This window comes from Lissotriton vulgaris, chromosome 4_1, assembly GCF_964263255.1.
Source record: "Lissotriton vulgaris chromosome 4_1, aLisVul1.2, whole genome shotgun sequence".
Classification (NCBI taxonomy): domain Eukaryota; kingdom Metazoa; phylum Chordata; class Amphibia; order Caudata; family Salamandridae; genus Lissotriton; species Lissotriton vulgaris.
Window position 1 is genome coordinate 2,133,893,189 of NC_141691.1, and position 72,089 is coordinate 2,133,965,277.

Consider the following 72,089-nt stretch of genomic DNA (forward strand, 5'->3'; position numbering starts at 1 on the left):
CAAGATATCTGAGTTGAAGCGGGTTCCATATCATTGTCCTCCCTTCTAGCATGTCAGGAGTTAAAAAACATTCAAGGGATACATTCATTTTTTGAGATAGCCACTGTGCATCCAAAGGCGGAAGCATTTTGTTTGATAATATAAGATAATTGGAATCAAGGTAGAAGACTCGCTAACATAAAAAAAATATAATCCACAGACTTCTAGAACAATATACTTTATTAAAAACCTGTATTGTCTATCCTATTTTTGATGTAACATAATAAATGTTATATGGCAATAAGAAATAAAAGGGGAGAGAGAAGACATTGTTGTCTAGTAAGATTATGTAAAGTAATAAATGAAGGAAAAAGCCCATTAATATAGATATTTGCTGATCAGCTATTAAATAGGGCCATGTTAAACACAATTAGGACCCAAAAGAAAAAACATCTAACATAGCAAATACAAATTGCCATTTCACCTTGTTGAAGGCTAGCTCAGCATTGGAAGCTAATAGGACGTCAGGAATTAAAATGTTGGCAATAAAGGATAGAACAGGACATACGTTGTGTGTTATGTGCAGAAAGCTTCCTTTCCATTAAACTTGTTTGGCCAGACTGAACTATGGAGGCGAATATTGAGACTAACCTGTTAGCTAATATTTTATCATACATTTTACAGTCTTGATTTGATGAGCCATATTGGTTGATAATTAGCCACTATAGTATGATTGTTATCTTGTTTGGGAAGAACAGCAATAATCACTTCTTTTAAAAAGCCCTTAATAGCAGTACTAGGCGAAATAAAGAAAGAATGGAAGATAATTGTTTTAAAAAAATTTATGGAAATCAGCAGAAATACCTTCTAGACCAGGTATTTTTCTTGAGTTTATGGATTTAATTGCAAAAGAGATTTCCTGCAGGCTAATAGGGTTTCCTAACTTAAGTCTATCTTCTGTAGTAATTGGAATCAATTTACACTATGATAAAAATGTGTTAACAACATCCTCTTGTACTATTGGTCTCTCATGAAGGTTGGACTAAAATGATAAAAAATTATTTGCAATCTACTTGACGGTTAGTAGTAATTTACCATCATGTCTTGTGTGGCATGGTTTTGATTTTGAACTCTTTTGATACCTAAGTAATTGACAAAAATTCCTGATGAATTGGAGTTAAAATAGTATATGGCTTTTTCCCTTCATTTTCTTGTTTACTTAAAAGTTGGTTATATTCATACCTAGCAATTTGGAGTTGAAATTTGCACATATTACTCCGGGAGGATATGAAGAGTCTTTCTTTACTTTAATCTTTGGGCCTGATTTAGACTTTGACAGAGGGGGTTGCTCCGACACAAACATGATAGATATCCTGCCCTCCGAATTACGATCCATTATAGCCTGTGGAGATCATGATATAGCGGACCAGATATCAGATACGTTTGTGACAGAGTACCCCGTCCCCCAAATTCTATGTACTAGTGGCTAGCATAACCACTCGACAATGTTTCTTCAGTGACTACAAATTACATTTAATATCTAAATGTTCTATCCTATTTCTATCCATCTTAAAAATAGTAAAACATTTGGGAAAGAATATACAGCCCAGCAGTCCAGCGCTGGAAGCCAAGATGGCAAAGATCTCCACGGCCACCATGTTGCGGCCTTTAGTGCTGAGGTAGGCAGGAATGAAGGAGACCCAGACGCTGCAGAACACCAGCATGCTGAATGTGATGAGTTTGGCCTCGTTGAATCGGTCAGGGAGGTTCCTGGCGAGAAAAGCCACCATGAAGCTGGCAAAGGCCAAGAGGGCCATGTATCCAATCACACAGTAGAAGGCAGTGACAGAGCCCTGGTCACACTGCAGGATTATCTTCCCAGTCTCAGACTGTGTGTCAGTGCCAGGATGAGGTGGAGAGGTGAGCAGCCAATACAGACAGATTGTCACTTCTCCTAGTGTGGACAAGAGGACAATAGAGCCGGACACCCGTGATCCCAGCCATCTGCTTAATCTGCTCCCAGGCCTGGTGGCATTAAAGGCAATGACAACAGTGAGGGTTTTTGCTAAAACGCAAGACACAGCAACAGTAAAAATAATCCCAAATGCAGCTTGTTGGATCAGACAGGTCCATGCCGCAGGGCGTCCAATAAATAGGAGGGAGCAGAGAAAGGCCAGCATTAGGGCGGCGAGGAGTGTGTAGCTGAGCTCTCGGTTATTGGCCCTCACTATCGGTGTGTCTCGGTGTCTAATAAAGATTCCCAGCACTGCAGCTGTGGCTATAGAGAAGGATACAGCCGAGAAGACCAAAGTCTCACCGAGGACATCATTATATGGGAGGAAAACAATGGTTTTGGGAATGCAGCCGAGCTTCCTGTCATTGGGCCACATGTCTTCAGGGCACGTCTGGCAGTTTTCCACATCTAAAATGAAGCAGATATTTTATAGGTAAAAATAGAAGCCATAAACATTCCATAAATGCTAAATATAGCAGTATGTTTACAACATTGTTAGTTAAATTTTATTTTGATATTTAGAGAATAATTATATTGGAGGGGGTTGTTCTTGTTGTGATTTATTTACACACTAGTATGCTTTTCTGATATCTCGTAGCTTTTGAGACCCAACTCCAGATACTGAGTGACATAAATCCATTGGCCTTCTCTGTTTCTTAATATTTAAACAGCAATCTATTCATAGATAATAAACAGCCTTAAGCATGCTAATTCTACTCCATGGGTATCTCTCTCTATTTATATACAATATGAATGTGGTTTGTTTGTGCTTCCTAATGTGTGTGTCTCTGTTTTTGCCTGGGTAGATATGAGTGTGTATGCGTCTGTCAGTGCCTCTCTTTTGGAAAAGAGTTAGCATCATATAATTTAAATTTCTTTATAAACTTAACATATAACTAAATAAAAAACACAACATCAATTAGTACTCAAAAAGTCACTGTCAAATTATTTTAGAGCCAGGTGTTCTGCTTTTGCAGTGTATTTTTTTTTCATCTTATAGACTTTTAAATATGTTTTGGTTTTGAAGACATTTTGAAAGTTTTCCTCATTTACAAGTGATCATTTAACATTTTTAAAAATGAAAGCCATAATGTTTCCATCACTGGTTTTAAATATGTCAGTGCAGTAAAGGATCAGGGTGTGCAAAATTCTCAATTTCAGGAAACGACTTCAACACTCCCTTGTTTAGAGCCTAAGGTAAACTAATTCTTAATATTCATTTGCTTTTTCTTTATACACTAGACAATCTCAAATGTCCACTGGCTTCACCACCATGGATGCATCGCATTTACAATACGGCACACCATGGCTCAAGGATTGACAGATGCGTCATGCATCAGATGGCGTAAAGGTAACGCATTTCTGGAGTCATGTCGCAAGCAAGAAGCAACTCTAGCAATGCTCAGGAATGCCTATTCCTATTGTGCTGCTCACTCCTTATGCCTGCTTCAGTGATGTGGAGGCAAGGATCCTGCAGCGGTGGAGGGTACTTTTCCAAATATATTGTTGCCTGTGTGTGCATTTTGACTGCATATGTGTCCAATGCACACATATGCATGATGCATGTGGAAAAATATCATATATCCATTACCGGGGATCAGCCCATAAATTACTCAACTGTAGATCATCAAAAACAGGGTCATATTCCTTGAGGTGAAGATCCTGCTGTGTGGGGGTGGGCTGGATAAAGTGATCCAGTTTGAAGTCTGCCTAGAAGAATAAGAAAGGGTTGAGTAGACACCACAAATCCTTTATCATCACCATGTTGTAGCAGGCTCATGGAACAGGCATTTGTAATATGCACATCTGTGCAGCTCCCCAGTTCTGCCCTATGGCGGCTGCCTTTCCCCGATCGTAAAAACAGCTGTCTGCTGGCCATCTTGTTGGTCCAGCTGCGGTCAGCTGACAAGCACTCTATGCTCCGACTGTCTTCTCCGATACGGTGGTACACAGGACTGCTAAACTCATAAAAAAGGCCCTAAGTGTTAGCATTTGCTAGAAAATAGCATTAAGTGTCTGATTTTGATGATTGAACATGGAAGTGTTTCATTGTCATTGGCATTTCAATGAGGTGTTAACAGGTGTCAGTCAGATCATTTTGATTAATAGTCTAGTCAAATTAGTTCAAAAAATGGGCTAACCTAGAACTAATTGCAATACAATTTCTGTGATTGGATTCTTATTGAAAATTTCACTAGGAAAACGATGGTGAAAAGTCTACCACTTTATCATTACGCGTTTATCCAATATGGCGCATTTTTCAAAATGACTACTCCTTATTTGAGATATAGGGTACAACTGTTAATATGCCCATGTATGGTATCATTTTATATGTTTTTAGGGACGGGAAAGTCAAAAATAACATCAGAAATTGTTTCTGATGACCATAATATCAAATATTTGTGGAATATGTCAGACAGACAAAGTTTGAATAATTTTTTCGTTGATTTATATGAGCGCAAACGAAGATTCAGATTTAATGAAAAGGCCAGTGGGTCAAACTTGATGGTTAGTCACAAAAAGTGCAAAGAGTGCATATTTGTGCAGACTAGGTCGTAGAAAGAGAGAAGATGCGTCACCTACAGAGATTAAAGAAGTGACGGGAGCACAATACCGAGAAGCCTCTACACTGATGTAGAGTTTGACTGGTCTCAGTGAGGACACATTCTACATTACTCTACTGCCACAAAGACAGATAGGCACTAACGCCAGCAGTCAAATAGATAATGTATCCATATTAACCACCTTCAATGCTTGGTCAGTACTCTCCAGTCCCTTCTCTGGATCGCGAGAGAAGATAAATATATCTCAAATCTTAAAATAAGTAAAATACTGTGCTGGTTTGGCACCAGAAGATTGTAGCCCTGATATTGTTCAGTAACATTTTTGCATTCAAGATATCTCTTGCACAGTATTTGTTCCATTGCAGTTAATCACACATAATCTACACCCACAAGAGGGATATGTTTGTAAATATTATTCATGCCACAATATTTATGTTAGATGATATTATCTGGCATGAAAATCCCTGTGATAACACCCCACTTAAACTCCTACTAAACAATATTGACACAGGAACTAAAAAAATGACTCCCTGTTCAGTTCCTGCTAAACTGTGTACTTTACACAACTGGCCTCTGGCCTGTAAGAACTATAAGGTGTTCACTCACCTGTCCTGTCTGAAAACTCCCCTTCGGCACATGGCACACAGTTGAAGCAGCAGATGGGCCTCCCTTCTATTGGAGCCTTTCGGTACCCAGGGGGGCAGCTCTGACTGCAGACAGAGTGAGGAATCTGTGAAGAAAAAGGGAATGAATGAAGAGATTAGATGTTAAGTCTGACCTGAGGGCCCAATGACAGCTTTCACTGTTAACAGATCAAGGAATCTATTGGGAAAGAGGGAATGAAGGAGATTAGATGTAAAGTCTTAGCTGAGGGCCCGGGACAGCTCTCACTGCAGGAGAAAGAGAGAAAAGAGGACTGAGATTATATGTAAAAACTGAGTTGAGGTCTGAGAGTCTCCAACACTTACGAAGGCAGGATGTGAAACACTTCAGTCTACACAGAGGCGACACTGCAAATCTCACAGGGTTTATTGTGTTCCTTTATAAGTCATTACCTGAAGGGACCAAGCTTTGAGAAGCAATATTACCATGCACAAAAAATGGAATGTGGAAGATACTACACACCTGTTTAGCAGCTTCCATTAAGGCAAAAGGTAAACTGAACAAGCATTTATCAGTGTGATTTAGAAAATACTAAAACGTGAGGTATTTAACGATTGGATTGACAAGTATCTAATTTTGTGAAGGTCGCATCCTCCCTACTCTATTGTGAATACTAAGGATGTGACCTTATGCCCTGTTACCTATTGTGGAGCTATGCCCAGATACCACCGTCCCTCCACACACATACATCTTTGACCAGGAGCAAAATCTTATCCAATGCAGGAAAATGGTATTGACTTTTTTTATGATGTCAGTGTTTATCTCAAAATCCAATCCACCCACTGAACATGAGGAATAACAAGAGAATAAATAGTTCCCAAAGAACAAGGTGGGGCTCCCACAGTTAGCCCACCTGGGAGACAGAAATGTAGGCTTTAAACCCTACTTCACACTCTGTCACTGAGGATGGTAGGGAAAGCCTGCTAGGTACCAGAGATGGTATTGAAGGAGTCGGTAGATCACAGGAATAGATGCATCTGTATCCATGACAAGCAATTGCTTCATTCTACTCAGGTACACTGCTCCCCCATTGTAGCCATACAGGCACTGGCTGTGGTCACTTTTGCCAACAGCAAACTTTGTACCCCTGCTACTGTCACATCCCTTAGTTGGTAAATATCTAGACAGCGCATGCCATGCCATTTTGTTGTTGACTCTCAGGCTAGAGCTTACTGTCATCTATGTGTTTACCTGGGTCTCAACAGGAATAAGGGCCTAAAGTTGTGACTCACTGCTGAGGGTCTATGTTCCTCCTCTGGAGCATTGTGTGTGATTCTTCTATGTGGTCTAATACATGGCTCACATAATAAATTTGTGGAACTCTATCCTGTTCTGATCCAACCCCACTTGCCTTTTGTTCCCTATATTTGTGTTTCAGCCTCAGACGGCAAGGAGTTAACAAACAAAGGCCTTGCAGACCTCCTGTCCTATGCTCAGCTGGTCGAGTCATTGGTAGTTTAGACAGTGTGTTAACTGTGTTGTTCGTTTCTGATCTTGGTCATGCAGCACCCGCCTAAAACCATTCCCGTTTTAGAACCATCACCTGAATAGTTACTCGGTGCAAAGAGGTCTGTATTATACATCTGCACTCGGGTAGTCAAAAGGAAGCAGAGCTCTGTACAGAAACAACAGCATAATGCAGTCAAAAAGTGGTAGTTTAGTGTTTCCTAAATTAGAGAAGTGTTGTGGAGCAGCTCCTGGGTGTATGGATGGAAAAGGCTGGTATACTGTCCCTCACTCAGATTTTACATACACAGATCAATGACTGTGAAACCTATGGTTTAGTATGTATGTATGTATATGGTCTTTTTCTAATACAAACCTAGCCGGAGGACAGGGTTTAAGACAATGTTATGTTATGTTATGTTATGTTAAAAAGTTTATACCGCGCACGTACACCGAGACGGTTTCTTGGCGCTCATAACAGACATAACGAGCCAGGGCAAAGGATATTATTCTGAGACTGCTTTGAAAAGGAAAGTTTTTAAGGTTTTCCTGAATGACTCATAAGAGGGGCAGTGGCAAAAAGAAGAAGGGAGGGAATTCCAGAAGGAAGGGCCTAAAAAAGAAAAACGCATTCTGCCGTGTTTTTTGCGGCGGTTAGATGGAATGCAGAGAAGGTTGTCAGCAGAAGATCTGAGATTACGGGTGGGAAGGTATCTCTTTAGCTTGGAGGAGATGAATTCAGGGGCGCGGTTATGGAGAGATTTGAATATGGAGGCTCCTCAGAAGGGGGGAGACATGCTGGTGTTTCGGTTGGTGGAACACCAAGCGGGCGGCCTGGTTCTGAATTAGCTGGAGTTTTTGAAGCTGATAGGCAGGTATCCCCACATACAAGATGTTAGCAAAGTCAATCCTGGAGATGACCAAAGCCAGTATGACTAGTATGAGTGCCTCTCTGGTAAGAAATCGGCAGATCTTACGGATCCTACGCAGTTGGAAAAAGCAGGATGATGTAACCGCCGAGATCTGGGATTTCATAGATAAGTCCTCAGAGATGACCACTCCAAGGCTTTTCACAGAGCTGACCGGGCAAGGGGGAGTGCCAAGAGAAGGGGGCCAGTAATTGTCATCCCATGGATTGGTAGGACCACCCACCAGAACAAGTTCTGTCTTAGACGGGTTCAGTTTGAGCTGGCTGTGAGCCATCCAGTCTGAGATGAACAACATTGTTGTTTGAAAATTAGAACGGGAGGATGGTGAAGTGTCCAAAGGGAAGACCAACTGCAGGTCGTCTGCATAATTATATATAGTGGCAGGGGAGTGACGAAGGGCGACCATAAGTGGTTGCATATATAAATTAAAAAGAAGCGGGGAAAGAGCTGAACCCTGGGGGACACCACAAGTGAGGGGGGAGAAAGGAGCAGAGAAGGTAGAAAGGTGGACTGCCTGGTAGCGGCCATGCAGGAAGGATCGAACCCAGTCAAGGGCAAAGCCCTGGATGCCGGCGTTTTTGACACGGTCCAACAGAACCAGGGCTTGGGAGATGTTATTGTCAGCTCCGGCTCTAAGAGTGTCCATGACAGCCGCGATCACCATCTCTGTGGAATGGAGGGGGCGAAAACCAGCCTGTAGGGGATCCAGGAAAAGGGAAGTCTCAACAAACGTGCTCAGACACCTAGTAACATAAGTTTCTAGGATCTTTCCAAGAAAAGGGAGAAGGGAAATGGGTCTGTAATTGCTCAGCACAAGTGGGTCTGCGTTAGGTTTTTTCAGAATGGGTAATACCACCGCTTGCTTGAAAGCTGCTGGTACAACTCCTGATGTTAAGGAGGAGTTGAGAAGAGCCAAGGCTGGCTCAGGACAGGCCATGAAGATTTCTTTAAGAATATGTGGGGGGCAGCAGTCCTTAGGAGAACCGGAACAGACTTTATGAAGAAGACTGTGGAAGTCGGTAATGGTAATGGGAGGAAAAGTGTGAAATTTCTGAGAGTTTTCGGAGGGGAGGGGAAATGATTTGGAAGGGGAAGGTGGAAGGATGTTGTTTTTAATAGAGGAGATTTTATCTCGAAAGAAGGCATTAAGCTCATCACACAGTGCCTGGGTGGGCACGGGAGGGAGAGTGATGCGATCGGGAAGGGAGAGCTCATTGACTATCGAGAAGATGTCTTTAGTTTTAGAAGCCGACTCCAAGATTTTACAGGAAAAGTAGGAAGTCTTAGCCTCAAGTATCGAGGATTTATATTTGTTGAGTAGAGTGGTAAACTCTGTCTTGAGTAAAGGGTCGTACTTGTGGCGCCAACGGCGTTCAGCTTGGCGGAGGGCTAATTTGTCAAGTTTAAGTTGGTCATTAAACCATCGCTGGGCGTCATGGGGGCGCTGGACTTTTATAGTTTTTAGAGGAGCTACAGTGTCGGCTGCTGCCTTCAGCCAGTGCTCAAGAATAGAATCTTAAAATCGCTGATGGGCAGGAAGCCAGTGGATGGATGGTTAATGCATTGTGATGTAGTATTCTTTAAAATTGTAACTTAGGGGCATATGTAAGTAATTTCGAATTTGCGATTTGAAAATTGATATTTTTGTCGAATTGCACTTTCCTAATCGCAAAATCGGATGTAGGTAAAAAAGTTGCTATTTTTTAGCGATTCTCAAAAATTCACAGATTTTTTGTGCGATTACTCAAATAGCGATTCCTTATTAGTAAATTCGCTAATAAGGAATCGCAAAAACGGGAAAGAACAATTAAGGTGCAGAATGATGACATCACAACCAGGAAGTGTGAATCTCCATGCTGCACCTAATTGCCTGCACCTGTCCCAGAGTCAGTTGCTGGCTGAGAGACAGAGTGGAGGGATTGTGGAATTGGCTTTGACTTTAAACAGTGCAAAATGGAATCACAGGGTGCAGAAAAGCAAGGTGGAGAGAAGCAGGCAGAAGAACAATCCAGAAAAAGGAAGCAGAACTTTTCTGAGAGGGAGTTGGAGGTATTAATAGAGGAGGTGGTGAGACAACATGACCTTCTGTTTGGGAAAGCCTCACTTTGTGAGCCTGAAGCCAGAAAGAGTAAAATATGGGCAGACATACAGGAAAAGGTAAATCCAATTGGTGTTACCCATCGTACCACCGATGACCTCAGGAAGCGGTGGTTCGATATGAGGCAAAGGTCCAAGGAGAGGCTGGTCATGAGATTGGCAGAAGCCAAAGCAACTGGAGGTGGGAGGGCCACTACACCTGAGCTGATGCCCCTGGAGGAGTTGGTGGAGAAAACCCTAATGCCTGAGGCAGTGACGGGCGTGGCTGACCTGGACAGCTCTGAAACCAGAGACACCACAGAAGGTAAGATGCCTGCCAAAATCACCCAATGCATTGCCATCCCACCCAAACTCCAAAATCCACATGCATGAATAGGAATCCGGTCCATGTTTTTAGTAATACCCAGTGAAGCATATTGGGAAATGTAGTCATATGTTATGTAAATTGGGGCAGATAGATATACAAAGGGTATATAGGGAACAGCTCCAATAGCAATATGAAAAGTACACAAAATAGACAAGCAGGCATGTAAATAGGGTTGTCATAAATCTTTATTGAAAAAAAAAGAAAATTACACACAACGCATGTGTGATTTTTTTTTTGGGCAGATGGACCAACAACACAGGTCACTGTTGCAGCAGTGGGAGAGTCAGCTTCAGCAGAGGACTAGGCAGGGCAGGAGAGCCAGGGTGCCACACGTGACACACCTTCTGTGCCAACCAAACGGCACAAAATAGTACCTGCATTAATACAAATGCAATCAGGGTCCACAGATGCTGAAGACGAAACACAGGCTGATGCATCACCTAGCACAGTTCGGGGCAGATCCCAAACACCCACATCCAACTTGATTGGCAGTGGAGCCAGACAGAGGGCACGCAACAACACTTGCTGTGCCACAACAGGTTCTGAGTCTGTTTTTGCTGGGCTGGAGGGCCAAATGTTACATGTGCAGCGCCTGCAAAGCAAAGGCATATCGTCAATTCAGCGTCAGCTGGCGCAACACAATCTGCACATGTCAGAGGTGAAAGTTGGCATCAGACAAACAGCAACAGCAACAGAGGCACATTTAAATGAAGCTAGGATTTCTAGCTAGGCCCAGCGCAGGGACCAACAGCGCTTAACAACACGGCTTGACCAATTTGCAAGGGCTGTGAGCAGTGAAATCTACAGTCATATCCTTGCTTTGTAGAAAAACAGTGAGCATGCAAAATGCAATGGCACACTGCTGTCAGGTTGTTGCCAAGAGCCTGGTGCGGGTAACACATTCACTTGATTTGCTGTGTGCTTCTGTAACTGGGGGGTTTGTTACGCCAGGTAGCATAGACACTGATGGCCAATCAAGCAGAAGCACACCTACTCCACCGATGCCATCAGAAAGGCGTAAGAGTATCCGTCAGGGCAGAGGTGCGGACAACAACACTGAAAATACAGAACAGGTCGACGTGGTGCATCAGGACGTTCACGCCGTAGGAGAAGGAGCACAATACACAATGGTATGTTGTGAAGCAACACATCCCATGAGGACTTACGTTAATGACATTTGGACACTGTGTGGATATGAACACGTGCAAATTTTAGACTTACAGTCAGTTCAGTTCAAAGACTTTTATTCGATTAACATTGTTTTAAATCATAAAAAGTACATTTACAAATTCAGATACTATAAAAACACACAAATTATGTACAGTTAAAAGGAACAAATTAATAATTTGTAACATAGCTAAAAATTGGTAATATCAAGATAATCAGAGTATGACAATTTATAATAAATCAGGGTGATAATAGCCCTAAGTTGGAACACATTTTCAGACATGATTTTAGAAAAAGAGCGACACATTTGGCCACATACGGTGTGTCTAACATCTGAAGTGCCAGATAAGCTGGTCGACATGTTCTTAGCCCCATTTTACGAAGGAGTGGAATGATCCAGCGTTTACGAGTTTGTTCATAGTAACAACAGAACAAAGTAAGGTGGATGGTCGATTGCGGTGATACTCCATCACAAGGACACTTTGCCAGATCATGAGACCAATTTGACATCGTGGGGAAGGTTACAAGGTGAAAAAAAGAATTGAATCGAAACCTCGTTAAGACAAATTTCTCATGGTTGGTCAAAAAGAAAGTAAGGTAAGTCTGAATACCTGTCGAGGTTTGAACCATAAGAATTTGCACATTAGTAGGCTTAGATACTTCACTTAGAAGGCGGAGGTCTCTCAGATGATTTAAACAGAGGGCTTTCAGCGCGTTTCTGCTGATCTCTGTCAGGGTCAATGGTTCGGTGAAGTAGAAAGCACAATTCAGGTCTGTTAAGAAGTTGAACACATAAAGAAGCCATGGAATTTTTTTCCATTTCTCCAATGATAAACAGTCTTGTAAAAGAGAGCGGGTTAGGTGACATTGGGGTTTGGTCCAAACACGGTGCCATAAGAGTATCGGCTGGCATCTAATAATATCAGTTATATAATCGATACCCAGCTTGATATGGGATCCGTATATTGGAGCACTAGGAGGAAGTGCCAGAATATATTTTAAGAACCCATTTTGGACCAGTTGTAATCCATTCACAGAGGCATAGCCCCAAACGCCAGCACCGTAGATGGCAACACTGTGGCATTTTGCATGGTAAATTTTAAGCAGCTCTTTTGGGGCCGGTTTACCCAATTTTCTCGAGAATGAAACAAGAGCAGAGGTCGCTCTTTGAAAGAGCATTTTTTTACTTGTAACTCCTGCTTTCCAGTCTAACTGGTCATCCATTAGGATACCTAGGTATGAGTATTGTCTAGCGCACTCCAATCTAACCTGTTCAATAAAGATGGATTTGGGATTCTTCACCTTGGGACCAAAATGCATAACATAGGTCTTACTCTTGTTAACTTTTAGCCCCAGAGATAGCATAAACTGGCAATATTTGTCTAGTTGTTTTTGTAGCTGAGTTAGTGTCCTAGCTAGAATGACAGAGTCATCAGCGTATAATAACACTGGAATTGGGCGATGTTTGATAGATGGTAAGTCCTGGATACCCTCCAGTATGGCATTCTCAACCCCGTTGGTGTAGAGGTTAAACAGGAAGGATGCCAGGACACACCCTTGCCTTACTCCTCTTTTTATTGTGAATAAAGATGTTAGTTCACCGCATAACCCATATCTCACGCAAGCTGTGGCATCGGGGTAGAGCTCACAGAGGAATTTAATAATAGGCGGGTCCACCCCGAACTCACTAAGAATGGACCATAGCTTAGGGTGGATCACACAATTGAAAGCGGAGCTGATGTCGACATATTATATGCGTATGTTGCCGCCCTTCGCTCCGGAATATTTTCCCTATTAAGAGGGTTAAATTTAGTGCCTGCTCAACTGTGCCAAGACCCTCCTGGAAGCCGTACTGAAGGTCGGTCATTATGTTATTCTCAGACGCCCAATCCTGCAGACGTTCCAGAATCAGGCGTCCGGCGACTTTCCCCAGGGAGTCCAGGAGAGAAATGGGTCTATAACAGGCAGGATTATTATGATCCCCCTTTTTGTAGATAGGTAGTAGTATAGAAGAGGACCAAGAATCTATAAGGCCGACTTTCGTGACTGCCGACATCACCTGGGTGACGACAGGAGACCACAATTCTATGTTGTTTACAAAGATGTCTACGGGGACCCCGTCAGGGCCAGGCGCCTTACCAGATTTAGCAGATGTTAGTGCTTGGATGACCTCACTAAGGCTAAAAGATAATTCAATAGGATAGACCTGAGACCTCGCGTGGTCATCTACTGGGTTCGCCGGTTTTATAGTATCTACTGGTGACCCCCCAAAAAATTTTGTGAAATGGGTCACCCATGCATCAGCGGGCACAGCCACGTCGAGATGCTTTGGTGCGTTAATATTAGTTAAAAAATGTGACTTAACGACACGCCAAAACTGCGAGCTGTCTTTAGTTAGGCAACTTTCATGAAGTTGGGCCCATAGAGTTTTCTTTAGCTCCCTTTTACAGTTTTGTTGAGCAGCTTTATAAATCTTTCTTAAGTTAGCTATCTCCTTTGATTTTCTAATTGTGTTATGTAGTTCCTTTTTTAATGCGGATAGGGCTTTACGACAAGCAGTGTCAAACCATCCTAGGGACCCCTGGTTACCTGATTTATGATTATGGAATAGCTCTGACCGCATTGCTAATAAAATCTCAGAAAAACTGTTAAGGATCAACTCGGGTGGGGAATCCTCTGCTAAACAGTTGATTATCCAAGGAAGGGTTTTTGATACAACATTGCCACTAATAACTACCGGATCTATTTTGGACCATTTCACAGAAAATCCATTTAGTTTATCCATGGTCAGTGATTGCTGGGTTAGTTGACTGACCTTTTTACAATGGGAGGGACCAATTTCTATGGATAAGAGAATGCTATTAGGGAAATGGTCACTGGAGATATCTGTACCAGTCCTAAACCCGTTGGAGATTACCTTTTAGGACCGTAGAACATAAAATAAAATCAATAGTGCTAAACATACCTCTACCATGAAAAGTAGGTCTAAATTCAACTGGAATATCTACTAGATTGTTTGCATAATCTAGTTCCATTGTGAAAAGACAGTCATTCAAAGCATTACCCAAAAGTGAGTGAGTGAAATGGATTAATGGACAGTCTTGTTCGTCTAACAAACCACAAATACCTTTCGTATAGTTGGCACACAGTGGGACATTAAAATCTCCCCCCATATCACAAAGCAAGCAAGTGTGGAATGCTTGTTACAGTGTTCGTTTACAACAGACATGATTGCTTTTACAGATTTAACACATTCAATCGGGGACAAGTTATTATAAAAATTAATAAAAATATACATCGTATGATTACTAAATGCAGCTTTAACAATTTGAAAGTTCGCGGTGGTATGTAAGACATTCAAGCCAATTACAGATAAATTATTTGAAATATACATCGCAAGACCTCCCTTAGATCTACCGTGTGTGGTGATGCTGGCTGGAGAATGGAACGTTTTATAGCCCAGTATGTGAATCAGATCTATAGCCCATGTTTCTTGCAAACAAATTATTTGATGGGGAATTACTGTCTCCAACCATGGTTTGAGTTTTATTTTCGAACGGAGACCTGCAACATTCCAGAATAAAACTGAAAGTTGATAAGTGAAAGGAGTAGACTTTTTAATATTCAAATTTTGTTCTAGGGTTAAGGTAACTGGGGTAAGAGGGTGGTGTGCTAATAGTTCAACAAATGATATATCTGACTGAATTTCTTTGTTGGTACCAGAATCTAGATATAGTGCTGGTACAGCAATTTGAACTTCTGGCGTTGTTGCATGAGAAATGGATGGGTTACTAATTGGGAAAAAGGAAGACAGAAAATCATCGGGTTGATCGGGTAAGGTAGGCACTGGAGAAAATGTGGCAGTGTTATCCAGATGACTGTCCGGTTGTTGTCAGTCCACCATCTCCAGCAAGTCATATCTGTTGGTCAGGGGGACACCTCTCCATCCAAAGGTGGGGGCTACATCTCTACCCCCGGTGTTTGACCAGTCGACCCAGTCACGTCTCCTATTCCAGTTATCAACTTGCGTCCAGTTCCACTCTGGACCGGAGTTATGGTGGTACACTGGAGGATAGAAGAAGGAAAGTCTCTTGGTACCAATTCCATCGGGTGTGTATTGTGTGCCCCAGGAACAAATATGTTCTACAGCATGGGGGTCCTCAAAGTTAATGATGACACAATCGCCATGTATGGATTTTGACTCTCTTCCTATCCAGGGGACTCTACGAACTGTTGTAACTCTGTTATCAGAATAAGGGGGGAGTGGCCTATTAACAGAAAGCCAATGGAGTACCTTATTCCTAAGGGACCAGCCTGGTTCCTCCATGTTATAATTCAGCTCAGGAACCCCTGTCATAATGACAACATATGGGGCAGCTTCTGGGGGAAGATGGATAGAATGCCCCCCTTCCTTCTGTTCTTATAGGTGGTGCTTTGTGGCCCTGAATTACTAATTAACTCAGGGGGCGGAAGAGTAGAATGCTCTGGTGGAGGAGCAGGCGTGATCGTTTGGGTAGGGGTGTTAGTATTCGTTGCCCTTGGGAGAGAAGGTTTAGGCTGGGAAGCCCCTACTGTGATATTTGTCTTTGTTGGCTGTGGTGTTGACTTTGGTGCTGTCGCCCCACCAGCTGGAGTTTTAAGTTGTGGCTTTTGAGCCCTCAGTTGTCCTGATGTAAGGATAGGAGCAGATCCTTTGTTAGTTTTTATCACTGATGATAGCTCTTCTAGTTGTTTTTCTATTTTTGAAAGGGTAAGTTCAAGCGGTTGGAGGTAGGATTTAATTAGGGCCCCCAATTTGTCTAGTAGTTGATTATTTAGACCATTGGAATCACTATTATTATCAATATTACTAGTAGCGCTAAGATTAGCTGAAGTGATAGATAGGTTTATTATATCTAGGGAATAAGATTCCCTTTGTCCAGTGTGGGGGTAACTTGTTTAGGGGATTGATGGGTAGGAAGGGATAGGGTTGTAATTTGAGATTGTTTATTCGAAGTGTTAGTTTGCTGACGGGTCCTGTTATGCTGTTGGTTCTTTTTGTTCTTTTTGTTCTTGGGTATTGCTCCCTCCCTGATACCTCGAATTGTGGTAGCAGTAGGGTCATCCCTGATCGGGCTAATAAGAGGGGCTGGTGTCTGCTCCAAAGACGGTGAGAAATGAGATGCTTGAGATGCTTGAAGACCTGACAGCTCAAGTGAGACTGACAGGTCCACAACACCAGGAACAGGATGAGAATCAGCCAACAGAGTATCAGCTTCTAAAGTGCGCAAAGGAGTTTTGGCTGCCGCCAGTATGCCCAGTGAGGAGCGTTTCGCGGCGGTCAAATACTGTGAAACCCTCCGTTCTAGTAGAAGAACACCTTGATTTATGGCGTCATTTGCTTTGGCAATAAATTGATCAATTGGGCCTGTAGTTTGAGCACTATGAAGCGCCTTGTTGCTCCTGGTCCCTCTAGGAGACATAGTTCGTATTGGTAGGACCCAGCTAGGAAAATAAGAATAAAGCTACACAATTATAGAATAGGACAAACAGTGTTTAGCAATGAAGGAGGTACCAATCATCAAAAGTCAAGGGGGGTGGCCCAGTCCAGGCTTACCCGCCCTTGGCCTGGGCTTCGCCCCGGGCTCCGTCCTGCGCGCGTCCCGCGTGCGCGTTGGTGGATGGGATTATGTAGATAGGAGAAGAGTGGGCGGGAAGAGTCACAAGTGCGCTGGTGTCCGAAGCGCTACTCCTGCTGGGACTCGCAGTCCCACCCTCACAAACCGGACAGACTTCAATCTCTCCCCAGCAATCCAGGCAGTCCAGGCAGGGAACGGCAAAGTTCTGCTTCCCCGGAAATCAGCAGCAACAGTTAGGGTATGAAGAGCAAGAGCAAGGCTGCGAGCGGCTCCCACGGAGCGAGGGCCGCGAGCCGTCTTGAAGCAGCTGGGGGAGGAGAGTGGGCGGGAAGAGTCACAGGTGCGCAGGTGTCCGAAGCGCTACTCCTGCTGGGACTCGCAGTCCCACCCTCACAAACGGGACAGACTTCAATCTCTCCCCGGCAATCCAGGCGTTCCAGGCAGGGAACGGCAAAGTTCTGCTTCCCCGGTAATCAGCAGCAACAGTTAGGGTATGAAGAGCAAGAGCAAGGCTGCGAGCGGCACTTACAGTCACATTATGTGACATTGCATATCCTGCATTTAAGGAAGTAACATTTTTTGTGATTAACAACATTGGGCATTTTGGTTTATTCTCTTACCTAGAAGTAGTTCTGTGTTGAAAAAAAAAGTATCGAAGGTAGTGATATCGAGTTGTTAATATCGAGTGTGCAAAACATTGTTTGTGTTTGTAAGTAATTAATATCGAAAGTACAAATATAGAGTGTCAGCATATCAAATATAAAAATATTGAATGTTAGAATATCGAAGTGTAAGAATAACGATATTTGGAATTTAAATTGTTAAATATGTTAGTTAAGTTATAAAAATGTATATATATTTTTACATAATTTGTAATAAATAATTTAAAACATTTATTTATTAAAAAAAATGTCTAATAAAATTTAGGAGTGGGATATGGGTTTTTAGGGGTATTGATGTGGGGAGTGTTTTAAAAATTTGTAATTTTAAAATGTATTTTTTTTTAAATTATAAAATGTAATTTGTTTTCAAAAATTAACAAAATGTATAATAAAATTTAGGAGCGGGATGTGGGTTTTTAGGGGAATAGGGAGGGAAGTGTTTTAAAAAAGTGAATTAAAAAAATTTTAAATTAAATTTAAAAAAAATAAAAAAAGAAAAAAATATTTTTAAAAGTTTATAATAACATTTAGGAGTGGAATGTAGGTTTTTAGGGGAATAGGGTGGGGAGTGTTTTAAAAATGTGAATTTGTAATATATATATATTTTTTTTAAACGTATTTATTTTTTAAAATTAAAAAAATATATATAATAACATTTAGGAACGGGATGTGGGTTTTTAGGGGAATAGGGTGGGGAGTGTTTCAAAAATGTGTATTTTTATTTTTTTGTTTTAATTTTTAAAAATGTAATTTGTTTAAACAAAATTAAAAAATTCATAATGAAATTTAGGAGCGGATATGCGTTTTTCAGGGGTATCGGGTGGGGAGTGTTTTAAAAATGTGAATTTATAAAAAAAAATATAATTTTAAAAAATATAAAAAAAATAAAAAACTAAACCATTGGAATTGTAAATTATATTGCTTTTGTGTCCAGTACCTTCCCTGAGTTTGTATTTGGTGGAGTGGAAATAGCAAATTATATTGTTTGGGTGTCCAGCACCTTCCTTGAGTTTATACTTGGTGGAGTGGGAATAGTAAATTATATGGGTTGATTGTCCAGCACCTTCCCTGAGTTTGTACTTGGTGGAGTGGGAATAGTAAATTATATGGGTTGATTGTCCAGCACCTTCCCTGAGTTTGTACTTGGTGGAGTGGGAATAGTAAATTATATTGTTTGAGTGTCCAGCACCTTCCCTGAGTTTATATTTTGTGGAGTTGGTATAGTAAATATTATGGGTTTTGAGTCCAGCACCTTCCTTGAGTTTATATTTTGTGGAGTTGGTATAGTAAATATTATGGGTTTTGAGTCCAGCACCTTCCCTGAGTATATATTTGATGGAGTGGGATGAGTAAATTATAATGTTTGGGTATCTAGCACCTTCCCTGAGTTTAGACCTGGTGGAGTGGGAATAGTAAATAATATGGGTTGATCGTCCAGCACCTTCCCTGACTTTATAATTGGTGGAGAGGGTGTCATGTGCTTATCTAGGTTCCTGATCGATACTGTGACCTTATGCCCCTATTCGGCTATAAAGCCTTTTATTCCCTATATTGGCATAACCGTTCAAGTGCGATTTTCTGAAAAGTCATCTCTGGCCTCACACGAGCAGAGCCACAGAGCCACATTCCAGCATGACTCTCTGCTACTTCCTTTGCGACCAATTAGTGCAATGACAGAGCAGCAGTCACTATCTGATATTCCTAGATAACACTCCGAGTTCTTCAACAAGATAAAAACTTAGCAAACCTGGAAATCCCCGCTTGCTATGTTTTGATTAGTAATGGAACTCTAATGAGCAACTGATAACTATCACTTCCTAGTGACATCTTTAATTGACGTCTTATGTCCAGCAAACTTGCGTCAAACCCGGCACCTGTCAGGTATAAATATTACCAACGTTGCCTTAAGCAATGAGCGTTGCCTGTTGCTGATGCCAGCTGCCTGCATGACCAGTGTTGGTAAAAACTAGCACTCTGTCGCTGCAGCCTGCTATCCTGTGGTGGTGAAGCTGCTGATTACCATTATCGCCCATTATCGCCGCTACAGCGCGAACTGTGGTTCAGTACGCTTGAGGAGCCGTGCAGCCGTCCTCTGCGAAGACATCCAGCCCAGCTGCCCGCGGACGCTGTCACCCCTCCTTCCTCGACGCGCTGAGAGAAGCCGCTGCCTTTCTCGTGCAGAGAAATCCAGTCCCGGCGCTTCCGGTTTACCCTCGCGGGTGACTGGGATATCGAGAGAGACCCCTGAAGGAGATACCAATCCTCCATCATTCTATTCAGAGGTATGGTGTTGACTAAACCCTTAGATGAGAATTCTTGAAACAAACCTTGGCAAAACCAACTTAACTTAAGCTACTTACTTACTCCCCTTTCACGTGTTAGGCTTAGGTCAGGCACACTGGGGTAGGCTTAGTTAGAAGCACCAGTTGAGTATGTTAGCGTAATGTATATATGACTGTATATATGTTTTATTACTTTTAAACCATTGTATGGCTAAGAAACCATATCAATGCTTTTACAGTTCTATTTCGCAATACTTATCTTACTGTACGTACTTTTTATAATAACAGTTATTGCAATTGTGGCAATACATTTCTCTTGTACGAGAAGAAAGACTGTTCAATAAATGTTAACCCTTTATTGATAAACGCCCGTCTCTCTATTCTCTACATATTGTGAAAGTAAACTGCACCAGACTGACTGAGTGAAATCTATGTCTATTGTTTCACACGACCCTAGAGATCGACTCTTGATCTGAGGAGCAAAGTTGTCATGTTGCACGGTTGTTGGAAAACTGAATCCCTTCTTGTCTGTGCCAAGGAAGCTGATCACTTCCTATGCAGAGAAGAAAGTTTCCAGTGACCTCTGAGCTAGTTGGTAACACAACCCAATTAAGTTTAGCATAATCAGTGGAGGCCTGGAATATAGCCAGTTCCACGTCGATACTACTGTTTATGTTATTCCAATGCGCAGGGCCTAGTGGGAAACTAGGAACTACACTACATGGCGCCCTAACGTTTGGTAAGGCGATAAACTAACGTAAGACTTGTAGAGTAACTCAGTCGTGCATATTTCACACCCCTTTCTCCCGTAAATACTCCAATAGACGTCTGGAGTGGGTGAAAGGTTAAAATCCGCCCGACCTTAGTAGGAAGAGATTCCTATGTAAAGCTCCGGTTTATTCAACGTTGAAGGATACAGTGTTCCAAAATATTGTGCATCTAATCTTTGTCTCCTTGGAGACCTACTCTGCAAACCTCGCATTTTTACAATGCCAGAAAACGGCACCTCTGGGGCCGCAGTAGATGCGACTCAGCAAGGTCCCGAACAAGCAGACCCGGATGCTATTATCATCCCGGTCCAGTTAAGAAGATCTATAACTTTAAAACTTATAGAAAACGGACTGACACCTCAAGGTGGTACAGTAATTTTCGTGATAGAGGCTCACGAATATCGGCAGACAGAGGTATTCTATTCATGGATAAACTTTCCAGCGGTAAACGCTATAACACAAGAGTTTCACTATTACAAAATAGAGGAACCTCCGGGAGAGTACGCTCCTTTCGAGGAGATTGAAATCCCACTTAAATTTCAAGAGCACCTGCTCTGGTTTAATGGCGCCCTAAAACACAATGATCACATTGCCAGGCTCGGTCCACTAGGTAGACCAGGAGCCACGTGGCCGGTTCTAGCCAGCTACACACCACATCCTGACATTGCAAGAATGTCTAGAGAAGAGCTGTTAGCACAGCTAAACACATTAATAAAAATACATAGGCAATTAGTCCAATATGTAATACGGACTGCAAGAGTCCAGCCATCTGTTAATTCACCACAGCTGACCCCTCATCAGGGGAACACAAATAAAATTACACCACAGAACATACAGTCATGTCTTGGTAAAACACCCGTAAAACGGGAACAAATTCCTTTCTGGTTAGCCCAGAAAATCACTCAAATAGAGGCAGTATTTCCTGATACTACCCCTATTGAGAAACACAGAATCTTGACCATCTGCCTTCCTATGGGAATCGCACCACACGTGGAGGACTGCGACACTTGGGGTACAGTCTTTGCTTCCATTTACACAAAAACACACGGTGTTCCGTCTATGGCGGTAATACCAGACGTGCTAAAACAGATTCAAAATGAATTCGGTCCAGAGCCCGCTTTAAATCTAGGTATGAAATTACTGAAAGACTTCAAGCAGGTCACGGCTATATTATTAGCCAATGTAAAGGGAGAAGCAGCATCTGTGGCGATTTGCCAGAAGTTGAGGGAAACAGATATAAAAGATCCTGTTGAGCTTGCAAAAATCATAGAAAAATGCTATGAAGAATTAGGTAGAGACAGCTTGGGTGGGAAACCAGTAAAGCCCCAACTGCTCGGAAATCCTGAAAAATTATTTATTAAAAATAATTTAAACACTCCTAAAAAGAGCTGGGATGGAAATAAACAATCCACTCCCAAGGAAAAAGTTTTCCAGTCCAGAGGAAGGTCTCCTCGACGGAGGGAAAGAACTCCGACTCGAGAACGCCAGTCTCCCCAACGGGAGCCCTCTGAGAAAAGATATAACCTCAGAAATAGGGATAATATAAAAAAACCTGATAGATATCAAAGCATTGATACACGTCCCTCTCGATCTTCTCCACAGAATTCGGAAAGAAGAGGACGGTCAGACCCAGGAGAGCACACCAAGTCCAAAGACAAGGAACCTGCTCAAAATAAGAAATCTCAATTTCAGAAAAAGAAGGTAGCCAGTATTAGAGTAATCAACCATGCCGAGAATACTGAGGACACAGTTGAAAAACGGGGAGTGGGCATTGACAATGTTGGACAGTGCAGCAGAGATCAGTATAGCGCGCAAGAACTTGATGAGTCATCTGGAGACAGTGGACACGAATGAATACATTCAGGTTGAAACTGCCGACACCAGACTTAGCGAGCCCCTAAAATATACGAAATAACATTGCGTATGGAGGGTGATAAGACTAGGAAAATTAAGGGTCTGTTTTGGGAAAAGCTCTCAAAAGGCTATGACATTCTGTTAGCTGAAAAAGATTGGCCCCCGGAGTTTGTCAGGGAGTGCCCTCGTGGCGAAGAAGTGATTATGCCTGCCTTCTCGAATCACATTCCGATTCATAAAAAATACACATATGCAAGGAAATGGGCAGTAGCCCAGGCACCTGCATTGTATAAAAATCATGTAGGATGGGATGAGGACTCTCCTCCTCACAAAATCCAACTAAATGTGAACCAACTGCCCAACGGCAGTATCCCATAAAGCAAGAAGCTAAAAAACAGGTCAGGGAGATCTTAGATCAACTTGAGTACCAGGGGGTGATTGAAACATGCACCTCTCAAATGAACAATCCTTTGTTTCCTGTCTCCAAGCCAGACAATTCATATCGTCTAGTTTTGGACTACAGACACCTTAATACATGTTGCAAAACCTTTGCAGTACAAAACTCGCATAGTGCAGCCCTAATGAATAACATAGTTAGGAAAAAATACAAAACGACATTAGACATTTCTAATGGTTTCTTTTGTCAAAACATTGCACCAGAAAGCAGATACTTGACCGCTTTCTCCGCATTTGGGTCGCAGAAAAAATTCTGTCGACTCCCACAGGGGTTCAAGAACAGCCCAGGACTATTCTCAGCTAGGGTAACAGAGTTACTACAAATCTATGATGATGAAGCATTATCTTACGTTGATGATATTTATCTAACAGACGACGACTTGGATACTCACTTGAAAAGAGTGAACACCATTATACTTGGGTTCGCAGCAGAGGGTTACAAATTCAACTTTAAAAAGTCCCGAATTGCCCATCTGACAGTACTATTTTTAGGGTACGAATTATCAAGTGAAGGGAAAAGCCTAGCGGACAACTTCTTAGAGAAGTGCGCTGTACTCCAAGCTCCAAAAACGCTGAAGAATTTACAATCAATACTAGGTTTTCTGAATTTCGGAAGAACTTACATTCTAAATTACGCAGAGAGGGTTAAACCTCTCTACGAACTAATTAAACCTGATTTAAAACAAATCAATTGGACTCAAAAACACACTGAAATTTTGAGATCACTGCAAACAGACATGTTAGCAAAAACAAAATTAGACACACGTGACAACACACGTGATCTTGTAATCCGAGTCATCCCAGGAAGATGCGGATTCACGTACCTCACCTCTAATGAAGGAGAAAAGGTACCAATTTCAATTAAATCTCACTTGTACACACAAGCAGAAAAAACATTCAGTCACACAGAAAGAACTGTGAACGCAGTGCAGATCGCATTAGCAAATGAACGAGAACTAGCACACGGCAAACGGATTAATATCCTTACAGCGAAATCCGCCTTCGAGGCGCTATTCAGCCCAGTAAACCTGCCTACTGTGTCATTGGATCCGAAATGGATACAGTGTATAGATTCTCTAGGAGCGGAAGATGTGAAATACTATTTTGCCCCTCAATACGAAGAACTGAATGATTTAGAATATGAAGAAGAATATCCTCTGCCAATCGAAATCCTGCCTCTCCCACAATACGCCTGTATAATCTATACAGATAGCTTTGTACAGCATTTTAATGTAGAGAGTAAATCCTACAATGCAGCATGTGCGATTATTAAAGGTCGTTGGCTGTGCGGTAAATTCAGACCGAAAGTAACAAAAACTGAATCAGTAAAGTACTGTTCCGTTCAAAGAACAGAGATCAGATCTTTAAAGATGGCGCTCGAAAATGCAGAACGCGAATTCCCCACACTTATCGTGTGCGATTCTCATTTTTGCGTCAATTCTTACAATAACAAACTGCAGAGTTGGATCGAAAACGACTACAAAGATGACACAGGTGCCACAATAAAGCATAAAAAGCTCTGGAACGAGGTAGCTCTTTTACACAAAGAACTACAAAAGACTCACGTGATTCACGCACAGAGTCTTCAACGTGATGGCGTTCACGTTGCAGGGAATTCATTGGCTAATACAGCCAAAGCGGAAGCAACTAACCCGGCTTCCGTAGCCACAAAAAAGCGTACAGATAAGTATATAGACGGGGAAACCATGCTGGCAGTAAGAACGACCGTAAAAGGCGACTGTGCAGCACTACCCGTAAACTATCCACTCAATTATGCATACATAATCGATGCAAACTCCGTTCCGTTTGCTCGAATCCCTGGAGTGGGGGATAGAGTAATTCCAAACACGAACAGGAGAATATTTTTAATAGCAGACGCACACATGGGTTTGGGTCTACGGCACAGAGAGATCAAGGAATCACTGACTGAATTACAATCAGCATTCTGGTGGCCGGGAATGAGTGTAGAACACCAAATATATGCAAACAACTGTGAAAACTGCAATAGGGATCGCAGTGGCGAACCTTGCTACCGGCTACCAATCAGAAAGAGCGTAACGCTGCCTACACCCCATCCTGCGTCCTATTAATAGTTAAGACGAAAAGCACTTAAAAATGAGGCCACCAGCACTCGGCTGACGCCTAGAACTGTTATAAAAGATTAGCGAGTCCATATCGGCACATACGCAATTACCACGTTCCATTCTGACCAGGGTCCTGCTTTCAGCTCTCGAGCTTATAAGGAGGCCATGGCTAGCATGGGAATTGGGTTGCGGTATTCTTGTCCGTCGCATAAGTGTGGTAGAAAGAAAAAACCGGGACATAAAGCAATCTATAACAGCGAAGGTATTAGGTTCAGGCGCTGGGTGGGTCAAACATTTAATAAGTGTCCAGACTAGTCTTAACAACATGCCAAGAAATTCTCTAAAAGGTTTCAGCCCATACGAACTATTGTTCGGAATAAGAATGAACGTTCAGGACCTCGATAGTCAGATGTCAGTGGTACAAAAAGAAACAAAGCAGTTTGAAGTAAAAGACCGTTTGGCTGTTTTACAGGAACTGAATGAAACAAGAAAATCATTAAGCAACATAAAGTTAAAGCAACAGCCAAGTACCACTGACGAGGCACCACCCGCAACAGCCCCAGCAAGGCCTGTCTGGATTCCAAAGATTGGGGATCTAGTCAGAGAAAAGATCGCGGTTAAGAAGGAATTTGGGCCTTCTTACAGAAAAGCAGTACCTGTCTTGGCAGTCACCGGAACAAGATCAGTTGTGCTACCGCCCCTTGCTGGTAAAAAGGAGAACAGAATCGTGTCTATCGATCTGGTAAAACCACAAGCATGTGGCCTATAATCAACAGTAGGCCCAGTGGACTCCCAAGAAACAACAGAATACCCAAACTTGCAACAATCCAAGAGGTTCAAACTGAAAGACTCATCACATTCGATCAGCCTGCAGTGCACAATGAAGGACTATGCAATAATGCCATGGAACTCGTGCCTCTTGAAACACAGATTGAAACAGTTCGTCAAGAAACACCAGTCTACAATGATGTGGCATCAGAAAGTGCTACCGAGAGACAGATTGAAAGAACAATCCCATCAATTGACAGAACTGCCTCTGGTTATTTCATCAACTTCGACAACTTCTCTGAAGATTTTAACGACCCCGAAGTGATGCCAGAAACAAAAAAGTCTTTTAAAGAAAAAGCAACGGAACTCTTTCATCAACTGAAGGAAATCTACCTTGTTTCCCCTTGGTTAGAGTTCTGGTGCGGTCTAAGTGTATTTTTCCTCCTGCTTTGGCTCATCATGGTATTATGTTTGGGAAAATTCATTGAAGGAAAATATATTACAATGGACACAGCAAGTCAGAACATCAACCTAGTCCTGAAACCACACAGATCATCCCACGTGAAGAAAAGAGAACTGTCAACAGTAAATGTCACAGCAATTCCAATACCTGGTGGGGTAGTATGGGAAAAAACAGACTATGAGATCTATGGTCCGGTCGAAATCCTGAAGTATCCTCATCAACTAAAGGTTTCCTTAAGTGACTTTGTTACACCTAGTACATTCTCTGATGATTGGGACTTTAACAGTATTAATGACATGATGTCTGATTTAGTAATGTCAGCTAGATTCACAGATCATGATTATTTACAAGGTTCATCTAGTTATGAGCAGTTATTCTGTTACACCCACTATGGGGATCATTACTTGCATAAATCTGCACAGCCTAGAAATGTTTTTATGTATAATCAATGGGAACATTGTTCTACACCACCTAAAAGCAGTTCTAAAGCATTCTTTGAGAAATTCAAATATTTTTCGGGGTTTAACACCAGTAATGCAGAAACGTTTTATTATAAACTGTTAGATAAAACAGGAATGAAAACGATGCTGACAAATTCTAAATTGATATATTCAGAAGCATTTTATGACAAAATGATGACATTTGGTTTTGATTATTGGAAAAATAATATTGAAACGAAAACAATTTGGGGTACAAAAGATTGGCAGGTGCAAGGCATTGAAGCACTATTTAGAACCTGCATGATACCAGAACAAATGTTATTTTTAAATGACACTGTACACCAAACATCTTGTCTTGGCCTAGCTAAGATCAAAGACCTTAAAACACCGTCTATACCAAAGCCAATAGCTGAGAATGCAACTGCAGATAATGAGTTAGACGTGTCACACATTTTACATTTCAACAGAACACATCCTGATTGGAAAAAATGGTTAATCTGGCCTACAGACACAAATAGCTGTCAAGATAGGTTCCTGAATAAAACACAGGGTTTAAAAATGACCAGATTAGACTCAAGATATTCCCAGAGACAACATCCAGGAATAATAACAACATACAGTGTAGGGAAACTCTGCCTAGAATGGCTAACTACATCCACACTGGCTGAAATTAAGCAACACTTGTCTTTATTAAAAGATGGTGCTGATTTGCGCGATTTCATTCTTGGACCACGCAAACAGCGTCAAAAGCGTTTCATAGCGACCAGCATCTATGCTTCATACAACGAGGCTTGGAAAGTAAAGCAAATTGAAACTGCTGAAAAAATACGAGAAATTGATCGTATTAATTTGGAGAAAACACTTTCTGTGGTAGACAATGGGTTAATGACTCTGTCTTCCAGAATATATTCGTTGGACAATATTGTATCATCTGCCTTTGATGTGATAGACAGAGATTTGCTAATGTTACAACATGGCCAGTCTCAATTACGCTCTATTATAGAATTAGGCTGGACGCTGCAAAATCTTCGTTCAGGCTATGTGCCTTGGCGTTTGATAAACACAACGTCATTATTTTCCATCTTTAACCTTACTGATAAACAGATCAGTTTGGCACAGAAAGGAGCAGACTATACAATCTTGAGCATCGAGAAACTCGAGAGATTACCATTGACAATGTCAGAGAGTCCTGTCATTGAATGGATAATACACGGAATTATCACAATTCCGATAACAACTTTCCGATTTCATAAATGCCTTGAGTACATACCTGCTGGCCAATATGAACAATTGGGTAAAGGATACTTAAAATCCAAATGGAAATTACCATACACTCATTCTTGCTACAGTGACAGCGACAAAAATGTATTTCTTAGTGGTGAGAACTGTAAACATTCACTAAGCGGTATACTTTTGTGTCAGGGTATTAATTTACACGGAGCATGTGATGGAAATTCAAACAACCTTTCATGCCACCAGCTAGTCACACCTGCAACTCAGATAGAGCCCTTCTTTATGCAACTCGCAAACGGGAGTTACATTCTAAGAACGGATCACTGGTGCTGTGGCCTCGCGCCCGGACTAAGTTATCTAGTAGAAGTAACGTCCATGGTCAAATGCTGTATGCAAGCATTGTTCCCGAGCGGGCCTCCAGACATAGTGACTCCCATCTGGCCTCGTCTGAATCTCTATTCTATACGAATTGATACATTAAGCAAAATGAAATCTGTGCTTTTACAGACAACAGTGCCTATAACGTCATCTAAAGAGACGTATGATCTTCTAGTCGCAAGGACGGCTACTGAGGTTCATGACCTTTTATCAACAAATTGCCCCGTGCATTTCGTAGAAATGTTTAGCCAACTCCTTAACATGTCTAGTGCTACAAGCATCCCAGGCATATTTAAGACAGTCTTTACGGGACTGCTAACACCCTTCCAGGCAATTTTGGGAATCTTTCCTAATTTTGTGCACTCCATCTTTGGTGGTATTCCACTATTTTTGGGACTCATCGCAGGGATTCTATTTTTGACCCTCCTGCTACGTTATGGCAAGCCTCGGCTCAGACATAGCTCCCATGGGAATGGAAGAGACAATCCTAGCAATGCGCTACCGGGACAGGATAACTAACGTCCTTGGATTGGCCAGGCTGAGAGATCTAAACATGACCTGGTTCCTTTCATTCAGACCGATATGGCAAAATTGCATTTTACCTGTGCTACGGTGTATGCTTTGCGGCGAGGAATGCGTGTTGGACATCTGTCTTTCACTTCCATCAGCAGTACCAATGGACGTCGATACTTTGCTAAGTCCAATAACGGCTCACGCATTGTGTTGTCCCCAGCGGCTACCAATCCTGATGACGGCATTCGTGGAGACTCCTGTACTACAGCCAAGTGGTAACAGTGGAGCGAGTGACAAAAGCAACATCATCCAGGTACAACGTTCTGTGAGCATTGCTGGTCCTGCCTTCGATGACAGCAATCATTCTCACACCTGCAAGTTACAGCGCTATCTAATTTGGTTGAACTATCACCTGATTTTGTAGACCAATTCTTTGCGAGCCTGTCTGATACGATGTTCTCACCCATAGAGAAACAATAACTTTTGAAAAGCTTTCCGACACACAGCGTTCCTATGAACTCTGGATTCGGCCTTCAGTTTTGATCAACAAAAAACTGCCAGGAGCTTTGGTAAACTGATTTTTCTTTGAATTGGACAATTTTTAAAATATTGACCTTTTTCTTTCTTTTTGGCACGAACAATTCTTTGCTTAACGTAAAAACTATTCTTAGAGAACAGAAGCTTCACACTTCTATTTCTACAAACACATCTAGAGACATAACAACATTACACCAGCCTCTAGCACACATGTTATTACAATGCATTTTTATGTGATGATTTATCTCGCATTTCTTCTGTCAGAGATACTTCATGTGTAATTCTTTATGCATAATCGTTCATTGATTTTATATGCAATACCCTTTGAATGATTACTATGCTTTAAAAAACGTACAGTACCTAAATTCCATGTATTGCAAGTACGCCTATTTTGAATGCATTTATGTATTTTGGGGTGGACAATGTTACACATACATCTAATTGCTTAGTTTTAGTAATTTTGATGGACATGAATTCGTGGAGTGGGTGTCATGTGCTTATCTAGGTTCCTGATTGATACTGTGACCTTATGCCCCTATTCGGCTATAAAGCCTTTTATTCCCTATATTGGCATAACCGTTCAAGTGCGTTTTTCTGAAAAGTCATCTCTGGCCTCACACGAGCAGAGCCACAGAGCCACATTCCAGCATGACTCTCTGCTACTTCCTTTGCGACCAATTAGTGCAATGACAGAGCAGCAGTCACTATCTGATATTCCTAGATAACACTCCGAGTTCTTCAACAAGATAAAAACTTAGCAAACCTGGAAATCCCCGCTTGCTATGTTTTGATTAGTAATGGAACTCTAATGAGCAACTGATAACTATCACTTCCTAGTGACATCTTTAATTGACGTCTTATGTCCAGCAAACTTGCGTCAAACCCGGCACCTGTCAGGTATAAATATTACCAACGTTGCCTTAAGCAATGAGCGTTGCCTGTTGCTGATGCCAGCTGCCTGCATGACCAGTGTTGGTAAAAACTAGCACTCTGTCGCTGCAGCCTGCTATCCTGTGGTGGTGAAGCTGCTGATTACCATTATCGCCGCTACAGCGCGAACTGTGGTTCAGTACGCTTGAGGAGCCGTGCAGCCGTCCTCTGCGAAGACATCCAGCCCAGCTGCCCGCGGACGCTGTCACCCCTCCTTCCTCGACGCGCTGAGAGAAGCCGCTGCCTTTCTCGTGCAGAGAAATCCAGTCCCGGCGCTTCCGGTTTACCCTCGCGGGTGACTGGGATATCGAGAGAGACCCCTGAAGGAGATACCAATCCTCCATCATTCTATTCAGAGGTATGGTGTTGACTAAACCCTTAGATGAGAATTCTTGAAACAAACCTTGGCAAAACCAACTTAACTTAAGCTACTTACTTACTCCCCTTTCACGTGTTAGGCTTAGGTCAGGCACACTGGGGTAGGCTTAGTTAGAAGCACCAGTTGAGTATGTTAGCGTAATGTATATATGACTGTATATATGTTTTATTACTTTTAAACCATTGTATGGCTAAGAAACCATATCAATGCTTTTACAGTTCTATTTCGCAATACTTATCTTACTGTACGTACTTTTTATAATAACAGTTATTGCAATTGTGGCAATACATTTCTCTTGTACGAGAAGAAAGACTGTTCAATAAATGTTAACCCTTTATTGATAAACGCCCGTCTCTCTATTCTCTACATATTGTGAAAGTAAACTGCACCAGACTGACTGAGTGAAATCTATGTCTATTGTTTCACACGACCCTAGAGATCGACTCTTGATCTGAGGAGCAAAGTTGTCATGTTGCACGGTTGTTGGAAAACTGAATCCCTTCTTGTCTGTGCCAAGGAAGCTGATCACTTCCTATGCAGAGAAGAAAGTTTCCAGTGACCTCTGAGCTAGTTGGTAACACAACCCAATTAAGTTTAGCATAATCAGTGGAGGCCTGGAATATAGCCAGTTCCACGTCGATACTACTGTTTATGTTATTCCAATGCGCAGGGCCTAGTGGGAAACTAGGAACTACACTACAAGGGAATAGTAAATTATATGGGTTGATTGTCTAGCATCTTCCATGACTTTGTACTTGGAGGAGTGTGAATAGTTAATTATTTGAGTTGAGTGTCCAGCACCTTACCTGAGTTTATACTTGGTGGAGTGGGAATAGTAAATTATATTGTTTGAGTGTCCAGCACCTTCCCTGAGTTTATACTTGGTGTAGTGGGAATAGTTAATTATTTGAGTTGAGTGTCCAGCACCTTCCCTGAGTTTATACTTGGTGGAGTGGGAATAGTAAATTATATTGTTTGAGTGCCCAGCACCTTCCCTGAGTTTATACTTGGTGGAGTGGGAATAGTAAATTATATGTGTTTTGTGTCCAGCACCTTACCTGAGTTTATACTTGGTGGACTGGGAATAGTAAATGATATTGTTTGAGTGTCCAGCACCTTCTCTGAGTTTATACTTGGTGGAGTTGGAATAGTAACTTATATGGGTTTTGTGACCAGCACCTTCCTTGAGTTTGTACTTGGTGGAGTGGGAATAGTAAATTATATTGTTTGAGTGTCCAACACTTTCCCTGAGTTTATACTTGGTGGAGTTGAAATAGTAAATTATATGTGTTTTGTGTCCAGCACCTTCCCTGAGTTTATACTTGGTGGAGTGGGAATAGTAAATTATATTGTTTGAGTGTCCAGCAACATCCCTGACTTTGTACTTGGTGGAGTTGGAATAGTAAATGATATGGGTTTTGTGTCCAGCACATTCCCCGAGTTTGTACTTGGTGGAGTGGGAATAGTAAATTATATTGTTTGAGTGTCCAGCACCTTCCCTGAGTTTATACTTGGTGGAGTGGGAATAGTAAATTATTGGGGTTTTGTGTCCAGTACCTTCCCTGAGTTTGTACTTGGTGGTGTGGTAATAGTAATTTATTTGGGTTAAGGGTCCAGCACCTTCCCTGAGTTTATACTTGGTGGAGTGGGAATAATACATTATTTGGGTTGACTGTTCAGCATCTTGGTAGAATATATAGTTGATGGAGTGGGAATAGTAAATTATAATATATGAATGTTTAGTATTTTGTGAGAGAATATATAATGATATTAACCATGTTTAACTCATGTTGTATGGTAAAATTATTATAACAATATTAATAATAATTGTTAGTAATTAAAAATAAATTAATCAGAGTCACAGCATGTTTTAAATGTTTTATTATTTTCAAAAAGGCGGTAATAAAATAAGAAATAAGAAAATAATTTTATTGACATTTTAGAATGTTATCGGTACATTTTTATTTTCATGATATAAATTAAAAATATTTACATTTTCATCACAGTTGTACATTTGTCTCAATTTTTTTATTGCAAACATAATTTATTACAATTATTTTTAAATAAAGTAATATTTATTCATTCCTATCCGGTAAAATAACCGTCCGTATGATTCGCATCCGGAGCCGTCTCCTTACGACTCGTACACACGCCGTACGACCTGACGAGTACGATCCGGACCAGGGAATCAGGACGCGATTCGTATGGTCCACATCTGGTAAGGGCGATTCGTACGGAAAAGTGCACAGCACATACACAACGTTTGGTGTGTACACCCCATGATCGCAGAGGTACGGCGTGTACCCCAGTGACCATAGGGGGTACGCGCCGTACACCCAGCGTACATGGGGTATGCACTGTACATACGAAGATTAGAGCCGTACCGTCTCTGTACGATTCGTACGGCGTCCAGCTCCTGGTACGAATCGTACTTCGTCGTACGTACCGAGAACGTTGCAGGGTACGAATCGTATGGGAAAAACGCTCCAAACGGCTATTGGGAGAAGTTTTTACCGGATCGGAATCGACCCCTAAGTGTACTTTTTTTTGTTTTTTTTACAGTTTTTAATGTAAAAATAAAGATTTATCTGACAAGCCATGTACAACAACTATTTTTATAATTTTTTTAACACTGTGGTAATATTTTTAAACTTTATTTGTAGTACACATATTTATATACATTAATAAAAAAAGTTAGGTTTAGTTAACATTAGTATACAATTTACATTTGTGATTTTTGCAATAAATTATTATTATTAATATATAAAATATGAATAATAATAATTTTTCCAGACATAAAGTATTTTTACATTGGTAATGTTTTTAGGTAAATTATTGGTTTATACAAACAGTAAATAATAGTAACATTAATAACAGTATTGTATATTCATACAGTAATGTAAGTAATTTTTGTTAAGGTAAATGTTTGTTTATTTAATATACAGTCATTGAAAATAACATATAGTACATTGTAATCATTCTTATAACAATGTTAAATTTTTGTTACATAATGTATATTGTAACATGTATAAATTATTTTTGAATGTTATTTAATGTTAATATAAATGGGACTATTTGTTTGTTTGGGACTATTTTGTAACCGCGTCATGTTATTTTGGGTCATGGTTGGAGGCTGCTTCGCATGTGGAAGGGTAAGTTTAATTTTGAGTACTTTATTTAAGTTATATGTTTAGTTTGAGTGTTTGTGGAGTGTGTGTAGGTTTTCTATTGTTTGGTAGTTGTAGGATGTGTGTGTTTTAGGCGGTTGTTACGGTTATCGTTTTGGTTCTGGTTTACTCGTTTTGGGTTAGTATGTTGAGGAGGTAGGAATAGGGTTAGAAATGTTACTTGAATGTTTTGTATTATGTTTCATAATGTTTTAAATTGTATGTTAGGGTGCATTGTGTGCGGGTGGGTATGTTTTTTTTCTATTTTACAGGTACTACGTGTGGATGTCGTTTTTGGGAGAAGATTGTGGGTTTTTTTTCGTAAGAAGGGTGTCTATTATTTTTTAATATATTAGAGACACACTTTCTAACATTTTCACTTTTTCCAGGGGCGGTTTTTATCTTTTACACTATTTTCGGGTTTTTAATGGGTTATTGTTGGATCTATTATGGAGAAGAATCTTTATGGATGTGTTGGTTTTTTTTAAATATTACATTTCCATGGAGCGTTTTCTCTGTTTTTGTGAACTATTGTCGGGTTTTTAAGGGTTTTCGAGTGGATTGTGTTGGAGAAGAACTTTTTGGGATTTCGTGTTATTTTTGGATGATCTTGTTTGGATTGTTTGGGTGGATTGCTTCTAAGGAAGGATTTATTTTGTTAAAAAGGTTTCTCTTCAGCAACAAAGTGAGTAAGTATTTTTCATTTTTTTTGGGTTGGATTGCCATGTTATTTTTTTATGTAATTTTATGGTATATGTTAGAAATTGTAAGGAAATTATTAAGATATATTTAAATAAATATATTAAATATATTTGAAAAATTTTGTTACACTTTCTAACATGTGTTTAATATGTATATTTTATGTTTACTCTTTGATAGTGTAGGTATGTGAGTTATGTTTAAAGAATTGTTTTAGCTATGGTAGAGCAGCAGCAGGCGAAGCTCACAGGAATCTTCACGAGCCTGGCCTGTGTATCCCTGGGCCGGTTCATAGGCCTCAAGGACTCCGGCAATGTTGGTCAGGGCTTTGGTCCCAGTGTCTGATTGGGTTTGACCTCCAGTTGCCCTCCCACCTGCCATGCTGTCCCGGTCCTAAGGCATCACTACTCTATGCACCCACATACTCTCCCTGTCCTCCTTGGATTGTGAGGTGGGGTGGTCATCCTGTGAGGAAGGGAGGGTGTTGCAGGCAGCACTGGTAGTGGTGAAGGTGGTGGAGGCGGCATGGGTTGTTACAGCAGGGTTCAGCGTAGTTGTTGTTGCTGAGGTGGTGGCAGGGTGACATTGGGGTCCTGGGACCTGTTATGCCCTGGCATGCCTGATGGGTCTGACTTCTGGCTCCAAATCCAAGAAATCTAGTGAGTCAGCATCAGAGAGTCCATGTTCCGTGGTGGAGACTGACTCGGCAGGTTGTTGTGATCATCATCTGCTCTCAGTTATTGGTCACCTGTGGGACAGAGGGGAAATGGTCATTTGAGGGCACCCCTCAAGCTTGGAGTTAGATTTTTTTTTTACAATTTATACACCCCTGAGCAGGATGGAGCACTCCCCTCAGCCAGAAACATGTGGCAGCCATTTTATCTCCGCAAACAAACTCACAGGTAGTTAGCCATCTTCACAGGGACGGGTGTTGGTGGGTGGGAGGCCAGCACTTTAACTCCCAACAGGCTCACTTGTCCCACCCCTGAGCAGGATGGAGCACACACCCACCCACAACCATGTGGCACACATTGAATTTCACTCATCAAACTTACAGGTAGTTAGTCATCTTTACAGGTAGGGTTGTTTGTGGGTGGGAATAGTGCACTACAACTCCCATCAGGTACCCTTGTCCCGAAGCTAGGCAAGATAGAACCCTCCACCACACACCCAGAAAGATGTGTCAGAAATTCCCCCTGAATGTGCCACAGCACAGGTAAGTAGACAGTGCATGCACCCCGCCATTTCTCTCGAAAAGCATAGAGCCATATGACCACACCAGCACTAACATCCCACTAAACTTGGCGTGGGCAGGGTGTGGGGAGTGCTCCATCCTGCTGAGCTGTGGAACAAGGGTGCAAGTTGTGGTGTAGTCTTCCCACCCAGCAACACCCTTCCCTGTTAAGATGGCTACCTACCTATGAGTTTGTAGTGAGCAATGCTACGGCTACCACATGGTCTGGGTGAGGTGGAAGTACTATATCTTGCTGAGCTGTGGGACAAGGTGGCCTGATGGGAGTTGTAGTGATGGCTGCCTGTACCCATGCAACCCATGCAATCCAGGGAATGTTGGGGAGTGTATGGTGCACATGGGAGCATTTGGGCCTGGGAGGTGTACCTTTGTAGTAGTAGTGCTAGACAGCAAATAGCAGTGTGATGGTAGACATTTGTTTGTACTTACCGGCCTCCATTCCCCCAGGTATTCCTGTGAGACTCTCTGGATGCAGTATGGCAAGCACCTTCTCCTCCCATGCAGTGAAGATTCTTGGTGGAATGGGAGGGCCACAGACAGTCATCTGAGCTAGCTGATGGTTCTTCTTGTTCTCCTCCTTCACCTGCCTCTTCAGGTCATGCCACCGCTTCATATTTTCCTTCCTGGTGCGCGGGGTGGTCCCTATTGCATTGACCTTGTTGACTATACTTTCCCACATTTGAGCTCTGGTGGCTAATGGTGTCTGTTGGACCAGTTGACCAAACAATTGTAGTTCTAATCTGATTATCTCATCTGTCATGACTGACAACTCATTGTTAGTGAATTTAGGTGTTTTCTTTTTTGCCATGGTGTGTGGTGTGCAAATGGTTTGAGGTGCAGGTGTTAGGGTGGTGGGGGTGGTATATGTGATGTGTGTGTGTGTTGTTGTGCTACTGAGACGTGTGAGGTTTTGCCCATTCCATGTGGTCTAGGGTTTAGTTCCTTCAGGGCTGGATTGTTGCAAAGGATACTTGTCACGGAAGGGGCAGGTTTTATACTCAGCTATGTGAGTGTGTCCAAAAGGTGTATTGCTGTCAGCTGTGTTTTGTGGGATATCCTGGGATTTGTATTGTTTTCATTGCCCTGGGGGGGGTGTCCTTGGGTTGTGTTATGTGTTTTTCTCAGGGCTGAGTTAGTTTGATGTGTACATTTGGTGGCCTTGTTGTGTTATTTTTTTCCGACTGTCATAACAGTTGCGGAGCAGCCGCAGCGGTGGGTGTGCAACTGCCATTCTGCCGGCTCGCCCATTCATCACTATTGGTGATCGTGGCGGTCGGAAACAGCGGATCGTTCCACTGTCACCTCAATGGTATCCTAATTGTGCGTGCAGTCACTCCGCTGGCCTAGCGGCGAGTTTGGCTTTTTCTGTCGCAAATCTTTTGTGGCATCGTTCTGCATGGTCGGATTTTTCTGGTGGTTGATCCTAATCTGACCGCCGGTTTTGCCGCAGGACCCACGGAGGGTGTTTTTTTGCTACCATGGTAGTCGGAATGGTTTTCTGACCGCCATCCTAATAGACCCCTTTGTGTTTTGTTCATTTCTTTCATTTGAATATAAAACATCACTAGTGATGTTGGTCCGGCACACTTTGCACTGCCCATGTGAGGGTGCTAAATTGCAATTAACACTTGAATGGGAGTGTGGCAAACCCTTTGAATAAGTTCAACTAGAATATGCTGATCTGGTGGTAATAGTATCTTTGGGTGCCGAGAAATGAGTTCCTTCTGGCCAGCCGGGACTCCAAATTTAAGCAAAGAAACAGAGTGAGTGTAGTGAACACCTACACTGCTTACAATGGCACTCCAGGCGGAGAGAAAATCTCCTTCAAAGAAAGTTTTGGTAATTTAGCCAACGTAGTATGTAAAAAACACTAATCGTCAATCATCCTTAATGGTGTCTTTATTTGAGAAGTCACATATTTCAATCATAGCAACTTTATTTAAATGGCATGTAATCAAATTGTAATCCAAAATATCCAATTGCAATGATGTGGGGCCAGATGTAGATAAATCACATTTACCGATTTTGAAATACCGAATATTACCGAATTTTACTGATTCGGTATTTCAAAATCGGTAAATGGGATGTAGGTACCAACATCTGGATTTTTTACCGATTCCTTAAAAATTCGGTATTTACCGATTTGGTAAATACCGAATCGGTATTTGCTATTGAATCCTATGGGCCTTGAAGCCCATAGGATTCAATTCAAATACCGATTCGGTATTTACCGAATCGGTAAATACCGAATTTGTCAAGAGTGCAGGGGGTGTCACTTTGACACCCTCTAGCACCGCCAAAACGGGCATGTGTGCAATGTGGCACACAGACATGCCCTGAGGGCACGTCTGTCTGTCACATGGCACATGTGTACATGCACAGATGTGTACGTACACAGGAATTGGTATTTTACCATGGATTTGTTTTCCATGGTAAAATATCGATTCTGAAAGCCATGTGCCAATGGAAAATTGGCTACCCACATTTCAATCTTGCATTTTCGGTAAAATGACCGAATCCGTAAAATTACCGAATCCGTAAAATTACTGATTCGGTAAAATTACCGATTCGGTAAAATTACCGAAAATGCAACATTTAAGGGCCCCTACATGTCAATGGCCATTTACCGGTCGGTAACGGCCAAATTCGGCCGTTACCGGTCGGTAAATGGCTATTTTCGGCCACCTACATCTGGCCCGTGGTCCCTATGCATTTAGGGACTGACACCCTTCGTCAGGGGAAAGTTCGCAATCTGTGAAGTGAAAGTGCAAAGGTTCAGGGAGTGGAAGGGCCTCCACAGAACAAGTAGATCAAAAAAATAATGATAATGAATGGGAATGAACTCTAAATCATGCCGAGGTGTACAGTGGTAAAATAAGTGGCCAAACAGCGGTGAACGATGGTTAAGAATCAAATAACGATAAGTATACTACGGAAAAGTAGAGTCCGATAGAAGATGTATGCGGTGAAAAGATTGAGGAATATACAAATGGTGGCCGGACAGGGTGAAGACAAAAACGTGATTAGAACGTGAAGCTAAGGTCGAGAGTCTCAGGGTAAAGTGTGACCATTCGAACGCTGTGAGTATCGATCGTTTGCAATTGGATATTTCCTACAGCCCCAATTGTTTGCATATCTCTACTAGTAATATTTGGTCCCTGACACCAACACCATCGACATTCCTATCAAACGTCACACTTTTCTTCACTCACTCAATCACTCACTCACTCACCCACTCACTCACCCACTCACTCACTCACTCACTCACTCAATCATTAATTTATTTACTTGCTCATTCACATATGCATCTTATGAATGTTGTCTAAATGATAATCTCTACATGATATATGGGTATTTTTCCTATATGTTTAATTGAATATGTAAACAGTACGTGTACACAGCTTTGTAATAGCTACAGTAACAGAGCATGAGGTACCTTAAGCCCAGTTTGGACAATGGAGCCTCCAGATGGAGTGTTATGTGCAGATGTACTCGGGACAGACTCTCACACTTACCTGCTGCAGGTTGGGCCCCTCAGAGTGCCATATGATGGAGCTTTGGTTGATTAAAAGTTGGTGACCTGGTGGGGCTAAAGGGTCAAAGCTTCCAACCTTGATGCCAGATATTGATCCATTGGGGAATTTCACCCAGTTCAGAATGTCATACTGTGCAGGCATGTCAAATAATATGTTCTCCCCAGTCGGTGTCTTAAAGAGTGTCTTCATAAGGAACTTGTTCAACTGTTAAAAGAACAAAATACTCATCAATTAGAGAAGGTGTAGAATCATTGGTTAAAGAACCTTCAGTAGCTTGGATGTGCAGGCGGGAAGGTGCACGTTTGAAACCCAGTTTGTTTATCCCAGTATTCACATGAAGTGAAGGACATTTCTAGTCAAGCTCTATCTCTTCTCAATACAGTGAATCTTGTTGTAAGCTTTTGAAAGTATGAGACATTTAAATTAATCAACTCTAATAGAAACACAAATTCGCCACCACCTACTAGGGTGAGATGTGACCCCAGGTGCATTTGTGATACAATTTACTGCTGATAACCCCTGATGTCTAGTATCATCCTCTAGCCAATGGAAGTGAGGTACCAGCAAAGGGGTAACAATGTACCCCAAGGTGCAATTGTATGAATGCCCTGTGGGGGTTGCCCTCTGAGGGTTTGATCACAGCACAGAAACCAGACCTGGAGCAAGGATGAGAGAGTCTTTGAGGTGTAGGGCCCATGGACCACTTCAAGTGGAGAAATCAGACTGGTCATACCTGGATGCAAGGAAACATAAGTCTCTGTGTGATGGACGACACACACCAACACAGATACAGGGCACATACTCACGGGACAGTGAAGGACACACGTTATATATATTTTCATATGCAAGTGTGAGCACATGTATGCATGTAGTATTTAAGTAACATGAATGGACAACTGTACAGAGTGAAACAGAAATGTGTTTTCATGGAGGGCTGAACAGATTTTACGTCAGCAGCAGGAAATATCCTCCTGAGTCCCTGTTTTACATATAAGCCCCAACCCATGGCCACGGCTTGTCTGCCCATGACGTAGAGCCATCCTCCAGTTTATTTTTGGTCACTTTGACTGCACCCCTAGAGCTTTGTGCTACACTTGGGAACAAATAACCCACATAAAGCAGCATTAGTAGATACAAGATGATGAGTTCACTAGGGGCTAAGCACATGGTCAGCAGGTAGGTGAATAAGGAAGATTGGTGCAGAGGAGGCATCACTGGTGGCTTTGAAGTGAAGTCCTTACGTCTTTAACAAATCCTCTCTGGGCAGGCAAGTGGCTTGGATTTGGGTTTAAAAGACCTTTGTTTCCAAACGTTCCAGGGAAATTGGGGAGAGTTTCCTCTTATTCATTAAATTCTCAAACAGCTGCGTATTGCAAGGGATGATGTAGTAAGACGGCCATCTGTAATTGTTTTTTTGTGTATTGTAACATTTTTTATTTGAACAGGTCAACAGTCATAAAAGCTCATCAAAACAGAAGCTATAATTATTAAGGTGGTTCACCTTGTTGATATTCAAGCAGAAGGATGCTACGATTTCCAAACTGAGCACAAATAAACCATGATAGAAATACAGACAATACATTATTTTTCATTGTACATGCTCAGTGTTTCCTTTTTGTTTGACCTTAGCTGAAATACTTTTCTCCAAACGCCTCCTGAATTCTAAGAAACTTTGTGTAAGAAATCGACCTTGATGTATGTCTTTTTTCAGGTTCCTTGGTGCTATATAATTTGGCCACCATTGCTGGAATGTTGGGATTACTTCCAAATGCAAGTTTTGAAGGATTATTGATCTAGCTATTACAACAAGTATATATACTTTTTTCTGTGCAAGGATCTACATTAATATCGGGTGCATAACCAAACACCGCTGTCTGGGCCTCTGTAGGCTGAGTCAGTTCTAAGGTATGTCAATAGTACTGCTCAATCTCAGCCCAGAAATGCTGTATTCTTGAGAAACTCCAGATGATATGGATCCATGAACACTCACCTTCCATCAAACGCCTAAAGCAATTTTCTGGGATTTGGGGGTTCATTTTATGTAGAAAAGCTGGGGGTATGTACACCAGCCACTTGGCATACAATTGCATTTGCCTGAAGTTTGCGTCTTTCATTTAAGTAAAATTAAACTTACTAATCTTATTCCAGGCAGCAATTCAATCCTGGATATTTTTTGGGGAGTGCCATTTATCACATACACTGTTTTAGCCTTATTTTTCCTGAGGATTAAGACCCTGCAAATAATAGATCTACACGTTCTACCAAGTCCTCTACTAATTCCAGACTTGACTGGATTCTACTAAGATCTAAGTCCATTAAAATCATCTGATCTCAATGAAGGGACATTGTTAAGTGTTTTTAAAATACCCAATACTAGGTTCAATGGCACGCCAGACTTTCCAAACGTCCTCATTGATAAATCAGTGATCCTGCGGAAACCGCTACTCTCCCACTTTAAGACAACATTCTTCCCTAAAAGGGGTTGATCCCCAATATAGATATCGGCCGAATGAGTAACTCCATTAATCATGGGAATATCAAAGTATTTGAATGACTATTCTTTGCTATTTAAATGCCACTGTACGGAAATATGGTATCCTGGGGAAACAATTTCAGGAAACCCATTCACTTTTGAGGATTCAAAAAATCTGAATGTGCAACGTGCAAAGGTTGAAAAGTAATATTCTCTCAGATCGGGGAGTGTCTGCCTCCCCACTTTAAGTGACCAATATAGTGTGTCTACCGACATTCAAGGCGATTTACTAGCCCAAGTAAAGACTAAGAGCACACTCTTCATCATCTAAAGGGCCTATGGAGTAGTAGCAGACAGAAATTTACACAAAGGAAAAACTGACATCTGAAGTAACGTAACATGGCCCATTATTGCAATAGGTAGCTTATTCCATTTGGTAAATAGTACCTTAACCTTAATTGATTAAAGGGGTATAATTCAATTCAAATAAATCATTAACACTTTCTGAGAAATAAACCCCTAAATAGCACTTAGGCCTAGAATAAACTGGAGGATGAAACACATAAAGTAAAGTGTCAAGTGTGCAGTTGCATAATAAAATCTCTGTTTTCAACTTGTTAATCCTAAAGCCACCCAAAGCTTGCCATGCTTGAAAGATTGTGAAAATGTGCTTCCGGTTCTCCATTTCATGTTTTAAAATCTCACAATGCCATCCGCATATAACTTGATAGAAGTCATCCCGATTATAGGTGGTACTGTGCGTAAATGTGTCGGTATGGCAATAGCTAACGGCGCTATTAAAAGAGCAAACGAATAGGCAAAAAGCGATAAACCTGGCTCACCCCCCGAGTCACCCCACAAGTCCTGATATTACTGGAATTTATAATTGTCTGCTCACTAGCACCTGTAAATCGCCTGGACATTATCTGGAGGGAACTGGTAGGGACTCCAAACTTCTCAAGAAAAAAAAAGACAAACCAGGTGAAATCTTTTCGCTCATCTGTAATTGTGATGAAAACAATACTGAAGATATTGTGTCAAGAATATCAGAACATCAAAAATATGGTCAACTGGGATATCGAAGGTAAACATATTGGGGCACATGCATCATTGTGTCGTTTTGCGAATTGTAATTTGCGAATTTTAATGAATCGCAAGATGCGAATTGCAAAACGGCATGCATCATTATTTTTGCGATTTTTTTGAGATTCTGTAAAAATCGCTATATTTCTGCAAATCGCATTTTTTTGCGATTGCTTTGCAAATTTGCAATTTAAGAAATTGCAAAAAATTTGCAAAATTGCGAATACGCAAATTTATGCAGTGCATTGAGAACACATCCAGTAATCACACATACTGATTATGCACACCTGAAACCTAGTATGAACTACAGAGTGGCACTTGGTCATTTGAACTGTGTGTGCTGCAGCAGGAGGAGTGTTTTGGGAGTGCAGCAGAGGAACAAATGGAGCCAGAAAGTGCTAGTCAAGAACTTCAAGCAAGAAAAAGGAAGATAAAGTTTAGTGAACATGAGTTGCAGGTTTTGATACAGGAGGTTACTCAGAGGCAGGAACAGCTGTTTGTGAAGCAGTAATGGAAGGTTCCAGAAACAGTCAAAAGAAAATTGTGGCTGGCCATACAGGCAAAAGTTAATGCTGTTGGGGTTGCCCACCGAGATATCACCAACCTTCAGAAAAGGTGGTATGACTTACGCTCTCGCGCAAAAGAAAGAATTGTGACAAGGATAAAAAGTGCCAACAGAACTGGTGGAGGCCCTCCCAGGGACAGACCAACTACCCCCCTGGAGGATTTGGTCGAGGGGACCCTTGTGACAGAAGCAGTCATTGGAGTGATTCAAATAGACACCTCTGAGCATGCTGGAACTTCACAAGGTAAGATTTCTGTGTGCAATATATATTTTTTTCTTAGCAAATGAGGTTGCAGGTTGTAATTAAACATTTCATTAGTGCTAAGGTTAAAACCCATACAGTTGTATACACTTTGCATTATCATATGTTGGTTTAAAAGGCATATTCATGAAGGAAGCAGTGCATCATGGGACTTGTAGTTTTTCTAACATGCTTCTAAAAGGTTTCATAAAGTTGTAAATTTTATTTTACAAAAAAACACATCACTATTGAGGTAGTTCAAAGGCATGCATTTAGCATGTTTATTACCCAACAAATGTGCATTTCAGTGATTGTTATAACATGCCATTTCAAAACATTGATATTCTGAATGCACTTTTTCATTCATAGATGTTGATACAGAAACTGAAAAAAATATTTTTGAAGACACCATGGATTTACAGAACACATTAGAGCAAAACTCAGAGACATCTTCACCAACTGTGCGCACATTGCAAGGTAGAAAGAGAGTGCATCAGCTTCAGAATTCAGACACTGAGGAAGAGCATAATGTCACAGAACTTGAACATCAAAGTGCAGGAATCACTGGCACTTCAAAAAAACAGTCAAGTTGTCGTAAAAAGCTCCAAAAATTCTTCAGAAGAAGGCCAAGGTCTTCCAATCCAAGACACTCCTTAGAAGATAATACCCTTGCAAGTGAGGTTGAACTGAAGTTATTAAAAGTGCAGCGTCTGCAAGGGAAGGATATGAGGATTATGAAGGGCAAACGGAGTCATATCTGTGAAGACATCAGTGAAATGAGTAAAAGTTTCACATCATTAAGAAAAGTGATTGAAGATGCACAAAAGGCGTCATTTCACAATTTCAACCCCATAGCAAATGCGTTGGAGAGTATTTGTCATGGCATGGAAGGTCAGAAAATTGCAAATTGCAATAGACACATGAGAACAATGATGAGCATGCACACATATGCCAGGGCTTTGAATAGAGTAACTACTAGCAATGCACGACTGATTAAACATACCATTTCCATTCAGAAGGATATTAGACAATGTTCTGGTGAGCTTTGTGAAGGTATGATGTCTATGAAAAGTGCTGCTAATAAGATGCAACCTATAGAAAACCTAAATATTTCTGTTGACCGGGGTGTAAACAATGATTGTGATGGAAGCAGTGTCAAAATTAAAGCAAAAGAAGTGCCTGAACGCCGCAGCGCAAGAGGCCAAGACATACACACAAGAAAACCTATAATTTCAGAAAAAGTGAAAACCAAAGCTTTAGGTTTGCGCGGAAGGAAGAAATGATTTCCTGTAATAAGTTGATAGTATGCTCATGATTTTGGAATATGTTTAAAAGTGCACCTTGACTGATTAAAGTTTGGTAAAAGTTTATGTTATTCTCCAAAATACATGCACTAATGTTTCTGGAGTGCCAAGATCTTCATTTTATTTGAACAATAATTGAAGTAAACATTTTGAATGCAAATTACATTTATCTCACCTTTATTTTAAAAATAATGCTGAGTGATTTCTGCCCTTCTCCTCCCTTCTGCTGTGTCAGGTCCATGTAATTTAGCATGGGGTTGTTGAGGCTGATTGTCAATATTTGGTAGCACATCCTCCTCATCAAGTTCAAGGCCTCTCCTAGTGGCTAGGTTGGGTAGGATAGCACATGCTGCAACTATTTTGCAGCAAACATCCAGACGATATTGCAGGGCTCCTCCGGTCTTATGCAGAATTCTGAACCTTGACTTCATAACCCCAAAAGTCCTCTCTATGATACTGCGAGTTGAGATATGGGCATGGTTATATTGCTGTTCTTTGTTAGTTGTTGGATTTAGGTAAGGTGTGAGTATGTATGACCTCACACCGTATGCACTATCTCCTATGTGTAATGGACAAAATTTGAAATGAGTACCCGTTCAATGCCAAAGCACAAAAGTGAAATACATAAGACATTGACTAATTAGATTTACCTAGTAAATATCCGTCTCCAAATTCTCCAGACAGCAGGAGAGCATGGATGGCACTATGTTTAAAAATGTAAGAGTCATGGGCACTCCCTGGGTAACTGGCAACTAAGTCAGTGATGACTCCTTTTGCATTGCACATTACTTGAATATTTAATGTATGGTAATTTTTCCTGTTTCAAAAAATGTACTCATTTGCAGCTGGGGGACAAATGGGAACATGTGTTCCATCAACACATCCTATTACATGTGGGAAATGTGCCATGTTATAAAAGTCTAATTTGGGCTGAAGCAACTCCTGCTGAGTGGTAGGAAACTTTATGTGATGGTTTATCCTTTGCAGAATTGCATTGATAAAGTCTTTGAAAAATCTAGACAATGCACTCTGTGAAACCCCCCCAGCAACAGCAATGACACCTTGAAAGGACCCAGAGGATAGAAGATGAAGACAACATAACACCTGTACATGGGTGGGTATGGCTTGAGTCCTACGCGTTTGCCTATGCAATATGGGGTCTAATTCTGCTATCAGCTCTATAATAGAGTCTGCATTAAGCCTACACTTATCATATATGTCTGCCTGTGTCTGCCCAAGCAAAGTGATGCGCGATCTAAATATTCTTTCATTAAGTATTCTTCTCCTCCTTCCTGCTGCTCTCAAACGCCACCTACATGCTAGCACTATGACTGCTGCCATCCTGGAAGAGTTCCAAAGGTAATGTGGAACCCCTTTTATAATTGGCTAATCATTTGCACGTGTTCTGAAAGAAGAAAAAAAATACCCCCTGCTCACACTTCTTCTACTTTTAGGAATTCCTAATTGTGATTTCTATGGAAATCGCAAATAGCGAATTTTCATGCATTCCAAATTCGCATAAAATTTAGGATTCTTTAACTTTGCGATTCCTTACCAACTCGCAATGCCATTTGCGACTTTATAAGGAATCGCAAAGTTAATTGCGATTCCTATTTTGAAAAATAATTGATGCATTTCAAAAACAGAAATTGCATTCGCAAACGGGCTAATTCAGCGATTCGCACTGTTTGCGAATGCAATTTCTGTTGATGCATGTGCCCCATTGTTTTAGTGTCGGCTTTAGTATTTTTCTAAAAAATATTGATTAGTGTTTCTAGTAAGCTATATGTATAGATGTAGCTGTATTACCATATAGAAATAATTATTAAATAAAATATTTGTTTATTTTAGCCGCAAGATATTAGGTTTTTAGGAAATAAGTGTGGGAAGATATTTAAATTATGTGTATTTAGAAAATCAAAGATATGCTTAGAATTGTGAATATATGAACATTTTAAAACTAGATTTTTAAATTGTTTCTTTTTTAATAAATAATATTTGGAATTATTTTTAATTGAACATTTATATATTTTCAAATTTTTATTTTATTAAAAAAATGTATTTAAATGATTTAAAATATGACATTTGTTTGAACAATTTTTGATTCCATGAGTGTTGCTTTTGAAATCATAGTATATTTGATATTTTATGATTTAGAATTACGGAAATGTTGAAAAAGAATTTATATTTAAAAACAACTTTTTATTATTAATATCAATAAAATGAATTTTAATTTGTTATACAGGTTTTTAATAGGAATATTTGTTTTTAAATCAAATTATAATTAATATTATAATACAAAAATGTTTATGAGCATGGAGTAGTGATTATGTTTTGATATTGTTTAATTTGTATTACATTCTTTAAAAAAATATTTACAAGTGGATATTGTATATTTCACATCTTTAGCATCAAACACTTTTTTCAAATATCCTTAGACTGGAGTGGGATTATTAGATGTTATCATTTTAGAATTTACCACCTTCCTCCAGTATTGTTGGATTGGAGTGTAAATAGAAAATGTTACCCCCTTTTAGTCCAACATCTTCTTCAAATTGGTATAGATTACTAAGGGAATAGTAAATGTCACCCACTTCGTATACTCCTGAGGCGTGAGCCGGGAGAGGTTAGGCTGCAACAGCTAAATTTCCAAACAGCCAATTTGCACATCTCAGTATTTTACCGCTTTTTAGACTTTTGCTCATTTTAAATTGTATATGGCATGTTTTTAAACTTACCTGGCTGTGCGCTACTAAGCCGGTCCCATTAAGCGCTTGAGGCTTGACGGGGGAAGGACTTTGGGCGGGTTGCTACCCGGGATGCCATTTTGGAGGTGGTCCAGGGTCAGCGCTTTACTCCTCCACCCCAGAACTAGGTAAAAGCAGCCCTGTATACTCCTGAGGTGTGAGCCGGGAGAGGTTAGGCTGCAAAAGCTAAATTTCCAAATCTCCAATTTGCACATCTCAGTATTTCACCGCTTTTTAGACTTTTGCTAATTTTAAATTGTATATGGCATGTTTTTAAACTTACCTGGGCTGTGCGCAACTAAACCAGTCCCAGTAAGCGCTTGAGGCTTGAAGGGGGAAGGACTTTGGGTGGGTAGCTACCCGGATGGATGCCATTTTGGAGGTGGTCCAGGGTCAGCGCTCTAGTCCTCCACCCCTCCACCGCAGAGCTAGGTAAAAGCAGGGCTGGTGCGAGCGCGCAGCCCTTTATACTCCTGAGGCGTGAGCCGGGAGAGATTAGGCTGCAACAGCTAAATTTCCAAACCGCCAATTTGCACATCTCAATATTTCACCGCTTTTTAGACTTTTGATCTTTTTAAATTGTATATGGCATGTTTTTAAACTTACCTGGGCTGTTCGCTACTAAGCCGGTCCCATTAAGCGCTTGAGGCTTGAAGGGGGAAGGACTTCGGGCGGGTAGCTACCTGGACGGACGCCATTTTAGAGGTGGTCCAGGCTCAGCGCTCTAGTCCTCCACCCCAGAACTAGGTAAGAGCAGGGCTGGCGCGTGCGGGCAGCGTGCACGCCGCCGACGTGTCAAAGGAGCACCAAAGGCAAGCCCATCTGCGCCCGTCCGCACCGGACCCGCACTCATCACCAGGACCCCTGGGGGTTGCAGTCGCTGGATGCCTTCCATTATCACATATGACACGGAAACACTCAAAAGGCGTAACGCTGTGGGAAGGGAAATAAACTGTATCTGCCTGGAACCAGGTAAAGGCTGTATGATTAGTTTTTCTACCTGCCCAGCCTGCAAGATGCCTCTCCCGACAATTCTGATGTTCCTGATCCAGGCTTTGCTTAAAGCCAAAGAAGAGGGAGTTGGAGGAATAGTGCAAAATCTTAAGTGCCTCCTACTGAATGCCATATCATTGGTGAAGCACAGTTTGGACTGTGCTGAGCTAATGCAGGATGAAGTAATTAAAATTGCTTTCGTCACTGAGTCCTGGACTGATGAGGCCTCTGGCCGCGGACGTAGTCAAAGCCACCCCGCCAGGTTATCTCATTTTCACATTGGATAGGCCACAGAGGAAAGGGGGGATTGGCAGTGATATACCATGATTCTCTCAGTGTCAATTTTCAACCTTTAGTCTTGGACGTGTGTGAAGCATTGGCTTTTAATTTCACTCTCTTCAACCACCACTGCTTCAGAGGATGTTTAGTATATAGACCTCCAGGTCCGAAAATTACTTTTTCTAGCTCAGTAGGAAGTATATTGGAGGAGGGCTTATGTGCCAAGGCCTTTACGGAGTTAGGGGATTTGAACTTCCACTTAGAAAATCCTGTGGATGCTGAAACCAGAGCACTAATCGACTTGATGGATGGCGCTGATTTAAAGCAACTGGTGAAGGGACCCTCCCACAAGGCGGGTCATACCCTGGATGGTATCTTTTCTAACCACCCTGCCCTAGAATTCACAAACACAATACCGGTTACGTGGTGAGACCACGCGGCCATATTGTTTACTATCTCGGTGCTGAGGCCGCAGTGGCCTGATCGATCGCCTAAATCTGCCAAGATATTTAGGGCCTGGAATAAAATAGATGGGACATTATTGGAAGAACTCGTGACTGCATCCATAGAGGTACTCCCTCTGGAGGTGGAGGCGTCGTCTCTGGCCTATAAATAATGGATTGAAGAAGCATGTGCCTCTCTTGCTCCTCCCAAACTATGCCTCCCCACCAGGTCGCAGCCCTCAGATCCTTGGTTCTCTGATGAACTTAGAAAACAAAAACAGGGCTGTAAGAGACTGGAAAGGTTATGGTGCAAAGAGTATAAGGAAACTGATAAAAGACTATTTAAAGAAAGCCTGTCAGTTTATAAAAAAATGGTGATTGCGGCAAAACAAGGTTTTTTCACCAACCGCATTAACCTAGCTAAAAACTCGGCAAAAGAACTGTTTAAAACGGTTTCCTGTCTGGCCTCCCCTAAACCCACAGCTACGCCTCTTAGACTCAAGCTATGTGATGAGTTAGCAAAGTTTTTTTGGGACAAGGTAGAGACCATCTTCAAGGCCTTTTCAGGCCTGGACATGTTGAACCGTCCACTGACTAGAGTGGAAAACACTACCGATTATCCCATGGGGGCAAAGTTAGAGTGTTTTACCCCAGTGAATGTTGAGGATATAAGGGGTCTGCTTCAAGTTGTAAAATCAGGTTCACCCTTAGATCCATGTCCGGCAGCTGTGAACAAGCTGGCTTCAACCTCGATTGCCACCTCATTGACTGCCTTGTTCAATAACATGTTTGCGACCGGAGACTTTCCGTCTTGCTGGAAACAAGCTTCAATTTTGCCTCTATTAAAAAAGTCAAATTTGGATACCAGAGACCCCAACAATTATCGCCCTATAGCGAGCCTCCCCCTCCCAGCCAAAATTATAGAAAAGGTGATGAATATCCGAATTAGTGCGATCTTAACTGTCACTCAGGCGTTCGATCCATCGCAACACGGCTTTAGACCCAGCCATAGCACTGAATCAGCACTAATTAAAGCTACTGAGGAAATTAGAGCAATAACAGATGCTGATGGAAGAGCAGCGTTGGTCCTTTTGGACCTCTCTGCGGCCTTCAATACGGTCCACCATGTGATATTGCTGGACCGTTTTTTGGAATGTGAGGTACAAGGGAAAGCACTTAACATCTTAGAAGCTTTCCTTACTAACCCCGGGACGAGGGTTCAATTCCCCGCCTTGGCGGGTCTTGGGCTCAAAATTCCACGGACCTGATAATTCTCGCCTCGGTGCCTATTCCAATCATGGAGTCCCACTCTGCAACTCTGGGCAATAGCTTGCTTAAGCTCCACAACAGCCCCCACAACGCTAAGGATGCCTGGCCTCCACCTTGAGGGTGCCCAGGAGTGGACACCTCACAGGGAAAGCCAGGATGGGTTCCACAGCGGTATTCGTACAAGCGCCTTGAGACCCTTGCGGGTGAGTAGTGCGCTTACAAGTATCAATTTACAATTTACATTTTTTGCACTTGGTGACTACAATTCTAAACCTTTCCTTTGACCTTGTGGGGTGCCTCAGGGCTCGTCCCTGAGCCCCACCCTGTTCAATGCTTACATTACCTCACTTGCCCCAGTAATTCGAGCATTCAGCTTTGAACTTACCTCTTACGCCGATGACACACAGATAGTGGTGTCACTGTTTCCAGGCAAAGAGGAAGGTGTAGCAAATAAATTTCAGGATTGTATGTTGGCAGTGGGAAACTGGATGGCCGGAAATTGCTTTATATTGAATTCGGCAAAAACAGAAGTTATAGTGTTTGGTTCAAACACTAACTTCTGGAGGCCACACTGGTGGCCTGCAGGTAGGGGCAGTGTTCCTACCCCTGTGTCCAAGGTTAAGAACTTAGGGGGTATCGATTGATGACCAGCTTTCCTATGGACCGCAGGTCAATGCGCTGTCCTCCTCCATCTTCTTCCTACTCAAGACTATCCGTAAAATCCTCCCCTTCCTTCCAGAAAGCTGCAAGAAAACAGTAGTCACTACGCTAGTTGTATGACGCCTGGACTATTGTAACAGCTTGTTTCTTAATGCACAACAGTTCATTCTGAACAAAATGCAAGTTTTCAAAATGCCGCAACATGCTTGATTACGGGCATTCCTAAGTAAGCCTCTGTTACCCAGGAGCTAGTAAAACTCCACTGGCTCCCGGTGCGAAAGCGGATCTTCTTCAAGGCTCTTTGTATGGTATTCAAGACCTTGTGTGGTTTAGGTCCGTCTTCTCTTCAGCAATATTTTCGTTGGTATCATCCTGCAAGACGCCTTAGATCATCTGAGGCAGGTCTGATTGTGGTACCTCTAATTAGGAAAGCTCGGAGGGGGGGGTAGAAGATTTGTGCTGGGTGCAGCCATAGCCTGGAACGCCCTGCCCCTGGCTCTTAGGAAGGTGACTGATCTGATGGCCTTTAGGAGAGGTCTCAAGACTTGGCTGTTTGCTCTCTAATCTCTTCATGGCCTCCGTGTTGGAGTATTACTTAGCGCCAGGACACCCACGGGTAACAGTGCGCTGTATAAATTTCAAAATAAATAAATAAATACATTTAGTGTCCAACACCTTACCCCAGTTGGTTTGGAGTGGGAATGGGAAATGTCATCCTTTTACTGCCCAATGCCTTCCTCAATTTGGGTTAGATTGGAGTGGGAATAGTAAAGACTAAAAGTCACTAGCGTGGTCCTCAACATTGAGGGGTATCCCATACTTACACTCCAAGCGCACTGTATTCAAGTAATCACTATTTTTTCAATAAAGTTTATTTTGAATAACTTCGTTTATTTAGTCAAATGATATTATAAATTCATAATTTCTTCATTATGACCAATCATTTTTTATGTTTGTATTCTCTGTTTTTCAGTTTTTTATCCATTATTCTGTTGTACAATGGCCCAATGCATTTCGGACAACGGCCCTTCATCAGGGGAAAAGCCACTGTTAATATGGAGAAAAACACAGGTTAGTATATCATTTAAATGACAATTAGTCCACAATATAAAAAAGAAAAATATAAATGATTCATACATGTCACCGGTACCCAATTATACTCATCATTGCATTTTTCTGAATAAAAACTTATTGATGTGTACATAACACTAATGTTCACATTATAAATCACAATTTATGATTCAAGAGATATTACCCCAAACCTTTTGAAAACGTTATGTTATTGATAGTTTAGTAAATTAAGTTCACGTTTTGGTAGCAATGATCCTATTCGGCATTGTGAATCACAATTGTGATGTCTGTAACCAATTTTCCAAAAGAACGTCTTACACAGGTGAAATGAATGCGGCAAATATGAAGTGTAAAGTAAATCCTACACAAGGTGCAACTGGTAGCCAATCTACTAATACAATAGAATGCAAAACGATTAATGGTCGCTTATTCAATATTATACAAACACGCTACTTGAAACACCTTGTTTGCGGTATCGAGTCAATATACCCAGTGTACAAACAATTGATTAGACTTTGTAAACGTAGCACTGTGTTTCGTCCAAAGAACTGCACAAATAATGAAAGTTAACATTATCCAAATGATCGCACTCTAAATCCTCTAAATGTAAACTGTGTGCTAAATTCAAATCCACTTATTTGAAGCGCCCCATGTAACGCTGACTCAAAAATGTAAACAACTGATTCCACTTGCACGAGGTATTGATTTTATCCAATGTACTGCATGAACAATACAAAAATTGTCTATGATTCCCAAAATACACAAACATGCAACTCTGCCACCTTTCAGACCCATTGTGTCTGCAGTGAATTCAATACATGAACCCTTAGGGAAATATCTTGCCAAACATTTTCAATCACTGTTATCTCAAACATCCACCTACATCAAAGATACCACTGACTTCTTGAACATTTTGGAATCACAAAAATCTCAAATCAATTCCAATACCATCTTATGTACAATAGATGTAGGGGCAGATTTACAAGCCCCTTGTGGCATCTTTAAGACCATGTTGCATCACTTCTGTGATGCAGCGGCATCGTAAAACAATGCAACATATTTACAACATGACGCTTCTATTTATATGCGTCATTTGGTAAAGCTCTGGGCTACATTATTACCTGCGTCAGGTATAATGTATTCAGGGAGGGCGTTCCGTTGCAAGGAAGCCTTGTAAAAGTGCTGCAATGAAATCTACAAGATCAATTTTATGACCCCGCTACAACAAAACCCTATGCCTGCTTGAAGCAGGCGTAAGGAGTGACGCAGCACAATAGGTATAGGCTGACCCTGAGAATTGCTGGAGCTGCGTCGCGCTTGCGACATGACTCCAGCAATTGCTGTCCTTACGACAAAAAATGCGACATGCATCTGTCTATTCTTGTGCCACAGTGCGCCGCATTATAAATGTGACTCAGCTCCGGTGGCGAAAGGGTATTCCTACGTGTTGCATCTTTACTGGCGCATCCCTGCTAATATGCAGGGATGCCCCAGTCCTTGTAAATATGGCCCAGAAAGTCCTTGTATACCGCCATTCCCCATGATATGGGTGTGGCAGCAGTAGAATCTTTCCTCATCAACAGCGACAAAGAAGATACATTGAACGTTTTCTTAATGGATTTATTACATTTCACGCTTTATCATAGTTATTTTAAATGGCAAGACACCTACTTCATTCGAGCCTCAGAAACTTCCAGGGGCAATTGCGCTGCACGGACATATGCAAATTAGTTTATGCACCGTTTTGAACTGGATCATGCATTAAATCAAGCACCTTGGAAAAAATATCTTATTACATATAAGAGATTCATTGATGACATCTTCATTTTATGGGCAGGATCGACAACTTCACTGGAAGAAGCAATTGACAATTTGAATAAAGTTGATGAAAGGATTTGGTTTACACATACACTCAGTAATTACCAGATCACATTCTTGGATACATGCATGACGAACATTGGGGGACAACTGATTACCTCCATATACACCAAACCTACAGACAGAAACAATCTCCTACACTTTCACTCTTCCCATCAACCATCTCTCAAAAACACCTTCCGTACTCTCAGTTAATACGGCTAAAAAGAATGAGTTATTCAATGAAAGTTAAAAAACCTGCATTAAAAAATTCAGTGACCAAAAATACCCAGAACCCATATTACAGGAAGCTAGAATATTCCAAGAGTTGACTTACTAAAGCCTAAAAAAGTGAACAATGATGAAAACAGATGTGGATTTGTATCTAAATTTTCCACAAATTTTTTTGATCAAGAAAATATTTGTATTTATTGGCCGATGTTAAAAACTGAACCTGATTTCAAATCCATCTTCGAAATACAACCTAGAATTACTTACCAAAGTACTCAAAATTTGAAACAAATTTTGAAACACACATAAAAAATCAAAATAATTTTTTAAAGGCACAGTACCTTGCCACAATTATGGAAATTGCAATGCTATAATTAAAGGGGATACCATCCAGCACGCACAGCAAGGAACATTGATTAAACTCCATGTCAATGCTACATGTAATAGTGAAAACCTAATTTATATGTTAAAGTGCTTTTGTGGTTTTGTGTATGTTGGAAAGAAAGAACACAAAATCAGGATAACAATTAATGAACATAAAAGCGATATTCCCACAAAAAATACCAAATCTCCGATTGCTGTAAATTTCGACAACACCCAGCATAACATAAGTTAACTTATTTTTTGTGTCCTTGAACACATTCTTATAATCACTGAATGAGACAACTCTAAACACCTTTTACAAAGAGAAGTCCATTGGATACACTTCCTTGATTCAGTAAACCCAAAGCAGTTAAATGAAAGGATGGATTTCAGCTGTTTTTTTATGAATTGAGGGTTCCAGGAAATAGTTTTGTGCTTATACATTATGTAATAGTTATTGGCAACATTCAGTGACAACCAGACCCAAAAGAACCACCATAGGGTGTATCCTCAGTTATTCATATGTTCTACCATATATGTTGTAATTGGAACAGATTTAAATTACCACTCAGTTATATTATACTTGTTTACCATGGTAAATTGTTTTGTATAGATCATTTACACTGGTTTACTTTAAGACATAGGTCAATATAGACCCTATCACTTATTGACATTTAATCACATGTCCCCACCCACATGGTTGAGTTAATTTATACACTATGTGGTTTTTGTCAGTAGAATGATTTGCTTTTTTAAATTCCTTGACGGGTCTTCTATGAAATATTTTTGCAGTATACACAGGAACGTACACAGTAGAGTTAGCAGCACCTTTCCATTTCTATTGTAGTTTGCGAGTGCTACCATTCCCATAAAACACCGGTTTGGCCACTCTGCTAGATCGGAGATTTTAATTTAAAAAATATTTAGTTTATAGGAAACTTCCTTTATGTTTATTTTTATTCTATATAATTTGTATTATACTTCTTCCGTTTTTATCACACGATGTGGCAATAGGAACTCCTCGACCCATTTTTGATACTTTTGAATTTCATTGGTTCTCAGCCCTTACCAGCTTTTTGAACTCTCATGGACTGAGTCGGGGTTTATTCACATTGTACAGAGCATGCAAATGCGTAGACTTTCTGTCACAAGATGGTTCAAACTTAAAGTGCTTCACATTTGATTTTCCATGGGACGCTTAGGCTAACAATGGGCCCGATTCACAGGTCTAACTTACAACAAAATCCTAAACTTACTACTTTTGGTATTCATAGAAGGCATTCAGTAGTCATAAATTAGGATTTTGTCTTAAATTAGGATTTTTTCTTAAATGTGGATTTTGTCCTAAGTTTGGATTTTGTCTTAAGTTCGGATTTTGTTTAAAGATAGGAATTTGTTCTAAGTTAGGATTATGTCTTAAATTAGGATTTTGTCTTAAATTAGGATTTTATCCTAAATTAGGATTTTGTCTTAAGTTCGGATTTTGTCTTAAGTTAAACTTAACTTTAACATTAGTTTGTATTACGTTTGCCTTGAGACAAAATCCTAATTTAGGACAAAATCCTAACTTAAGACAAAATACTAACTCACGACTAGTAAATGCCTTCTGTGAATAGCAACAATAGTAAGTTTAGGATTTTGTGGTAAGTCAGTTCTTTGAATTGGGCCCGATTTTTTTTTATGATCTATGCAGTGAAATCGGTTGTTTACATTTTTGACTCAGTGTTACACATGAGGCGCTTCAAGTAAGCGGAATTGCATTTAGCACACGTTTTTACATTTAGAGTAGTTAGAGTGCGAACGCTTTGCTAATCTTAACTTTCATTATTTGTGCAGTTCATTGGACGAAGCACAGCTTTGTTTACAAAGTCTACTCGATTTTTTGTCCACTGGGCATATTGACTGGATACCACAAACAAGGTGTTTCAAGTAAGCGCGTTTATATAATATTGAATAAGCAATCTTTAATCATTTGCATTCTATTGTATTAGTAGCTTGGCTTCTTGTGTAGGAATTAATTTACACTTCATATTTTCTATATTCATTTTACATGTGTAAGACATTCTTTCTGTAAATTGGTTACAGGCATCACAATTGTGATTCAAATTGTCATATAGGAACATTGCTACCAAAACGCAAACTTTATTTACTAAACTATCATTGACATAACATTATCAAAAGGTTTTGGGGAAATGTCTCAGGAATCATAATTGTGATTTGTAATCTGAACATTAGTGTTATTTACACAACGATAAGTGTTTATTCAGGAAAATGCAATGATGAGTGTTATTGGTTACTGGTGACGTGTATTAATCATTTTTTTGTGTTTCATACTGTGGATTAATTGTCATTTAAATGATATACTGACCTGATGTTTTCTCCAAATTAACAGTGACGATGGCCCTGATGAAGGCCTGTTGCCCGAAATGCATTGGGCCATTATACAAAGGATTAATGGATCAAACATTGAAAAACAGAGACTGCAAACATAAGAAATAATTGGTCATAATGAAGAAATGATGAACTTATAACATCATTTGACTAAATAAATGAAATTATTCAAAATAAACGTTATTGAAAAAATAGTGATTACATGAATACAGTGTGCTTGGTGTACAAGTGGGGTACGCCCCTCAATTTTGAGGACTGCACTAGTGACTTTGGATATTAACTGTCCTCACACTCAGGATTAACCTTCTTGCACCACTTACCTGTTTCGCCATCAGTCTACATCAAGTACTCTCACAAGTGCAATTTTCCGCCTGTGTAACAATAATATTGGGTGTAGTAAATATCACCCGTTCAGTGTCCTAAACCTTCCCCCAGTATGGTTGCAATAGAGTGGCAATAGGAAATGTCAACCCATTAGTGTCCAATGCCTTCCTCAAATTCTTTTTTTTGGGGGAGTAGGAATATTAAATATCACCCCTTTAGTGTCCAACACCCTCCACAAATTGGTTTGGATTAGGGAGGGAATAGTAATTACACCCTTGTAGTATACAGCATCATCCATAAATTGAAAAAGACTGGAGTGGGAATAGTAAATGTCACCCTTTAATGTCAAATAAATTATTCCTATAGGGTTGGATTGGAGTGGGAATAGTAAATGTCACCCCTTTAGTGTCCAACACCTTCCTCCCATGTTATTGGACTGGTATTTGGTCTGGCGGTCTGAGGACTGACAGTCTCACTGGGGCGGGTCAATAGTGGTCCAGCCACGGCTGCACCAGCACTCCTAACTGCCCCATTACAAGTTGGGCGGTGGGATCGCCATTCCACCACCGCAGCACCAGGAACTACTGGACCATGGTGGTAGCATGGGAGTCAGGGCCTCAGTAATATGCAGGTGGTGCTGCTCAAGCACCACCATGCATATTACGAGGTTCAGGACCACAAGTGTTGTCAAGGAGGTCTTTCCTCCATGAAAAGGCTGGTGGTCCTGAAACAAATGGGGCCCTACAGGCCCTCTGTTGCCATTTGCAAGGGGATGCATGCAGGGGGCACAACATGTGCCCCAATGTGTGCATGCATCTCAGTTCCTGCTCGGCATGGTCTTTACTGTCCATGCCTTGCAGGAACTGTTTTTGGCATAACCATTGCAGTGCCTATTTTGAGGCACTAGTGTGGAACCAACATAAACAGCCTGCTAGACATGAAGAAATTCATAATCTGGTGGGCGGTCCAACATAGAATTGGGGTCTGGGAGCGAGCAGTCTACATGGCAGTCCGTTCCTGCACCGACAAACTCAAAATTAGCATCTTAATGTCATACCTTTAGTCTCCAAAGCCTTCCACAAATTGGCTGTGATTGGAGTGGGAATAGTAATTTTTTCACCCATTTACTGCCCAACGCCTTCTCCAAATTGGTTTAGATTGGAGTGGGAATTGTAAATGTAACCCTTTTAGTTGTTAACTATTTCTTTTACAAATTATTTATTTTGGAGTGTGCTTAAATATTTTACATTTTTATTCTGTAATCTTTTGATTTATCTTAATGGTATGTATACAAAGTAGTAATATTTGGTGGTATTATTAGTATTGTTGTTTATTAGTGACATAATAAAAAAGAGTTGTAGATATGTAAACAATATTAAAATTAATGACATTGTTTTGAAGAATGCAGATGTCGCTCATTTGTCTTATTTTACTTGTGTTTTCATATTTTATCTATTGTATATTTTCATATATGTAATGATGCGTATTTTATCAGAAAAAGAAACTGGTATTACTTTTACTGATATTTTTAGTGAAATCTTCATCCAGGCTACAATTGGTCAGGATTGGGAACAGTATGTGCAGCCTCAAACTGCGTATACAAGAACATGCCAGAGCCATCAAGAATAGAGATGATAAATATCCGGTCTCACTGCATATATAGTGTGAGCATCCAAATGATAAGACCTTCAGCTTTTATGGTATTGATCATGTCAAGAAGCCAGAGCATGGGGGTGATGGAGAATTGCTCTTGAGACAGCGTGAGGCATCATGTATATGTGGAAATATGGGCTTAATATTAATGATGAGGTGCATTACTTTCTCTAAATTGTCCAAGGTCTATGGACATATCCATTTTCTTAATGAGATGGCTGCTACCGTTTTACTTCATCTACACGGATGTAGTGATGGGCATATTGAGCCCATTCCATTTGGTTTCCACATTTTATTGTAGAGTGCTCTCTGAGATAGTTATACCGTGCCCAATTAATTTTTTGATGCTAATAATTGTTTTGAAACACAACACATCTTATTGGGTAATGAATTCCCTGGGTTCTCTGCTTTTTACCAGGGCACTCAACCCTGTATAGAGTGTTGTGGATAAGGGTGATTTGAATGTATTACTTATTTGAATATATTTGAACTCAAGAATTGTAGGAAATGTGGCACATGGAGACATAATCATTAATATAATTTGAATAGAAATAATCTACCGATATGCCACAAAAACAAACATACATCTGCAACACATATAAATGACTGGGATATTTTGCGTTATATTTCTTATTTTTATTCGTTTTTTGTAGAGAATTGTTTGATTGATATACATCCCAGGACTTCTGGATCTGAAACTTACGATCTTTAAATGGAACACATTGCATGCCACACATGGGATGCATATTATTATAACTAAAACAGTGATAAGGTGTTTTTCTCTCTCTTCTTTTTATAATGATTCATTTTAATCATGTTATTGCTTCTATAAATGGTAAATTTTTATCTGGTTCACACAACAAGATTAATGGAATATGACTTTAGCCATATATTGAAAAAAATAATTTCTGACTGCGCTTTATGAGATAAGGTTCTTGATTGGTACATACCCTATAAATATTGTGAATAGGACATAGTTGGATGTAAATAATTGTATATAGGTTTGTAAAGATGTAAAGGTTTTTTGTCTTTTGTAAAATATGTATGTCTCATTCTTTGATGAGTGTTGGATCAAAATCCCCTTTTTATTACAAATGAAGACTGTATATATGTGTATTTTTTCAATAGCCCTGATGAAGACTCATTGGAGACGAAATGCGTTGGGTAGGAGGCTATGGTGTGTGGAATGTAAAGGAACTCGACCTGTGAAAAATAAAGAAGAAAATCTCATTGAAAGAAATACACCCTGGAATTGGACATTTTTCTTTGCGCGTTATTGTTGTTGTGAATTGAAATGCCACGCTAATACTTATTTATGTAGTGCTGGAACTAATTGCTATGAATGAGGACTGCAGCAGTCTGCGTGACATCTGCTATTGTAGTCCGCCTGCCACATTACGATGTGGCATCGGGCAGAGGGTCTGTCGACCATGTTTCCAACGACCTCAACGAGCCCATTGGAGCACCGGAATCATACATAATCCCATAATGACAGCGGAGCCAGCCTCGGCTCCACCGTCTGGATTTTGATTCAGCGGACAGAGGCATCGGTTGGAGGCACTGTCTGCTGCACTTCTGACCACCTCAAGGAGCCCATCAGAGCATTGGAAACATACATCATCCCATAATGACAGCAGAGTCAGCCTTGGCTCCACCGTCTGGATTATGATGTCACTTTCTGACAGCCTTTCCATGTCAGACTTTACCAAAAGGAAAGGCTGTTGTAAAGTGACTATGAGGGTCCCTAGCAGGGCCCCTGTCCATCCACGGCCTCCCCTTGGAGGCCTGGAACATCCCTGCACTGTGTGGCAGACACCATGTGGTGCCTGCCCCATGGTGCAGGGTTGCTTAAATACACCCATTATACAAAGGCATCTTTAGCGGCAGGCCCTTTCTGCCTGCTGCACAAGCTGCCATTGTAAAAAAGATGTTTCCAACCGGTCATTGAGTGACTGAATCCAAATTTTGAGATTGGAACCGCTGACCTCTGATACGGCGGTTAAGTCTGCTAAGCTGTGTCTGCCTGACATTGTAAGAATGCCCATAGATTCACCATCACGTTAACATATGTTTTTTGTATATATTTAATAATTGTAAATATGTTATTCTATTATTTAATTTATACTTTATGCATGAACCTTTTTGACAATATTCACATGTTTAATATTTGTTTTAAACAAATCTTATATTTATTCAACATTTCTACAATTTTCCCATTCAATTCTATGGGAAAAACTTTTTTTTTTGTTTCAAATTTTAGCAACTCTATTTTCTTTTACTGCTACATACTATATTGTAATATATTTGTGCTATTTTTATTTTCTTTTCCCTGAACCAAGTCATGGTAAGGTTCTGCTGTTTATCGGAACAGGTAAGTTAATTTTTATGAATTTATTTTAAGATTTTTAAGGGTGAGGATAGGGGGACGACTGGAAGGTAGTTAGAGTGTTGCTGTGTTGTCTGTGGTTATTTTTGTATACTTCAATGATTTAGTGTCAATGTTTTTCACTAGTTTGTGGTTGTGCCTTTTTGTACAATATTTTAGGAATGTTATGTTAAATTAGGCTATGTTAGTTATATTTTGAAGATTAACTGTTAAGTATATGCATTTTTGGGACTGTAATGTGTTTTGCAAGTGGGTTTTATACTCACTTTATAAGTTTTGTCTATGAACGTGTCCTAATGGCATTGGGAGTTTACTTTTTTTAAGGAATTCATTTTTGCTTTATCATAAACCAATGCTTTGAATTTGATTTCCTTTTTATATCTTTCCTGGAACATTAATTTTTAAAATATATTTTCGATTTTTAAAATGGGGTCTGAATACTATGGATTGCTTCGAGGGAATACTATAGGACTTGTTTAATTTTTGCTTCTTGTTTATGGTCTGTTTGGGCAATATTTGTCCACATTTTTAGATTATTCAGTGTTTTAGTACATGGATAAAGAGAAGGATTAGTAGCTGCAGAACAGTCTAGGCTCCTTAAGGTCGTCTGAAACGTGGCAGAAAGTCCCTCTGCCATTTTCTTTATTTAATTTTCTTTTAGGTGGAAAATCTAATTTTATAATGTATTTGTAAATATTATGTGATTGTTATGTGTATTGTTTTTGTTTTTATGTTATAATTAACTTATGTGATGTATTGAGATTTTTTTAACTTTCTTTGGTGGTGATGATAACATTTAAGTCTGAACAATTTATTATATAGTTTTATTATATCAATCTTTATTAAAATTGGAAATGTAATATTTTTTTGACTGATGTGATAAAATATGATATATATTTTTTTAACTATAAAGTTCGATATGTTGGTTAAGAAATTGTCAGAGTTTTTGAGGATTTTGGTAGGTTACTATTTTTTTTATATTATGCTTTTGGCTATCATTTCTAGGGGCCTGATTATGGGTTTGGTAGACCAATAGCCCCCTGAACCCGTGGTGGCAGTCCCTGGGCCACCAGACTGGTGGTCCAGACCCTGTATTATGAAGACTTCAGTGGGACTGTCACAGGACCGCTGTCATCACCGGGATCCTTAATCCTGTGGAGGTGATGCAGCAGTCGGAGGCATAATATGCTGTTAGTGCAGCTGCTGCACTGTCAAGCATATCATGAGTTTTCTCACTGCCACAGTTTTCATGGCAGTGAGCCCTCAATGAAAAGCATGGCTGTGAAGAAACTAAAGGGGCTTACAGGGCCCACAGGTCTCTCATGTCAATGAGGATGCATTCAGGAGGGCACATGGTGTTCCCCTCTGCATGCATGCATGACCAGTTCCTGAACGGCATGGACTTACCAGGCCATGTTATGCAGGAACTTGATTTGACGTATGATGTAATTCCATCCAGCAGTTCGGGCAGTCGTTTCAACAATGCGATCCTATGGGAATAAAAATGACAAATGTATCCATATTAAACGTCCCTATTTCTCGCACTCACTGCACGATCATCCCAAATGTTTCAGGACACACAAAACCTACTTTGACACTTTTATTGAGAAATGTTGTAAATATTGATCAAATGACCACAGCTGGATTGCTGAGAGTTGGTCTGAGGCCACGCCCTTTTTACACCATTCTGCAAAGAGACTCTTAGCGCACTGCTGGTAGGGTGATGAGTTCCTCTTGTGTCCTGAGGACCTCAGGACTAAAGTGGGCTTCATTCCCCAAATAGTAGTGCGTGAGGCGGGTTTGCAGAGTGATGTAAAAAGGGGCGAGTCCTCAGACCACTCTCAAAAGCTGTGAGGGTATTACTGGAGGTACCAGGTGGGCTAGTTGGCCCCCATGGACCCTCAGTATTCAAGGGGACTTAATCCTTCAACTTAGAACATGCCAGGAGGGGTGTTTGCAGAGTGGTGGAGAAAGGGGGCCTGGCCTGTGTCCCGCTTTCAGCAATCTCACTATCTGGGACATACTGGAGGTATCAGGCAGGCTAGTTGGCCCCTAAGGACCCCCGTCAGTGAAGGTGTCTTTAATTCCAATCTGAAAGCATGCCAGGAAGTGTGTTTCCAGAGTGGTGGGGAAAGGGGGCATGACCTGCTATGACAACTTAGCAATCCTGCTGGTTGGGACTTACAGGAGGTAATAGGAAGAGTAGTTTCCCTCAAGGATGTCCTTGGGGGCCAACTACCCTTCTTGTTGCCTCCAGTAAGTCCCCACAGTGGGATTGCTAAGACGTCTTTGGAGGCCATGCCCTCTCCACCACTCTGCAAATGCATCTCCTGGCAGAGTACGGGATGAGGGATGAAGTCTAATTTACTCCAAATGGACTTTTAGGCCAAGAAGCACTTATGGTATCTCCTGTAAATCCTACACAGCGGAATTCCTGAGCGCTGGATTGAGGCCCAGCACTCTTTCTCCACCACTCTGCAAACAAGACTAGTAGTTAAAGAATTGTTTGCAATGAAATAGGTTTCGCATTTGCGAGAGTTAGAGCTATTGGCAATGTAAAATGTAAAAGGTTTTTAATAATGTTTTTCGGAGTGGAATGGCTGAATATTGTGTGTAGATGATTTATGGGGTAAATTGTGCAGTGAAATTATGTGGATTCAAAGTATGTGGTATTTATTTTATAGGAAATATGTAGAGTGGGATTATGCGTTATGGAGATTGATTATGTGGGATAGTAACCTCAGGTTTAGTCTTCATCATTTCCATAGAACCTAAACTATGAACTCAATGAGACAAAAACAATAAGGAATCACTGAGGAACACTTCTGGACCTAGTCAGATGTATGAGCAGGGCCCCTGGAATTATGCGAATGTTTGGCTGCACCAACTTTTGCACAATTATACATTTTCCGCATTAGCCACATAATTCATCATCTGCTGCCTAATCAGCAGATTTGAACAAAGAAGCCTTGTTTCTAGCAAAACCGGATCAGACATTACCAAAAATGCAGCGACAAGTGTTACAGTGTGGTGGCAGTCCCTTTGTAAACCTAGAATGGTCACATGTTACTTATTGCTAAATGTGGGTGTTAAATTGGTAGTATTGGTGTGTAAGCCATTCTTCCTTCTTTATGCACCTCTCTTGCCTCTTTTTGTGCATTTCTGTTGCTTCTTTCTGTACCTTTCTTTCTTTTTCTATACTTCTGCACATCTTTTCTACTTTCTGCATAACTCTTGCCTCTTTTTCCACCCCTCTTCCGCCTTTCTGCATGTTGTCTGCTTGTTTCTGCACTTCTCTTGCCTCTTTCCCCACTCCTCTTCCCTCTTTCTCCATTTCTGTTGCTTTTTTCTGCACTTATCTTGTGTCTTCTTGTACCTCTCTTGCTTGTTTCTGTACCCTTTGTGCCTCTTTCGGTATCCCTCTTCTCTTTCTGCATTCCTCTTGCCTCTTTCTGCACTTCTGTTCCGTCTTTCTGCACTTCTTTTGTTACTTTCTGTACCTCTTTCTGCAAATCTTCTCACCTCTTTTGTTTCTTTCTCCACACCTCTTTCCTCATTGTTGGACTTGGCCCTTCTGGCAGGTTCACCCCTGAACTTTTTGCCTTTCAATGTTACATCATTATATTGATTTCTGGTCTTTGCGCACTTTAGCACTGTGGCACAGTGTAAAGTGCGTGTGCTCTCTGAGTGCGTGTGTGAGATTGTCCTGCCCTCCCATAGGAATGCATGGGGAATGTGTGTGTCCATGGTAATTCCTGATGCGTGGGGAGTGCAAGGTTGAGTTTGGTATTTGCGGACTCGTGTGATTTAATGCTGCACGGTGATGTGTGTGGCGTTCATTTGTCTAGTGTGAAAGTGCCACTTCTAGAAATTAGCCTGTCTGTGCAGTGACTGTCTGGCTTGTGATTGGCTGGAGCTGGATGGTGTGCATGGCTCCAGAAGTCAGGATGGGTCTGCCCCGTTGGCGAATGGGGAGATCTGCATGTTGATGGCATGGAGGGGCTGCACCTGGGACCTGAATAGGACTGGGCTTTCCATACACAATGCTGGCTCCGCCCCCTGTGGTGCGACTGATGACCCTAGCCTGTCCTGTGAATAGGGAGAGGTGCTGAGCAAAACAAACTGCTCCAGAACCAGCTGCATCTGGTTTTCCCCCACCCTGCACCCTAGAGACAAAGGGATTTATTTTATTTTTATTTATTTCACTTTATATAGCGCATTATCACCCCAAGGTCTCTAAGCGCTTGTACAAAAAGAAAAACCAGCTCTACAAAAAAAAGGTGGCAGACTTACAACACCCCCCATGCTTCCCGGAAGAGTATGGTTTTTAGCAAACGGCGAAATGGCAAAAGATTTGACTCCTTAAGGAGATTTGTTGGTAATTTGTTCCAGGCTGCTGGAAGCAAAGTGGAAAAAGCACGCCCGCCCAAGGTGGACAGGCGGAAACGTGGACTGACCAAGACAGTGGCTTCAGTGGACCCCAGCACCCTACCAGGGATATAACCGGATAATCTGGATTTAATATACCTGGGCGCATTACCGTAGAGTGCCTTATGTGTAATGCACAGTCCTTTAAACAGTGCCCTCTGTCTAACAGGGAGCCAATGCAACTGACGCAGGAGCGGTGAAGCATGCGTTTTCCTAGGCTTCTTAAAAATCAGTCTTGCTGCATCGTTCATTACTATCTGTAGCCTCGCAAGTTGCTGCTGAGGCAGCCCTATATACAGCACAAGGCCGTAGTCCAATCGTCCCAAAATCATAGCTGAAACAGCACTTCTCAGCATAGAGAACGACAGCAGTTGAGAGACCTTGCGAAGCTGTCTCAGAAGACCAACACATGTGCCTACCACCACTGACACCTGTTTCTTCATAGACAGGCTGCTGTCAATGTGGATGCCCAGGCCTCCTTGGGCCAAAATCCGTCATTCCAAGGGCTGCCTTTTGTGTATAAAATGAGGCTGTGACCTCATGTTCAATGTTCTTGTTCCTGACTTGAATCTTCCAGGGGCGTGCTTCTGCTGGGGCCCTGGTGAAGGCTTGCCTCCCTGGGCCCTGCCAGGCTGCCGGGTGTCCTGGATGCCTGATGGACCTTGTGCTGGGACCTCTCTGTCTTGCCTGGGGGACTGGAGGACTTCCATGTGCTGAGGAGCTGGTTGCTCTATGTCTTTATGCCCAGGACGTTCCCTTGGTTTTCCCCAGTTGCTCTGTGGAACTGAAGTTCTATCTCCCCTAGCGCCTGGGAAGCGCTATATCCTCATTTGTCTTTTTATTGGGGTACCTAGCTCCTGAGGGCTGCATTTACGTACAGCACGGGTGCCTACCCCACTTATTTTATGATTTTCAGGTAGGAGCCTACCCTGCATATTGCCAGCATTTTTATTATTTTTATTTACGGGTGCCACCCTGTTTATATGCCCCATAGCGGGTGCCCACCCCACTTCTACGTTTATTTGATACCTCGAGGGTGCCTACCCCTCTCTATGCCCCCGAAAAGTAACCGCCACGGTTCTAGCACTGCTATACCGGAAGCCAGGCCCGCCCCACCAGACTGTGGGCAGGGCCTTGAGTTCGTTGCTTCTGCTTCCCCCTGCCTCGGGGAAGCCATTTCTGTTTTGCCGGTCTCCCATGCCGAGAGGGAGACCGGAGATGCTGACCATCGCCCAAGAGAAGCTGGGGCTGTGTGGGGAGGCTGGGAGCCTACCCCGTCTCCCCGAGTGGCCACAGGAAGTCCCGCCCCCTTGTGCCGTGCCGCGAGGAGAGCCACGCTGTGGCGCCAGGTGGAGAGAAGCCCCGGTTCGCAGGAGGGGGCCTGGGTGAAAATGAGATGGCGGCCGAGGCAGTTTTGGTTCCTGAGGGCTAGTTAGAGCCCATGCCGCAGTTTGTTTCACAGATGCCCAGCAAGTAGTGGGCAGCTGCACCGTTTAGGTTTTCCTTTCTAGGGATATGTACTTCGGACTCAGGAGTAAGTCGCAATCCTTCATTCCGACTTTGGCCTTCCACAGCTGCGCAGCAATTAGTGCCAGCTGCAGCGTTTAGGCCCTGTTCTTGTCCCTCAGCTGCCCAGCAAGTAGTGGGCAGCTGCTACATTGAGGTTTTGATGCAGTGGCGCAACCTGGACCCTAATGTGATTTTTGTGCTGTTATGATCATGTGCTATTGCTTTTTTGGGTGTTAGGAACTGTACTGTGTGTATGTTTGGCGCACCCTGTGTTCTGATACCTCTAGACATATGTTTATGCTTAGGAGGTTGTTTTATCTAGTATGGGTTATACTAGTGAGTTCATGGTTCCCTGCTTGATATTTGCCTAAGGTGTTTTACGATTGCGTCGGTGGTACTTACTTTTTGCCAGTGGTTACTGTGTGTGTGCTACATTTGCTATTTGGTGCTACAGTTTTTATATGTGCTATGTGCTAAGCTTTATTCCTACAAAGTGCTAATTTTACCAAGTGCTAGTTCTAAAAGGGCTTATTCCTGACAGTGGTCCATGTGGCCCTGTCCCATGTATATAATCCCCTGTAAATTCTGCCCATGCCTATGGCACAATGTACATCCTGTGATTCTGATTCTGATGTGTTCTGATAATAAAAATGCAATTTTTCTATTACTTTGTGTGGAGTTCCTTTTGTGGGGGGCCTTGGATGTTGTTGCTGGTAGGTGCGTGCGCAAATACTTAACTTACATTGCCTCTGGGATTAGCCTTACTGCTCGTGTCACGTTACCTAGAGCGGAAGCAGGGGTTATCTTTGGCGTGTAACTCGCTTGCCCTGACTAGATTGGTGGTTTCTTCCTGGCTTTGGCGCAAGCCTTAGCCAACTGGAAATCCCATTTCTAACACTCATTCTGAACCTCTGCAGCTTCCTTCTGTACCTCTCTTGATTCTTTATGTACCCTTCATGCCTATTGCTGCACCCCTCTTCCCTTTTTTTGCACTCCTCTTGCCTCTTTCTGCACACCTGTTCCCTCTTTCTGCACCCCTGCTGCCTCTTAATGCACCTATGTTCCTTATTTCTGCACCTCTCTTGTTTCTTTCTGTATCCCTGTTGCCTCTTTCTCTACCCCACTTCCCCCTTTGTGTATCTCTGTTGCTTCTTTATGCACTCCCCTTGCTTTTATCTACAACTCTCTTGCTTCTTTTTGCACCCCTCGTGCCTCTTTCTGCACCCCTCTTCCCTCTGTCTGTCAATCAATCAGGCATAAATGCTCACCCCCAAGGGTCTCAAGGGGCTGGGGGAGTGGGGTGCAGACTCTGGTCCATCAGAGATGCGGTCTGTCGAAGAGCCAGGTATTGAGGTCTCTTACAAAGATGGGAAGCAATGTTGTCTGTATGAAGTGAAGCAGAAGGTTGTCCAGGCTCTGGCTGCGAGGAAGGAGAAGGAGCGGCCTCCTGATCTGGTTTTTCTGGTGCGTGGGACCAAGGCGTAGGAGAGCTGGGCTGATCGTAGGGTCTTTTGTGGTACATGGAATTTTAATTGGCTGTTGAGTTATGCTGGTCTGGTGTCGTGGAGGGCCACATGTGCGTGGGTGAGCATCTTGAAGGTAACTCTTGCCTCGATGGGGATCCAGTGGAGTGGTGCTGGGAGATGTGGTAGTGTTTTGGCAGGTTGAAGACCAGTCTTGCGGCAGCGTTTCGGATGTTCTGTAGCTTACGGGGGAGGTTTTTGTTTATTCCGGCATAGAGTGCGTTGCCGTAGTCGAGTCTGATTGTGATGAGGACATGAGTTATAGTCTTTCTGTGCTTGAGGGGGATCCATTTGAAGGTCTTTCGTAGGAGGTGGAAGGTGTAGAAGTATTAGGACGTGACTGCGTTGTTCTGGCGGTCCATTTTGAGCTCTGAGTCCAGGATGATTCCCAGGTTTTGTGCCTGGTCCTTGGGGGTGGGCAGGTTTCCAAGGGTGGCGGGCCACCATGTGTTGTTCCAGGCATTGGCGTTTGGGCCAATGATGAATACTTCCTTCTTGTTGGTGTTAAGTTGTAGGCAGTTGTTTTTCATCCATCGGGCGATGGTTTTTATGCCTTCTCAAAAGTTGTGTCTGGTGGTGTTGGGTTCATTGGATAGGGAGAGGATGAGTTGGGTGTTGTCTGTGTATGACACAATGTTGATTCCGTAGGTTTTGACGATGGGGCGAACAGAGCCATGTGGACATTGAAGAGCGTCGGGCTGAGGGAGGATCCATGGGGGATTCTGCAGGTCATTGGCATAGGGTCTGAGAGGAAAGGGGGGAGTATGACCCACTGCATTCTGCCGGAGAGGAAGGGTCTGATCCAGTTGAGGGCCATGTCCTGGATCCCTGCATTATGAAGTCTGTGTAATAGGGTGCGGTGGGAGACTGTGTTGATTGTCGCTGAGAGGTTGGGGAGGATGAGGTTTATGGTTTCTCCTTTGTCCAGTGGGGTGCGGATGTTGTCTGTTGTGGTGAGGAGGGCGGTTTCTGTACTGTGTATATCCTGGAGCCGGATTGGGAGGAGTCAAGGATGTTGTGCTCTTCGATGAATGTGGTGAGTTGGCTGTTGATGGCTTTTTTGACAACTTTTGCAGGGAATGGGAGTAGGGAGATGGGTCTGTACCTTTTGAGGTCGGTGGGGTTTGCAGCGGGTTTCTTCAGGAGGGGGTTGACCTCGGCATGTTTCCAATCATCAGGGAACGAGGCGGTCGGCAGGGAGCAGTTGATAGTGTGGCAGACCGTGGGTGCGATAGTATCAGCGGCTCTGTTGCATATGTGGTGGGGGCAAGGGTCTGTGGAGGCCCAGGTGTGTATTGACTTAATTGTCTTCACTCAAGAAACCCAAGGCGGACCCCAAGGACCTCAAGAACTACCGACCCATCTCCCTGCTTCCATTCCCAGCGAAGGTCACCCAGAAAATTGTCAACAAACAACTGACCCACTACCTCGAGGAGAACAACATCTTGGACCTCCTAGTCCATTTTCCGCAGCAACCACAGCACCGAAACCGCCCTCATCACTGCCACTGATATCATCAGGACCCTGCTTGACAATGGAGAAACAGCGGCCCTCATCCTCCTGGACGTGTCAACCGCCTTCAACACGGTCTGCCACAACCCACTACGAACACGCTTACACAATGCCAGAATCCAAGAGAAGGCCCTGGACTGGACCACATCGTTCTTCTACAGCAGAACTTAGAGCGTCAGCCTCCTCCCCTTCCGCTCCAAGGACACTGAGATCATCTGCGGCGTACCCTAGGGCTCTTACTTCAGCCCAACGCTGTTCAACATCTACATGGCACCCCTCGCCCACGTCGCCCGACAGCACGACCTCAACATCCTCTCCTACGCCGAAGACACCCAGCTGATCATCTCCCATACTAAAGACCCTCAACCCGACAAAACCAACCTCCACAAAGAAATGAAGGACGTCGCTGAATGGATGAAGAACAGCCAACTGAAGCTGAACTCAGACAAGATGGAGGTACTCATCCACGGCCCCACCCCCTCAGCCTGGGAAGACTCCTTTTGGCCGACAACACTAGGAACAGCACCGACACCCACCGACCACACACGCAACCTAGGGGTCATCCTCAACGCCACCCTCTCCATGACTAAGTAGGTCAATGCTGTCTCTTCATCCTGCTTCAACACCCTCCGGATGCTCCGCATGATCTTCAAATGGATCCCCCTGAAACAAGAAAACCAGTCACCCAGGCCCTCGTCACCAGCAGGCTGGGCTACAGAACACCCTCCATGCAGGAATGTCGCCAAGCTCCTAAGACAGCTGCAAAGCATCCAGAACACCTCAGCATACCTGATCCCCAAAAAACTCTGCCGCAGCCATATCACCCCCCACCTGAGAGACCTGCACTGGCTCCCCGTCAACAATAAGGTCACCTTCAAGCTCCTCCTCCATGTGCACAAAGCTCTCCACAACACCGGCCCAGCATACCTCAACAGACAACTCAGCTTCTACACCCACACCCACCAGCTCCACTCCACAGGCTTCGCCCTAGACACAGTCCCTCGCATGCGAAGAACGACTGCCTTCGGCAGATCCTTCTCCCACCTCACCACCAAGACCTGAAACATCATCCCCACAAAACTATGGCAGACCCAAGACCTACTGGCCTTCAGAAGACTCCTGAAGACCTGGCTCTTCGATCAGTAGCAGCACCCCCCAGCGCCTTGAGACCCTAATGGGTAAGTAGTGTGCTTTATAAGTGTCTTGATTGATTGATTGATTGATTGATTAATTGTGTCTTCGGTGGTGAGGACTGTCCAGCTGTCAATCGTTGGTTTCAGGGTGTCAGAGGTTGTTGGTGGGGGTTCCGTGTTTTCTTTGTCTTCGTCAAATTCGTTATAGATGCTCTTGATTTTGAGATGAAAGAAGGTGCTGAGCTTGTCACAGAGGTCTTGTCAGGAAGGGATGTCAGTCGACTCGCTGGTGGGTTGGGCGAACTCCTTGATGATGTTGAAAACATCTTTGCTGTGGTGAGCGTGTGTGACGATTCTGTCTTTAATCGCTTTTTTCTCGATTCTCTGATGAGTTGGGGGTGGGC

General features: G+C 41.9%; 1 protein-coding gene across 1 annotated transcript; it reads right to left on the reverse strand.

The window, feature by feature from the left end:
* Positions 1-1,499: 1,499 nt before the first annotated feature.
* On the reverse strand, positions 1,500-39,436 carry LOC147725220 (vomeronasal type-2 receptor 26-like). Its single transcript, XM_086918209.1, has 3 exons — positions 39,227-39,436; positions 5,164-5,287; positions 1,500-2,401 (listed from the first exon to the last, which is right to left on the reverse strand). The coding sequence occupies exons 1-3, from the start codon at positions 39,434-39,436 to the stop codon at positions 1,500-1,502; spliced, it is 1,236 nt and encodes a 411-aa protein (XP_086774335.1).
* Between the last annotated feature and the right edge of the window lie 32,653 nt (positions 39,437-72,089).

Coding starts and splice junctions, on each gene's coding strand:
- LOC147725220 (XM_086918209.1), bottom strand. CDS start 39,436: ATGAAGACACTCTTTAAGACACCGACTGGGGAGAACATATTATTTGAC. Junction 5,288..39,226: donor AGGGGCCCAACCTGCAGCAG/GTAAGTGTGAGA, acceptor TTTTCTTCACAG/ATTCCTCACTCTGTCTGCAG. Junction 2,402..5,163: donor GGAGTTTTCAGACAGGACAG/GTGAGTGAACAC, acceptor GCTTCATTTTAG/ATGTGGAAAACTGCCAGACG.